Source organism: Equus przewalskii, chromosome 5 (genome assembly GCF_037783145.1).
Source record: "Equus przewalskii isolate Varuska chromosome 5, EquPr2, whole genome shotgun sequence".
In the NCBI taxonomy this organism is placed as follows: Eukaryota; Metazoa; Chordata; class Mammalia; order Perissodactyla; family Equidae; genus Equus; species Equus przewalskii.
This window is the reverse complement of record NC_091835.1, coordinates 39,962,367-40,034,455: the sequence shown is the minus strand read 5'-3', so window position 1 is coordinate 40,034,455 and position 72,089 is coordinate 39,962,367. Positions and strand designations below refer to the sequence as shown.

General features: G+C 37.1%; 1 long non-coding RNA gene across 1 annotated transcript; it reads left to right on the top strand.

Annotated features, from left to right (window-relative positions):
* Nucleotides 1–35,025: 35,025 nt before the first annotated feature.
* Nucleotides 35,026–63,102, top strand: LOC139083689 (uncharacterized). The gene is made up of 3 exons (XR_011540601.1): nucleotides 35,026–35,162; nucleotides 57,416–57,521; nucleotides 62,942–63,102. It is a non-coding gene; the product is annotated as an uncharacterized lncRNA (long non-coding RNA).
* The last annotated feature ends 8,987 nt before the right edge of the window (nucleotides 63,103–72,089 follow it).

Genomic DNA, 72,089 nt, shown 5'->3' with positions numbered 1-72,089 from the left:
GAGATAAAAACACTGCTTAATTCATGAAGCTCTTAAATCCTTTTTTCTTCTGTTCAGTCTAAATTCAAATGAGATTTACACTTATAGCCTTCATCTAAAATTTTCCCTATGAGAATTGAATTGTAATCAACTGAAAAAGAAAAGGAAATTCTTAACATTTTTCTTGCCACCACATCCATCAACCCCTTGGAGATACCAAGGAGCTCGTCCTCTTTCGAGAAACCCAGAGGGCTGGTCCTGGAGATCAAGTTGGGGCAGATCTCTGGGCTGGAGCTAAGCTGGTATTTAAATAGTTTCATCTCCTGACACTCTGGAAAATGCTTCAATTTGCCTCAAGTTTCAAAGAACTTTTGGCAACATTTACTCCAGTTCAGAGAACAAAGCAGCAAAAGTATCCCTAAATGTCTAAGTTATCAAGGAGCTATAAACAAGGGAAGGGAGGCAGGGCGAAATTTCCGCATTTTTGAAGACAGGAATTCTTACCTGTGGCCTCAGTGGCTTTTTTCTCAAAGCTGAGGGTGTTTGATTCCACACCAGTAGACAATTCTAGGAAAACAAAATGGAAGACAGGTGTGGTTATAAGCTTATGAAAGGAATCAAGTACACTGGAGGAAAGAGATTTTCCCTCAGAAATGCAAAAGATCGGAGCCCGCCAACTCCTGCCCAGGCCCCCTCTGAAGCCAGAACCCTCACTTACCAAAAGCCTGCGTGTTCTTCAAATACACGTCAGTGGTCAGCTCTAGGGAAGTGTTCGATTTGAGGGCAGTGGTCAACTCGAGAGCAGTGGTTGACTCTAGGACAACAGCTGACTCTGGGGCAGTGGTAGATTCTAGCAGGTAAGTGGTTGACTCTAGATCAGTGGTCAAGTCTGGGAGATCAGTGGTAGACTCCAGAGCAGTGGCCGACTCTAGGGCAGTTGTCAATTCCAGGGCAGTGGTTGACTCTAGGGCAGTGGTCGACTCTAGGGCAGTGGCTGACTTTAGATCAGTGGTCGACTCTAGCGCAGTGGCCAACTCTAGGACAGTAGTTGACTCTCGGGCAGTGGATGACTTTAGGGCAGTGGTCAACTCTAGGGCAGTGGTCAATTCTAGGGCAGTGGTCAACTCTAAGGTAGTGGTTGACTCTAGATCAGTGGTCGAGTCTGGCAGGGCAGTGGTTGACTCTAGGGCAGTTGCTGACTGTAGGGCACTGGTTGACTCTAGGGCAGTGGTCGAGTCTGGCAGGGCAGTGGTTGACTCTAGGGCAGTTGCTGACTCTAGGGCACTGGTTGACTCTAGGGCAGTGGTCGAGTCTGGCAGGGCAGTGGTTGACTCTAGGGCAGTTGCTGACTCTAGGGCACTGGTTGACTCTAGGGCAGTGGTCGAGTCTGGCAGGGCAGTGGTTGACTCTAGGGCAGTTGCTGACTCTAGGGCAGTTGTCGAGTCTGGTAAGTCAGTGGTTGACTCTACGGCAGTGGTTGACTCTAGATCAGTGGTTGAGTCTGGCAGGGCAGTGGTTGACTCTAGGGCAGTTGCTGACTTTAGGGCAGTGGTCGACTCTAGGGCAGTGGAGGAGTCTGGTAAGTCAGTGGTTGACTCTAGGGCAGTGGTAGACTCTAGGGCAGTGGTCGACTCTAGGGCACTAGTCAATTTTAGGGCACTGGTTGACTCTAGGTAGGTGGTCGACTCTAGATCAGTGGTTGAGTCTAGTAGGTCAGTAGTTGACTCGAGGGCAGTAGTCAGCTTGAGGGCAGTAGCTAACTCTAGAGGAGTGGCCGACTCTAGAGCAGTGGTCGACACTAAGGCAGTGGTTAACTCCAGGGCAGTGGTTGAGTCTGGTAGGTCAGTGGTTGGCTCTAGGGCAGAGGTCAACTCTAGGGCAGGGGTTGACTCTAGGGCAGTGGTTGACTCTAGGGCAGTGGTTGAGTCTGGTAAGTCAGTGGTTGACTTTAGGGAAGTGGTAAATTCTAGGGCAGTGGTTGACTCTAGCACAGAGTTTGACTCTAGGGAAGTGGCTGACTCTAGGACAGTGGTCAACTCTAGGGCTGTGCTGGAGTCTGATAGGTCAGAGGTTGACTCTAGCGCAGTGGCCACTTCTAGAATAGTGGTTGAGTCTAGGACAGTGGTTAACTCAAGGGCAGGGGTAGACTCTAGAGCAGTAGTCAATTTTAGGTCAGAGGTTGACTCCTGGTCAATGATAACAACTTGGTCAGTGATGAATTCTAGAGGAACCAAAAAAGAAAACAGCTCAAACCCTTTCTGGTGAGAATATTTCCATAATTTCTATACCTTTCCCATTCCCAACTAGATCTTTTTCTGGGCAAAACATGGAACATAAAAGGGTATGTTAAGTCAAATGTGGTCTCACCACAAGTCTCTCTTCCACCATTGCTAGAAAATCCAAAAGACTAACTGCCACCCAGGAATATGCTCAGTGTCCTCTACACCACTCTCCTTTGAGGGGGTTGGTTTAGGAAAGAGCATTTGATATTGTGCTTCTAAATGTGAATTTGTCAAACTGGAACAAAATATTTCAAATATTCCCCCTCTATAATCTTTCCAGTTCCTGAAAACTGAACAAAAACAAAAGGGGGTTCAGAGCAAGGAAAACAGGTGTTTCCAAAGTGCATGAGCAAGAATGGAATTGACCCTAAAGCAGGCTACCCCTATGATTTTTTCATTTAATGGGCTATGTCTAGGACTTCATTTTCCAATCTCCTCCATAGAATGCACAATCCAGATGTTTTGGGGCTTGCCAACCACAAAAGCATCCTAACCATATAAGCCTGATGGATGTACAACTAGGGTCTTCTTGGACTATGGTGAAAGATATGTAGTCACTATGGATGCTTGATTCAGCAGGTTATGGGCACCCTGCCAATGAAGCCAAAATTATTAGCTCTCTAACGCAGTCATTTTGCTTTATCGTTCATTCATATGCAGTAAAGAACCCCAAACCCAGCATCTGATAAACAGAGCTACCAGAGGGAAAGCTGGGGGCAGAAGGATGGGGGAAAGTAACCATTTTAATGCAAATGAATGAACATCCTTCCTCCTGAGAAATGAATTGAATGCAGGAAGGACTAGAAAAAGCAAGACTTTGGGGGAAATCTTCCTTTCTCTCGTTCATGAGGACATCTATTTCTTTCCTGTCTCAATGTGACTCACAAGTTTCCATTCCAGACCCACTGATTTCCTGCGTGTGACTGCGTTAGCTGCTAAAGCACTTGGAATTTTACTGTAAAATGAGGGCACCCCTTAGGACTTTTTAACCTGAATTAAATAGAATAAAGCCTCCTTAGCACTCAATAGCAAATAGGACCAAGGAAAACCATCAGTAATTCTCTAATCACCCATCTTAAGCCCATCTGGCCCAGCCTTCTTACCTTTATGAGGTCAGTTCAAACACATAACCCATTCCTTAGCTTAGCCACTCAACGACCCAGGACCTCAGAGCTCAGCTGCCCATCCCACCTTGAAACCAAGTTGATACAAATTTTACCCATTTCACTTTAAAGTGTTCACTGCAGGTCTCTGACTGTCTCTGTCTGTCTGCCTCTCTCTCTGTACTCATACACACATGCACACACTAAGAAAGGATTTTAGCCCTCTTCTCCAAAGACCTCCAAACAGTCCACTTACGCTGGAATGCGACGGGGTAAGTCACAGCCAGACCGAACCAAGCAGAGAGGACCAGGGCCGTCCTGAGCATGGTGCCGGTGGGGAGTGCAGGAGCCTCTTGAAGGTGTGGAGGCATGTGGCAGGTCCTGGGGGTGCTGGACCCAGAGCTCTGCTGGGCTTTTATGTAACCCTCAGCCTCAGGTCCCTGAAGGCGGCATTCCCAGGTGGTTGTAAAAAAAAGACCTGGTCCACAGAATTAGAATGCCCCTGGAGAGATTGCCAGAAGAAGGAACTGGGGGAGGACAAGCAAGGAGGAGGTTTGGAGGAAAACTCTGATAAGATCCTTTGCGAAATTAGGTTCATTTATCTGCTTCCCAAAGGGACAGGGGAGAAATTCTAGTTTCACTAGATCTTTGAGGTGACTTCCCTCCTGGCCCAAGATTGCAAGTTTGTCATCTAGGCTGGAGCCAAATAATGCTTTACTGAGCTCCTGAGATGCTATTTTGTGTCAGAATGCGGGACTGAATTTCAGACCAAGTATCATGGTGAGTCATGAAGCTTTAGTCCTGGAGCCTCCAACCATACTTCCAGTTTCATATAGGCCCTCTTGAGCCGGCTGGCTGTTTTCACTCCAAGGGAGTTTGCACAGGGTGCTTGTTGCAAACGGTATTCTAACCCTGGCAGGGTCCTCCTGAAAGAGAACTGTAGATGATAGTAATAACAACAACAATTAGTACTAGTACTTCTAACTACCATAACTACTAGAAATATCCCAAATTATAATATTTCACAAGTGCTAGTATCTCATTTGAATCTCGTCACGATCCTCTGTGGGAGTCATTAATATCCACATTTTTCTGGCGAGGAACCTAGAGGGTGGGAGAGTAAATGACTCCAGATTCACCTGAAGACACTCACGCTCTGCAGGGACGTCATTAGCAGTGATACTTCTTGGCTATGTGGACGTGGCTCCTGCTAGTGACCTTCCAAGTCCTCTAGGGGGCAGTGTTAAGCTACAATGTGTCCTTGGCTGAAGCATAGACTCTCAAACTCACAGTAGACGCAAAACCAGCTGAGAAAATACAGAGTTGTGGGACTGGCTCATACTAGTCGACCTCAGAGCTCAACGAAATGTCACGACCATTACGTGGAAAGGAGGTCTTTATCTCATATGCACAACTCCCATCACAGGGTCAAACTCTCATGATACCTATAGGTCTCAGTTTTCTTTACTTAAAAAGTCACAGCTGATTCCTGCTCCTCAGAAACCACAGACAGACAACACCATTGAGAGAAGCCTCTCAGTAATAACAGCTAATATTTATCGAGTGCTTAACTAGGTGCTATAGGCATATATTAGTTTAAACTAATACCATACCTAAGGTAATCTTATTATTCTCTTTTTCTTGATGAAGAAAACATGGCACAGATGGTTAGGGAACTTATGAAAGGCCACACAGTAAGTGGTATAGAATCAAGAAGCATACCTGTGGGCAGTCTGATGCTAGGGCATACTATACTATGCTCTCAACCACTCCGATATTGGTCCTCCTGCCCAGCTATCTTCTTGATCTCCTTATGGCTGGCTTTCTCCTATGAAGTGTGACACTGTGCCGGCTTCAACCTAAAGGCAGGAGGAAATCACACACACACACACAGACACACACACATACACTAGAGATCATTTTCTTTTTCTGGAAGCTAAATCTCAGTGGCAAGTCTTGTGCAATGAAGTGTAACCCAAACAATCGTTAGGAGCTTGGGAAGCAAGAAACTCATGAAAAGCTTGCAGCCCAATACCACCAGCAAACAATAGGATTCAAATGAGGCAATAGTGCGGTAAGGCATGGAAGAAGGGAGAATTTTATCTGACTCAGCCACAATATGAGATTATTTCCTGCCCTGGAAAAGTACAACAATTGACTTCTAAATGTGCTAAGCTGAATCTCCGCACTCTTTGAAGAGAGCTGGACTAAGAGTTATGAAAGAATCGAAAAGGCAGAAGTAACCTACTTCCTCTAGAAGCTTTGACTTGTTTTTGACCATCTAATATTATGGACACTCTTTTAGATGTTCATCCAAGAGTCATGGCACCATATTTTTGTGCCTCAGTTTCCACCAGAGTCAATTAAAGTGCAGCTGCCTGGTCACCACTATACTGGTCACTATATGGGAGCAATTTGCTTCCCTTCATGGAGATGAGTTATTCTTTCTCATCACCTGAATATAGTTAGATCATTAACCCAGTGGGTCTCAGAGAGAAATCAGGCCTCTGTTAAGGTGAGATCTAATAAAATATAAAGCTATAATTGTAGAGATTTTTATTAATGTGGAGTGGTAATTCTGTTATTATGTTAATATAGTATTTTGACTTTCCTTTTTATGTATTCTTTCCAATGTTATAGAATCATGTAATCTCATGGCCTAAAGGTATTTTAAATGGTACCCAGCTCAGTCCTACATTCAAGGTCCTTTTTCTTTTAAAATATAAGGGTGTTTTCTCCTTATATAGCACTACGGTCAAGTGGCCTATCATCCTTAGTGATGGAGAGCTCACTCCCTTAAGAAGAACAGATCATCTTTGGACATATTCTTTTCAGTAGCTAAAATATGCCTTCCTGTAATTTCAACCTATTCTAGTTCTCCTCTGAGCAGATCATATGTATAAAATTAGGTCCCTCTTCCCTCTTCAGATGTCAAAGGCATCTGAATCACTTTACTTTTGAATTTCTTTACCACCCTAAAAAAAGATGTAAATTTTTAAGTACAAAAATTGTTCCTATTTTTTTCTCGCAAATTTTCCCCATACCTAGCACAGTCTAGCAGATAGGAGGTGCTGTTATGTATCATGTATAAATATTATACATTATATATTTCTAGTATACGTAAATTAATAAATGAATGTCTAGATGATACCTGGTCACTAGTCTGATATTTATTTGTGTACATCAAAAAAGGAAACATTAAAATTAAAACAAACGATCACATATTAGATCTAATTAGAACAGAAGAAAGAATTTCAGCATGGAAAATATGTGCTATTAATTTGATTATATTAAATTAATTTGTATATTGACACTGAAAAGTAGGCCTGGCAGAAACTATGGAACATTTCATGGCAGCATTAAAGAGACTCAAAAGCCTTTGCATCTACTTCCTCGAGGGTGAAACAAGTTTCTGGCAAGTGACTTGAGCTGGGAGTGATATTCCACAGATGTGACTCAGTCCCTCCCTAACTTCCACCCCAAGAAATACAAGCTCCGTAGCACTTGAGACAAAGAGCCAGGCATTTGACCCAAGGCAGCTTCTTCTTTCATTCCAAACCCCAATAATCATTCTCCCTTAGGGAGCAGTCTCCAGAGACCAAGACTCAAGTTTCTCCCGTAGGGGATGGAAAGCTCAGAGTGAGATAAAAATATTGTGCACCAGCCACGTAACTTCACAGATTAGATATGAACACACACTGATGTCACTGAAGTCCCAAAGAAAGAGGGGAAAGGTGTACTGTAGAAAAGATATCTGAAAAAGAAAGGCCTGAAACTTCCAAAATTTGATAATAGCCATAAATTTATAGATTCAAGAGGCTCAGCAAATCCCAAAAGGCATAAACTTGGAGAAAACTACCCCTGGACAAATCATAATTAAGCTGCTGGAAACCAATTCTAAAGAAAAAAAAATGAATTTAGAGAAAGGACGGCGTGATATCTTTAAGGTGCTGAAAATAAAGAACTTTCACCTCAGAATTCTATATCCAGCAAAAATGTCCTTCAGGAATGATGGTGATATAGATATATTTTCAAATGGAGGGATATTAAGAGAATCAGTTGCCAGTAGAAGTGCTCTAAAAGAAATGCTAAAAGAACATCTCAAGCGTGAAAAGAAAGAAATGATGCCAGAGGGAAACTTGCAACTTCAGCAATGAAGGAAAATGCTGTAGAATTGGTCAATATATGCTCACACAGATGACTATTTCAATTCTCTTAAGTTCTTTAAATATTGATGACTGTAGTGAGAAAAAAATTTATATTGTCTGAGAGCTTTCAATGAATGTAAATATAACACATATGGCGACTATAACATAAAAGGGGAGGGCACAGGGTCCTATATGGTGGAAAGAATTCTATATTTTACTTGAAGTGATAAAATATCAACTCTCAGTAGATGTGACAGCTTAGGAATATCATATCCCTAGGTCAACCTCTAAAGTAATTACACGAAGATTAAAATCAAAAAGGTAATGGATAAAATGAATACTAAAACAATTAAATAATTTTTAATTGAAATGAGCATTTTTAAAAGGAAATTTTTAAGAGGAAATGAGCAACAGCAGAATAAAACTCAGAGGGAAAAAAACATAAAAAAATAATAAATTGATAGATTTAAATACCAACATATTGATAACATGTTTAATAAAAATTGTCTAAACAAACGAAGCAGGAAACAGAGATTGTCAGATTAATTAAATAAAAATCAAGACCCAACTATATGCAGTCTAAAAGAAACTCACTTTAATATAATGATATAGATAGGTTGAAAATTAAAGCAGGAAAAAGATACACCATGCTAACATTAATAAAAGTAAACTGGAGAAGCTAACTAATATGACAAAATGTAGACTTTGGAACAAGAAAAGTTAGTAGGGATAAAACAATGACAAAAAGGTCATTTTTGCTCTAGGTCATTATGTCCTAAGAAGACATAAGAGTCTCAGGTATGTATACACCTAGCAAGAGAGTTCCAAGATACATGGAGTATGAACTGATGGAACTGAATAGAGAAAAAAACAAGTCCACTACCCACTTGGAAATACAATAGTCTTCATTCACTAATCAGTAGAGCAGGTAGACAGAAAATCAGAGAGGACATAGAAAACTCATACAACACTACCAACCAATTTGACCTAAGGGGCGTTAATACAATACTCCACTCAACCACAGCAGAATGCATGTTCCAAGTACACATGGACCATCCCCCATGATATATGCATTCTGTCACATAAAACAAGATTTAAAGCAATTAAAATAATTGAAGTTATGCAAACTATGTATTCTGATCATAAGAGATTAAAATGAGAGTTAAAAAAGACTAAAATAATCTGGATACCAGAAATATTTAACATTAAACGACATACTTCTAAATTCATCAAAGAGGAAGTCTCAAGGAAAATTTTAATCATTTTGAAGTAAATGACAATAAAAATACAACATATCAAAATTAGAAGGTTGTGATCAAAGCAGTGCTTAGAGAGAAATTTATGGCTTATAAATGTGATATAGTCACTCTTCCCTTAACGACAAGGATGTGTTCTGAGAAATGCGTCATTAGGCAGTTTCATCCTAAATACTTACGCAACCCTAGACGTATAGCCTACTACTCACCCAGGCTATATGGTATAGCCTATTCCTCCTAGTCTACAAAACAGTAACAGCATGTTACTATACTGAATACTGTAGGAAATTGTAACACAAAGGGAAGTATTTGTATATCTAAACATATCTAAACATAGAAGACGTACAGTAAAATCAGAGTATAAAAGGTGGAAAATGATATGCCTGTGTAGGACACTTACCATGAATGGAGCTTACAGGACTGGAGGTTGCTCTGGGTGAGTCAGTGAGTGAGTGGTGAGTGAATGTGAAGGCCTGGGACATCACCAGCCTCTACCGTAGACTTTACAAACACTGGACACTTAGGGTACATCAAATTTACAAAAAAATATTTTTCTTTCTTCAATATTAAATTAACCTTATCTTACTGTAAATTTTTCATTTTATAAACTTTTTAATTTTTAACGTTTTGACTCTTCTGTAATAACACTTAGCTTAAAATACAAACACAATTTACAGCCATATAAAAATATTTTCTTTCTTTATATTCTTATTGTATAAGCTTTTCTTTATTTAGTTTTTTTCTGATTTTTAAACATTTTTTGTTAAAAACTGAAACATAAACACACACATTATCCTAGGCCTGCACAGGGTCTGGATGATCAATATCACTGTCTTCCACCTCCATCCTGTCTCATTGTAAGGTCTTCAGGGGCAATACCACGCATGGAGCTGACATCTCCTATGATGACAATGCCTTCTTCTGGAACACCTCCTGAGGGACCTGCCTGAGGCTCCTTTTGAGGAGGTGTCACTCTTTTCAGAAATATGGTGGTTTCCTTGGTGTGTTTCTTTTTTTCATCATAGATTTGCTTGTAAGCAGATAATGCACCGTGGGCATTCCTCTCTATTAATAAAAACCTTTTCGTGCTGGGGTCCATGTTTTGAAAGTTTTTAAGGAGCTTTTTGAGATTGGCCGAAGCTTCTGCTAAGCCCTTCCCTGTGATTTTTCTTGAGTCTTCGTCTTCTTTTTCTTCTCCCGCAGATGCCTTTTCTCTTGTTTGTTTACACCAGCATCATCACAAACACGTGAGGAATGTATTGTGCGATGATGTTACTGTGGCTATGATGTCACTAGGTGATAGGAATTTTCATCTTCATTATAATTTTGTGGGACCACCATCATATATGCAGTCTGTCATTGACTGAAACGTTATGTGACACATGACTGTATTAGAAAAGAAGAAAGGTCTTATATTAATATGCTAAGGTTCCTGCTTAAGAAACAAGACAAAACAGAGAAAATTACACCCAAAGAAGCAGAGGTAGGAAACAATAAAAATAAGATCAGAAATCAATAAAGTTGAAAACAGTAAAACAGTAGGGAAAATCAATAAAACTAAAAGCTAGGTTTTTTTGGTAAAGATTAACGCAATTCCTAAAACAGTAGCTAGACCTATGAAGTAAAAATGATAGAAGACACAAATTACCAATATCAGGAGTGAAAAAGAGGATACCCTTATAGACTACTGATATTAAACACAATAATATTACCAAAAATTCTTGCCCATAATTTGACAACTTAGATGAAATGGACCAATTCCTTGAGCTACACAAAATATGAAAATTTACTCAAGAAAAGACAAACAACCTGAATAGAAATTTATCAAAGAAAGTAAATTTATAATTTAAAATTTTCCAAAAAAGAAAACTCCAAACCCAGATGATTTCACTAACAAATTCTACTGGATATCTGAGCAAGGATAACAATAATTCTCCACAATATCTTCTTGAAAATGGAATAGAAGGAAACACTTCCCAACTCATTTCAGGAGACCAATATAAGCATTAACAAAACCAGGCATAGATATCACAAGAAAGAAGCTAGAGTTCAGAGTTATTCATGGACATAGATGCAAAAACTCTCAACAGAACATTAGTAAATTAAATGCACCAATATATATAAATAATAAAATATCAAGACAGTAGAATTTATCAAAAGCATGTAAGGTTTGCTTAATATTAAAAAATAATGTTTCATCATTTTAACATCTTAAATAAGAAAAAAATCACATGATCATCTCAGTAGATGCAGAAAAATCATTTGATAAAATTTAACTTCTATTTGTAATAAAAACCTCCCAGGAAACTAGGACTAGAAGAGAAATTCCTCAGTTTGATACAGGACACCTATGAAAAACTAGAACTAACATCATGTTTAATAGAGAAAAACCAAATACTCTTTCCTAAGATCAAGAACAAGGTAAGGAAGTCAACTGTCAACACTTCTCTTTAACACTGTACTGGAAGTTGTGGCCAGCGCAAAAAGGCAAGAGATAAAGGAGGGCATCCATATTTGACAAGAAGAAATGAAACTGTCTTTATCCATGGATGACATGACCACTTAAGTAGCAAATTCCATGGAATCTGAAAAACTAAAAACAAAAAGACCCCTAAATGAAAAACTACAAGAACTAATAAGTGAGTTTGGCAAGATTGTAGGATATAGGATCAACATACAAAAATAAATCCAGGTCTATATACGAGCAGTAATTAGAAACTGAAATATGAAAAACTGTATTATTTCCAAAACATAAAAATATGAAATACTTAGGCATAAATATAATAAAAGATGTTCAAAATGTGTACACTGAAAATTATACTACATTGTTGAGAGAAATTAGAGAAGACATAGATAAGTTAAAAGCTATATGTCATTTATCATTGGAAAACTCAGCATTTTTAAGATGTTTTTTCTCCTTAAATTATCTATTGAGTCAGTGCAATCCCAATCAATTTCCAGCAGATAGTTTTTGTAGAAATTAACATGCTAATTCTAAAATATCAGTGGAAATTCAAAGGAACAGAACAAAAAGACAAATGAATAAAAAAACTGAAAAAGGAATACAAATTTGGAGAACTTACTCTACCTGATTTCACTACTTAAAAAGGTATGCAGATTGAGACAATGTGGTATTGGTGTAAAAATACACAAATAGAACAATAGAACAGAATAGATAAGAAATAGGCTTACACATATTAACAATTCATTTTTGACAAATGTAACAAATGTGGAGAAAGGATAGTCTTTTCAACTAATGATGCTGGAAGAATTGGATATCAATATGCAAAAGAAAAAGAAAACTTCACTTTACATCTTGCACCACTTACAAAAATGTACTCTAAATGGATTATCGACCTCCATGTTTGCATACATACATGTTATACTCATGGTCTTTGAGGACAAAATGTTATATATTTAGTTTTTTCTTAAACAGTTTCATTGAGATATAACTTACGTATCATGCAAGTCACTCGTTTCAGAGTACATTTGATGGTTTTTAGTATACTCACAGATATGTGCAACCATACCATATTGAATTTTGGGACATTTTTATCACTTAACAAAGAAAACCCATACCCTTTAGCTATTACCTCCCTACTTCATCAACATCCCACTTTCCTTCCTCCCCCCAACTCTAGCTCTAAAGCAACCAATAATCTACACTCTGCATCTATAGATTTTCCAATTCTGTGCTTTCATATGGCAGTCATACAATATGTGGTCTTTTGTGACTGGCTTCTTTCACTTAACATCACATTTTCAAGGTTCATCCATGTGGTAGCATTTATCAGTACGTCATTCCTTTCTATGGCTGAATAATATTCCATTATATGGATACAGTACATTTTGTTTTTGTATTCAAGCATTGAAGAACATTGGAGTTGTTTCCATCTTCTGGTTGTTGTAAATAATGTTGCTATGAAGATTTACAAATAAGTTTTTGTTTGAACATGCATTTTTATTTCTCTTGGGTTTAACCTAGGTGTAAAAATTCTGGTTCATGGTAATTGTATGTTGATCCCTTGAGGAACTGCTAGACCGTTTTCCAAAGCAGCAGCACCATTTTACATTCTTAAAAGTAGTGTATGAGGGCTCGATTTATCCACAATCTGGCCAACACTTGTTATTATCTGACATTTTAATTCTAGTCATCCTAGTGTGTGTGAAGTGGTATACAATTATGGTTTTGATTTGAGTTTCCCTAATGACTAGTCATGTTGAGCCTCTATCCATGTGCTTATTGACTATTTGTATATCTTATTTATAAAAATATTTATTTAGAGGGGCTGGCCCCGTGGCCGAGTGGTTAAGTTCGCGCGCTCCGCTGCACGCAGCCCAGTGTTTCGTTGGTTCGAATCCTGGGCGCGGACATGGCACTGCTCATCAAACCACGCTGAGGCAGCGTCCCACATGCCACAACTAGAAGGACCCACAACGAAGAATGTACAGCTATGTACCGGGGGGCTTTGGGGAGAAAAAAGGAAAAAATAAAATCTTTAAAAACAAACAAACAAAAAAATAATAATATTTATTTAGATCCTTTGCCCATTTAAAAAAATTGTACCTAATTTTGCATAACAAAAGTTATGCATATTTGTGTTGAGGGAGAGAGACAGATTGCAAATTGGAATAATAGTACTAAACCACATTTTCTATCTATATGCTAAATAATTCTGTTCTGAATATCTACTGCTCTTTAAAATACTAACTCCAAGCTCAGTGGTACAAAAGAACTATTTTATTATGCTCACAGATTCTGTGAGTCAGGAATTCAGACAGGGCAAAGTGGGATGGCTTGTCCCTGCTCAAAATGTCGGGACTTCAACCTCGAATACTCGGACAGCTGAATACGACTCAAATGGCAGGGGTTGGAATCACCAAGAAGATTCTTTACTTACATATCTGTCCCTGGACTGGGATGATTCTGAGTCTGGGCTCAGTTGGAATGGTTGATCAGATTGCCTCTTGGTGGCCTCTTCCTGTGGCTTGGGTTTCCTCACAGCAGGCTGGTCTCACATTTGTCAGACTTCTTATAGAGAGCTCAGGACTCTAAGAAGAAATGTTGTAGTGCCTAAGGCAGAGACTGCTACACTTTTTAGGACAGGCTTAGAAGTCCTATGATGTCATTTGCACTGTGTTATATTGGTTGAAGCAGTCACAGGATCACCCAGCTTCAAGTGGAGGGATTTCAGACCCCAGACCTCAATAAGAAGAGGGTTGAAGAGTTTGTAGCCATGTTTCAAAACTGCCAGAGATTCTAAAAGATCCTGGCGTAACATAGGATGGTAGATTTTCTGTATTTACACAAACTTTGGAATTTTATACGTAAGATGTATTAGTGAGGGGAGCGATACAGATAAATTTTGACTGTAATTTAGGATACTTGCTGCATGTGGTGATTAGGGAAATGTACCTCTGAGATCTCTGACTTAAGGAGCATAATTGGCTATGTAGGGGCAAGTACATATAAAAATAGGAGGCATAATTCTCCATGTTAAAAATATGCACCCTTATCTCCTAGATTCTGTGGGAAGGCAGGAGCTTGTCTATCTCCTGTCATAAAGGTGTGAATTTATTTTTCTTTTGCATAAAACCAGTTAACTAACACAGACAGTCACCTCAATTACCAGGTCAATTTAGGATAAACTACCTGTAATAATGGTGTTACCAAGTCCTCTTATGTAAGAACTTGTTACCGTTTACCTTGAGAACGTGTATAAAATGAGTTGTATCTGCTTCGCCACGTAAAAGAGTGAGATTTCCTTCTGTTTTGCAATTCCATACCAGATTGCCAGTGCTGTGCATCAGATTCTGCTTTAATGCTTCTTCAGCAATAAAATGGTTTTCTTTCTCTACTACCTTTGTGGAGAGATTTTCTGGATTGGGAGAATTTTTTGCTTTTAATTGTGTTTCCCCAACAGCTGACAAGTCCATGTTCCTTTGCTCTGTACTCCATCACCTCATTCCCTCCTATGAGCTGCCCCCAGCCAATCAGTGAGCAGGGCAGAGCTTCCTTGGCAGGCCTGTTCCAGGGAGGCTCAGGACACCCCTGATGTGCACCACAGTCTTGACAACGCCCACTGGCCTTCTTAGAACTGTCTTAGGACAGGCTTGTTTCCTAAGACCTTCCTTCTTTCTTTCTCTCTCTCCTCTGCAGGGGTCAGACCCAACTGTAGCATACCAGCTCTCCCAGACTTCTGCTCCCTCCTTGAGTTCCCATTCAGGCATTTCCCTCAGTGATTTCTTTGTTTCTCAAAGCATCCAGACTGAGACGCTATAATTTTTAGAGTGGAGTTCAATGTTTCTACCTTATGACTAAGATGAATGAATCAAAAACGCTTATGTCTTAAGGAAAAGAGGACATTGTAAAGGAAATATTTAAAGATGTACTTCTATTTTGTGTTTTAACAAACCATCATTCAAATTCTAATGCATAGCTTTACATGGAAATTGTAAGCAGGTAATATAACACCTGCCTTGAAAATCACTAGCTGAGGTCTTGAGAAAAATAAAGGGGGTTTTCTCAAAGATAATTCAGACTTTGGGGGCAGACTGGAGTCATTCTTTTCTTTGCCAGTGGACATCAAAGTACAGAAAAAAGAAGCTTATTGAACATTTGAGCTTTGGATGCACAAATCTGTAACACCTCTTCTATAAATCCGTGGAGAGCTGAGGGCGGAGATTCTCTGTCAGCAGGCATGGAAAGCACATTGAAGAATATATTTATGATCATTTTGGCTGGAGAATTGTTAATGGGGATTTTGGGAAATGGATTCATTGTGCTGGTTAACTGTATTGATTGGATCAGGAGCTGGAAGTTCTCCCTGATTGACTTTATTCTCACCTGCTTGGCTAGTTCCAGAATATTTCTGCTGTGCATAATAATTTTAGGTATAGCTTTAGATGTAAACTTTGAGGAAATATGGTACAATAATAATAATCTACTGAGAAGTTTGGAAATCCTCTGGACGGGATCCAATTATTTCTGCATGATCTCTACCACCTGCCTCTGTGTCTTCTATTTCCTCAAGATAGCCAACTTCTCTAATTCCATTTTCTTCTGGATGAAGTGGAGAATTCACAAGATTCTTCTCATTATTGTGTTGGGGGCAACCCTCTCTTTCTGCTTGTGCATTCTTTTTAAGGATACATTAGTTAGGAGCCTGATCAAATACCAGGTAAACGCTGAAAGAAATTTTACATGTAACTTCATAGAGAGAAAATATGATTTATTAACTCCTCAAAAGCTCATTAACATAATGTTCATCATCCCCTTTTTAGTGTCTCTGGCCTCCTTAGTCCTTTTAATCCTCTCTTTATGGAGTCATGCCAGGCAGATGGAAGACACAGGTTCTAGGGATCCTAGCAGAGAGGCCCATGTGAGAGCTATGAAGTCTATGATTTCATTCCTACTCCTCTTCTTCATATACTATTTGAGCCATATTATAATAAATTCAGCCAATACCACTCTAAACACTTTTGTGGCAAAGATTTTTGCTCACGTGCTGTTATATTTGTACCCATCTGGCCATCCGTTTCTTCTGATTTTGTGGAACAGCAAATTGAAACAGGCTTCCCTCAGTGTCCTGAAGAAGCTGAAGAGTTGCATGAACCTAAGGAAACCTACAATCCCATAAACATGCCTGAAAGGACTGTGATTTTCTCAAGAATGAAGACAGTAAATAGGACTCCACGCACATCTCTTTTATTTATCCCAACTTCTTTTATTCTGTTTGTGATTTGTATACCTTTGAAAGTTATCTCACATAATTACCACTGTATTGATTTGATATACAAATACTTAAAGAATTGCTATGAATATATATTACTATAGATGTATTTATACACGTAAAAATAAATACAGATTTAATTCCTAAAGAAGGTAAATGTTTTAAGATTTCACTTAAAACTAAAAAGGGACAACAAAATGAGAACAGTAAATATGTTGAATAATATGCTAAAAATTTAATAAAAAATAATAAATGAATACACAAACACAAAAATAAAGTCATTTGTAAACCTCAGGTCATTTGTGCTTATTTCCTAACAGAAGTCATGACTTGTTAATATTTCAAACAAAATGCTTCAAAGAACGATTAAGTGCCCCACCCTTAAAATAGGGGCTTGGAATTTGGTATTTAAATCTTTGGAACATCCTTCCAGTTATTACTAGAAGCTAAAAAAAATGACATATATTAGAAAATGTGGGGAATTCTAGGACCTGAAAGTAGCAATATACCGAATTGTATTTCATAAAAGTCTGTTAGCAAGAAAACAAATTCCTGAAAAAACAAATAATCATGAGCAATCACATAGGTTAAACATCAAAGTAATAAAAAGTGAGCACACTAAAAAAAGTACAACCAAAGAGCCAAGGGGGAAACATTAATGCGTGGTGAAGCAAAAGGACAAAGTAACATAATCCCAGAGAAGTCTAACAACAAACTGACTTTGGCAACCAATTGAGATAAACTCTCAAAGAAAGAGAATATTGCATATAAGCAAGAAAAGTTTTGATTATTAATACCTAAGAAGAACTACAATTGATCAATTTTCAACATTATTATGACACACTTAAGAAAAGCAATAATATAGAAAATCAAATCAGTAAAATGAAAGCTAAAACACAGAAAGATATCTTAGACAATGTAGATCCTCAACGCATTAGTCTCTCTGATGCACTCAGACTTATTTTTCAAATATTTTCTTCAGTTCCTTATTGGATCCATTCTCCTCTCTTCCCCCTGTCTCTTTCATAATGTAGCACATTCTGACACCACATTTTGGCGTTGTTGCCAATTGTCCAGCATGATTTTAAACCAAAAAGAACATAAAACTTAAACTGCAGACTTACTCACTAGGAGAGACTTCTCTCAGCTTCTTCGTATTTAGTAAGTATTTGTTGAATAAATGAATGGATTCAAAATATGTTTCAAATATCACAAAAACAATGGAAATTTTGATGAGATACAAGAGTAGTGCTTGGAAAGAAAGATATTTATTTGCGGTTAGATTACAACTGTAGAAGATAATGTGTAGCAAGTCTCAGAGACATAAAACCTCAGAATAATGAAATGAATATTTGAAAATTCGAACACTTCATTACCTATGGCTGATGGCTTTCCGTTACTTAAAATTCTATTTTGGAAAGAATAAGCATAGAACGAACTGGCATGTTGAATTTTTGGCTGTGCACTCATAACAAGTGTCTGGGAGTCCAGCTGCAGCACCCATTAGAACCAGACCATTCCTTAAACATATGCCACAGGGAGTCTCAAGTAAGTAAATGAATAACAGAGAAAACACTCAACTTAGAAAATACAAGGCATAAATTAAAAAAAAGAAAAGAAAAAAGAGAAAACACAAAGCTCAAAGTATAGTGTATAAGAGAGTTTATTGTGAAGGAAAAATATGGAAAACACTTACAATGCAAAATAGTCCTACATTTTTCTCATTCCTCTGGTTTAGTGTTAGTGTGGGTACTGAATGTTACTCATTAACATTAGGTTTTCAGGAAGCAAATGTTTTGACAGTGGACTCAAACATGGGATTTGTTTGCTTGTTTGTTTGTTCCATTAAATAAAACGTTTTATTTGTTTCACCTTTGTAGCTGGTAGCTATTTTAGTTTGTAAGCAACAAGATGTCCGTTTGCTCTGTGACACGGCGTATGAGAAAAACGTATTGATTTCCCAAAAACATATTATTTTAAAGGCCTACAAAAGGATAAGTCACAGAAAAATAAATAGGGTGGAATTAATTGTTTTTTTATTGAGATATAATTGACATATAATATTGTATAAGTTTGAGGTGCACAAGTTAGTTTGACATGTTTATAAGTTGCAATATGATTACTACAGCAGCATTAGCTAACACCTCTATCTTGTCACATAATTATCATTTATTTTTTGTTGTAAGAACAAATGAGATCTAGTCTCTCATCAACTTTGAAGTTTATAATACAGTTTTGTTAACTATCATCACTATGCTGTGCATTAGATCTCCAGAACTTATGTATTTGCTAGTTATAAGTTTGTACCCTTAACCTTTTGGTACCCTTACCATGTCCTCAATTCCTCCAACCTTCCAGTCCCTGCTAACTGCTACTTTGCTCTGGTTTTACAAGTTCAGCTTTTTTAGAGTCCACCTATAAATGATACCGTGCAATATTTTTCTTTCTCTGTCTGAATTATCTCACTTAATGGTGGTCATTTGCTTTTAATTCCATCCTTGGGAAGTTTAATGTAGATATGGGATGCCTCCATTTTAAGAGGGTAGAATATAAAAAAGTGTCGGATATGCCTTTGACAGTTTAGGGAGCTAAAGTCAATTTTCACAACTCCAGTTAATGTCACCAGTTGCCAAAAAGATAGGACATCGTGTTTAGGGAAGCCTGGATCTGGTGATTATGTTGGACAAGCAAGTGGAGAAATGTTTCTTTCATGGTTCTGGGATTTTTAATTGAGCTCTTAGGAGGACTTTCAAATTCAAGTTTAAAAAAAATATTTTCCCACTTCTTTTCTTTTTGTTAGGTTTTTTTCCTTGCTTATATGTGTGTTTGTTTTTTACAATTAGTTCTTCAATCAAATCATATTTAACTTCGTGTATTTTGTGAGGTAGGGAATCTGGCTAGTTCAAATGGACGGCCAATAAGCTGTGTTAAGTAGACACAGCAAACTCACAGTGCACAGGGGCCAGGACTGTCTGTAAATGTGTGAAGACGTGGGTATTAGAGTTCATTATGATGAGCTTGTGATGTTCTCCTCATAACTCTGTTCAAATTTATTTTTTAAACAATCAACTTCAGATCAGTCTGCCAGTTTGTGGGCTCTTCTTCTTTCTCAATTTCCTGTCTATTCTGCAATATTTACTTTTCTATGGGATTTTCAGAATCAACTTCTCAAATCACATAAAATATACTGTTGGGACTTTGAGCTTGCACTGACTCTATAGATTTCTCTAAAACGTGGTGTACTTCCTTCTAAGAATATAAGAAACAAATTGGTTTATTTAAGCCTCCTTTTAGGTTATTCAATAAAGTTTCACAGCTATTGCTTCTTTTAGGTGTTAGGCTTTTTCTTTTTTTAAAACTATCAGCAAGATAGTAACTCTTCCAAAGACCAGTGGTAAGATTTAATATTCTTTTTTTTTAAAGATTTTATTTTTTTCCTTTTTCTCCCCAAAGTCCCCCAGTACATAGTTGTATATTCTTCGTTGTGGGTCCTTGTAGTTGTGGCATGTGGGATGCTGCCTCAGCGTGGTTTGATGAGCAGTGCCACGTCTGCGCCCAGGATTCGAACCAACAAAACACTGGGCAGCCTGCAGCGGAGTGCGAGAACTTAACCACTCGGCCACGGGGCCAGCCCTATCTTTTAGGTGTTAGGCTTTTTCTATTGACTTTATTCCTAAGTTTATTTCAATTTTATGGCTAATTTTAAATATGATTTTCTTCTATTATGTCCGAGATGAGAAAAAACAGAAGTTTTGTTTAGAAATTGTTGATAATTTACTTGTAAAGTGTGATGAATTTGGAAAGCTAAAATAGTAATAATCTGGAATTATTTCTATTTATTGTGGAAATCTTGGGGTAAAGAATTGTAAATAAAGAGATATTTAACATTTTTGTTTGGAAGAAGTGTATAGATGTTGGTTGATATTCTATTTGGCACAAAGATTTAAAATATAAGTTAACTTCTCTCTTAGCTTCTAAAGTTAAAAACAAATAACAACTGCATGTTGTTTTTGTTTTTACAGAAAATAGGGAATGTGCCTATAATTCCAATATAAAAAGAATTGGTGGAAATCCATAAGAAAACCACTAAGATTCTTCAATTAAACAAATTATTAACATGAACAGACAATTCACAATGGAAATACCATGTTCCATTACTTTTTTTTTGTGAGGAAGATTGGCTCTAAGTTAACATCTGTTGCCAATCTTCCTCTTTTTGCTTGAGGAAGATTATTGCTGAGCTAACAACTGTGCCAGTCTTCCTCTATTTTATGTAGGATGCTGCCACAGTGTGGCTTGATGAGCGGTCTTAGGTCAGCATAGGGGATCCAAACCTGTGAACCTCAGGTCCCTGAAGAGCAGCACATGAACTTAACCACTATGCCAGTGAGCCAACCCCCCATGTTCTACTTTTTAAAATAAATTTTTAAAAGTTATTTAATGGTAATACTTACTTTGCATAGGCTTTTGGATAACAATTTGGATTGAAAATACGTATCACAAATCTTAAAAGTGCTTATACATTTAAACTCAGAATCCTACCTACTAAAGTTTCATCTAAGAATAGAGAAATATTTATATGTGCTTAGTCATTGCAGCATTTTGTAGAATAGAAAAAGTAAAGTAGAAAGAGAAAGATATCGACATACCCTAAAAACACCACAATAAGGGATTATTTGAAGTAAAACTATTACATGCTTTCAATGTGATATTATGAAGCTATTAAAATCATCATTATGGAGAGATTACAAAATTGGCAAAAGTCTTTAACTTCTAAAGCTAGTAATTGAAAATTAGACATCAGCATTTAAAAAGTAGTATGATTATAACTATGTGGAAAAATAGGAAAGGAATGAATAGTAAAATATTAAAATACTAGAACAAAACTGGTGTAAATATCAGCAAATTATTGGTATTTTAAATTCTCATCAACTTTCATACGTTTCTAAAATTTCCTATAATGCTTGTGCTTTTTGAACACAGCAAATATTTAACTGTTTACTATTTGTCAGGTGTTGGATTTACTGGACGGATTTTGACAGTGAAACATTAGAATTTTCCTCTCTTCTAAGAAATTACATCCCAGAAAACAGTCAAAATAAAGTGTAAAAATGGTTATAATTACAGAAGTACAGAGTGATAGAAAGGGCACCAAATCTACATTTGGATGATGAGGGATATTTTTCCAGAAGGAATTGTGTTGAAAACAGTATTTACAAGAATCAAAAAGGATGATGTATTTGGACTTTATCCTGAAAACCATGATCAGGTTTTCACTGAGGAAGAAGCTTTGATTGGCAGAATTGCTACAAAAGACTGAGATTGTAAGGAGAGGGAACAGTAAGATTATTCTTACACGGCAAAAATGATGAGGGTCTGAACTAAGATGGTTGCCATAGACTTGGTGAAAAGAAGATACATCTGAGAGATATTAAAATCATAAAATTAACTGGATTTAGTAACTAAATAAATGTTAAAGAGATGAGTAAAAGTGAAAGCAGGTTGACACAGATTTCTGGCTTCTGTGAACAGATGACTCACAAAGGATGAGAACTATAATTGCACAACTGACACTAGATTAGTTTGAGAAAGTGAGGACTAGCTTTTGCGAATTCTCCCTAGTCTTTGGAGTGGATCATTCAACACTGGACAGGAAAGAGAAAAAAAAGAGATCTATTTTTGGTGCACTGGAGAGTGGGGGAATAAAAGATGTCATCAATCTCCTATCTTCTTATTGATTTATCTCTGGTATTTATATCGTGAAATGGTTAAGGTCTGTGCATTCTTCCTCTGAATGTGTTGTGCTGGCAACAACAATGATGAAAAATCTCTTCCTGAATCATGTCTAGGCTGTGGTGGGACCCCCTTTATAGCAGATTTGCCTGTTCTTAGAGGTTGAAGGACCCAGTTTCAATGAGTCTCAAAGCATCGTCCAACTAGCAGAGATGTGCTTTGCACAACAACCTTTACATGTTCCTGCCCCAGGAACAGAGTCTCACAGGGTCTCATCCCTCAGGTTAGTTGTGTCATAAAGCGAGTTGTTTTGCTATTAGTTTATTTCCTCCAAAGACCCAGTGAGAAACATGGCAATAGGGATGGCATCTAATTACCATTGGTTCAACTGCATTGAAGATATAGGTAAATCAAAATATTCTTCTAGTTGATTTCAAGTGATCAGAACAGATATCCCTCAGGTATTTTGTATTTGAAACAAAAATATACAATAGATAGTCTTAAATATGGTTATAACTTTAAGCATCTTTTTCTAAGATAAACTAATCTTAATGATACTCTGTGGAAAATTTCCCATACTTTAGCTAACATTTCTCTTGATTTCAAAGTCCCCCTACTCTCTCAAGAATAAAAAAAAAATGTGAACGCTCTTCTATACTCCAAAGAAGGTTTTTAAGGAAACAAGAGAAGTTCAGTTTTTATCATGTGTAATCTGGAGTGCTTATGTTTCATTCAGACTTAGCATTTTTAAAAAAAAGCGTTCAAAATGCTACTGACAGGTGATCTGAGAGTCCTGCATCTTTACAGCAAAAAAAATAGACAAACTTTCCTTGGGAATTATGATATTGAGGTTGGATCCATATATTGCCCGCCAAGTTTCCTGAAACTTTCAAACTCTCTATCTCACTCTGTAATGCAGTGACCTACACTATGAATGCTCTGTAATGGATCCGTAATGCAGAAGTTGCTTGTTTTACCTACATGTCGAAGTATTTTAATGTGTTTGAGGTTCCTGTTTCACAATTCAGATTTGTAAATGAAATGAGGTAGTTCTTTGGGAGAGGAGAAAGAATTTTCATTCAAAACACTGAAATTAATCCATTTCTTTATTTACATGTGAGCAACTGAGAATCTGGCCTTTCAATCATCTCTGTACAGAGAATATCACGGTTTGCAGCTGACATCTGGACCAAGGCTGGAAGTTCTTAGCAGAACTGGGTGGAAGAGTTTGGTAACCGTTGTAGAGAGTGACTCTACAGTTATTGCAGATTGCTGGGCTTCATAGCTAAAAAGAAGAGCAACAATAAGAAATGAGAAGAATACTGCAACTAACTAATCATAAAATCTATATCATTATCTAGTAAATCATCTGGAATTTAGTCAATTAGCAAACTGCAGATTAGACTTCTCTCTTTGCAGCCATGTTGAATACATTGGAGAAAGTTTTCATGCTGTAGTAGGTGAGGAATTTATAACAGGAATTTTAGGGAATGGGTTTATTGCACTCACAAATTGCATTGCCTGCACTAGAAATCAGAAGTTATGCTTGGTTAACTTCATTCTTACTAGTTTTTCCTTTGCCATAATTAGTCAATGATGGCTAACAATTATGTGTCTTAATAAATCTCTGATACTATGAAAAGAAACCATATCCATACTGGTATCTGGATATTGGACAATCACTTGAGCACTTGGTTTCCTACTTGTCTCACTGTCTTTTATTTCCTGAAGATCACCAGTTTCTCGTTCCCTTTTTCCTTTGACTAAAATGGAGAATTAATGAGATAATTTTCATACTTCTGCTGTTATCTGTGCCCTTCCTGTTCATCAACTTTCCTTTGCCATATAGTTTTGATGTCTTCCAGTATCGTGCCCCCCCAAAAATATGAAAGTAATATGACTGGGTTATTCAATGTGAGAAAAAATAAATATTTAAAAGCCATGATACTCTTCATTACTGGGTCTCTCCCTCCTTTCTCTCCTTCCTTGATTTCCTGTTTCCTTTTCTTTGTGGAGACACACGAGACACAATTTGCTCAGCATCCAGGATTCCAGAGACTCCAGTACGGATGCCAGTTTCAGAGCCATGAAAATTCTTTTTTGCTTTTGCGCTTTTTGCTCCGTACCAGCTTTCATTTTTCCTGACATTGTTGAGATATTTTTCACTACAGAACAAGCTGGCTGTGATGTTTGCGTATATGATACAAATTCTCTATCCTTCAGGTCACTCATATGTTGTGATTTTTGAAAGCAGCCTAATGAGGAAAGCCTTCTTGGGGATTCTCTGGCACCTGAAGTGTGGCCTGAAAGGAAAGGTAGTCTTGGCTGCACAGGTAGGCCTGTGAGAGAAGTCAGCAAGAAGTCTTTGTGGAATCTTCCTCCCTTCATTGGATCTTCCTTTTGTACGTGTACTGTATGAGTACCATTTAAATTCCTCCTTGACCTGGATAGAGCTCAAATCTAGTAATTAGAAAAAATAATTTAAGAGGAAAAATCACCTCTCTGAGTTGTTAGAATTTTTGTATATATATAAATACAAAATAAGTATGTTACTTATACTATATATAGTATATACAGACGAGGGCTGTTGTTTTAAAAATTAAACAAAAGTCATCAAAATTGAATGAGTGTAGATAGGAAAATCTAACAGAGAAGAAAGTGAAATAGGAAAAATTATTCAAAAACTTAGGGAAAATCATGATGATTAACACTGAGTTATCACAAAATTCAGGAGGTCAATATGGATCTGCGCTGTGAGCTGTCCTTCAGGAATTCATAGTTCCGATTAATATGCTATTACCTAAAGTGATTTAGTTTCTCTAGATAGCCACTTAGTCTCTGTAATAATCCAGATTTAGCCATTTAATTCATGCTTTGATCATCTTTTACAAAAAATTGTATTTGTGAATATTTTTGTTACTAAAGTAACTGCAGAAATCAGATAGTCTAGAATTCATTGAAGGTGTTAAAATGTTATTAAAACTTCCAGTTAGTACTGCTGGAAATTTGATTATAATAGCATATTGTACAATCTAAGGAATGTGAAGCACCATATCTGGGATGCATATCAAAATAATCCATACGGAAGCAGGATGGGTGAGGGTATGTGGCCATACATTGATAACTGCTGAAAGTGGGTTATGGGTGCATCAGATTTATTGTATTGATCTCTCTACTTTTGTATATGTTTGAAAACTTTCCTAAGAAAAAGTTCAATAAAAATTATTAAAAGAGAAATTCTCTTTGTTTAGATCTCAGTTTTTTTCTGGCATAAAATATACATGTGAAAGAGGAAAAATATGACAAGGAACCAATAAAGCAATTAATTTCTTGGAAATATTTATTTTATAAGTTCTGCCTTGGAAGTTAAAAGTATGAGAAAGTCTTTATATTGTTTTATTTTTACCATAGTTACCTATCCACAATCCCAAACCCTACCTGATGGTTTAGCCTTAAGGAGGAGTCCTCTGGTGAAAACCATAACAATGTTGCTAATGTAGACAAGAGCACTATATTATACACAAAAATTCAGGCTTTGCACTTTCTTCTGCCATCCTCTCAAGATGAGGACATTATAGGAAAGGAGGTGAAATCTCTGATGAGTTTCACATGGTGCCATAACTCAGAGTCAAGAAGATAGCACTTGGTAGGAATTTTTATTTTATGCTGAAGATTTTATTCTCCAGGAAGCACCTGCAAGTCTCTCAAGAACTAGGAGTTTCCCATACAAAGGGAGACAAAGGGCTGGCTGCATAAAGCTGGGTCTTTACAACAGATTTTGAGAATGAAGGGAAGGGAAGGGAAGTGAAGGAGGGACTTCATTTCTTAAAATATACCAGAATTAGGTTGTCTAACAGTAATTTTTACAAATATATGTGTGGAGGGGAAAGTGAATGGAGACAGACAGAAGGTGAAGTTTTCAAACTTGGTGAAGCTGGGTATTTACAGAACTTGCTTTGTCCTAGTGTGAGCATTTTCAGGGAGGCTCAAGTGATAGCTCATGATGGACCAAGTGCTCCCGCAAGCAGGGACCAGCAGTGTGCCAACTGGAGGCAGGCATGGGAGGGACCCCCCGACTACCACTCTTTGCAGACCCTCTTCTTTCGGGCCATTCTCTTCTTTGTAGGGAGCACAGAAACTGCTCATTGACAGACGGGTTATTATTTCCTTTTACGGTGAGGAATATTGGCCCTGAGCTAACATCTGTTGTCAATCTTCCTCTTTTTGCTTGAGAAAGATTGTCACTGAGCTTTCATCTATCCCCATTCTCCTCCACTTTTGTACCTGGGATGTTGCCACAGCATAGCTTGATGAGCAGTGTGTAGGTCTGCCCCTGGGATCCGAACCTGCAAACCCTGGGCTGCCAAAGCAGAGCTCATGAACTTAACTGCTTCACCACTGGACCAGCCTCTATATGTACTCTTAATAAACAAGTAAGAGAACATGTTTTTTGCCTGATAAACAATACTTACTTGAAATCACCCAATTACTATTTATTTGTTTATTTACATCACGAGTGACTTACAGATTCTTATTTTTAATGGCTTATTAACTATAACTATCATTATTTATTTGAACTCCCACATGGTTCTAGATTTGTCGAGAAAGAAGCAGTTCAAGTAGGCTTCTGTGTCCTTTTAGCAAGTCCTTATAACGCTTTTCGTGTTTCCTTATATTCTTGTACACAAAATATTTCAGGTTCATTATGTATTTCTCTAATTTAGCTTTGGATTCACTATTTCTCCGAGAAGTCCTGATTTCTTTTATTGTGGAAGAGAATTTGAAAACAAAGGTTTGGTTGTATACACACAGTTATTTATTTCTCTTACTCTCTCTGTCTGTCTGTCTCTCTCTATATATGTGTATAAGATATAATGAGTCTGTGCTGATATCTCTAATTCCAATTCAAAACTACAGACTTCATTCTTTCCAGGTTATAAATATTATCTTTCACAGTGAAAACATGGGTGCTACTGTTTTCAGTGTATTTACTAATTTGTTGCATCCTAAAATATGAAGGGACAAGAGTGACCTACCTCCTCCAGAAGCTTTGACTTGTTTTTGACTGTCTAGTATTGTGGTCACTGTTTTAGATGTTCATCCTGGAGTCATGGCACCACATTTATGTGCCTTGGTTTCCACCTGAGTCAATTAAAGAGGAGCTGCCTGGTGGATACTATGCTGGTCACCATATGGGAGCAATTTGGGTTCCCTTCATGGAGATGAGTTATTGTTTCTCATCGCTTGTGTATAGTTAGGTCATTAACCCAGTGGGTCTCAGAGAGCAACCAGGACTCTGTTAATGTGAGATCTAATAAAACTGTAAAGTTATAATTATACAGTACTTTATTGCTATAGAATTATAGTTCTGCAATTATGTTAATATAATATTTTGTGTTTGCTTTCTACTATGCTATCCAATGTTATAGCATCATGTATTTTCATGGCTTGAAGGTATTTTAAATTTTACACAGTTCAGTCATACTTTGAAGGTCTTTTTTAAAAAATATATAGTATTTTTTTTCCTTATATAACACAGTTGTCAAGAGGCCTATCATCCCTACTGATGGGGACTCACCCCTTTGAGAAGAACAGATCATCTTTGGACACATTCTTTTCAGTACCTGAAATATGCCTTCCTGTAATTTCAACCTGCTTGTTCCTGTTCTCCTCTTGGGGGCTCATATGTATAAAATTAGGTCCCTTTTCTTTCTTCAGATGTCGGAAGTAACTATCATTTTACTTTAGAATTTCTTTGCTATCCTAAAAAAAGGTCTAAATTTTTGAGTACAAAAATTATTTTTATGTTATTTTCTCAAATTTACCCCATACCTAGCACATTCTAGCACATAAGAGGTGCTATTTGTCATATATGAATATTTTCTATTTACTGTATATGTAAATTAACAAATGAATGACTAGATGATGCCTGGTCACTAGTCTGATCTCATTTATTTATGGTCTTCTAAAAAGTAAACACCTGAATTAAAACAAACTATCACATATTAGATCTAATTAGAACAGAAGAAAGAATTCCACCGTCCTTCCTACTGTAAAAAATGTGGTTTAATTTAATTATATTAAATAAATTTGTATATCAACACTGAAAAGGATGCCTGGCAGAAAGTATGGAACATTTCCTGGCCACATTAAAGAGACTCAAAAGCCTTTGCATCTACTTCCTCCAGAGTGAGACCAGTTTCTTGCAAGTGACTTGAGCTGTGAGTGATATTCCCCAGATGTGTCTCAGTCCCTCCCTAACTCACACTCCAAAAAAACACAAGTTCTGTAGCACCTGAGACAAGGAGCCAGGCATTTGACCCAGGGCAAGCTGCTTCTTTCATTCCAAACACCAATAATCATTCTCCCTTAGTGAGCAGTCTCCAGAGACCAAGACTCAAGTTTCTCCTGTAGGGTTTTGAAGCCTCAGAGTGAAATAAAAATATTATGCACCACCCATGTAACCTCACAGATTAGATACAGACACACAATGATGTCACTGAAGTCCCAAAGAAAAAAGAGAAAGGTGTATTACAGAAGAGATATAAAAAATGTTTGAAACTTCCAAATTTGGTAATAGCCATAAATTTACAGATTCAAGAAGCTCAGTAAATTCCAAAAGGAATAAACTCGGAGAAAACTACTCCTGGACAAATCATAATTAAGCTGCCTGCTGTAAACCATTCTGAAGAAAAATAACAAATGAATTCAGACAAAGGACAGTGTGATATATTTAAGGTGCTGAAAATAAAGTACTTTCAACCCAGAATTCTATATCCAGCCAAAATATCCTTCAGGAATGAAGGTGATATACATATATTCTCAAATGGACAGATATTAAGAGAATTGGTTGCCAGTAGAACTGCTCTAACAGAAATGCTAAAAGAACACCTCAAGGCTGAAAAGAAGTGATATCAGAGGGAAAGTTGTAACTTCAGCAATGAAAGAAAATGCAATAGAATTTCTAAATATATGGCCACATAGAATAGACTATTTTAGTTCTCTTAAATTCTTCAAATATGTATGACTGTAGAATGAATCAAAAAAGATTATATTGTCTGAGAGCTTTCAATGAATGTAAATATAATACAAATGGGAACTATAACATAAAAGAGGAAGGCACAGGATCCTATATGGTGGTAAGAGTTCTATGTTTTACTTGCAGTGATAAAATATTAACTTTTAATAGACTGTGACAGGTTAGGAATGTCACATCCCTAGGTCAACCACTAAAGTAATTATATGAAGACTAAAATGAAAAAGCTAATAGGCAAAATGTATTACTAAAAATAATTAAATGATTTTTGAAGAACAGGAAATGAGGAAAAGTGGAATAAAACCTAGAGGGAAAAAACATAAAAAATAATAAGTGATAGAAGCCCCAACATATTAATAACAATTTAATATAAATAGTCTAAACAAACCAAGGACACAAAGTATCATATCAGGAATAAAAAAGGGATACCCTTATAGGCTACTGATATCAAGCAAAGTAATATTACAAAAACTCTTGCCAATAATTTGACAACTTGAATGAAATAGACCAATTCCTTGAGCTATACAAAATATGAAAACTCACTCAAGAAAAAATAGATAACCTGAAAGAAACTATTAAAGAAATTAAATTTAGAATTTAGAATTTCCCAAAAAAGAAAACTCCCAGCCTAGATGAACTGACTGACGAATTCTACCAAATATTTGAGAAAGAATAACAATAATTCTACACAGCATCTTCTTGAAAATGGAATAGAAGGAAAAACTTCTCAACTCAATTCATGAGGCCAGCATTACCATTAACAAAACCAGGCATAGATATCACAAAAAAGAAGCTAGAGATCAGAGTTATTCATGGACATAGATGCAAAACTCTTCAACGGAATATTCATAAATCAAATGCACCAATACATAAAAAGAGAAAAAATATGAAGACACAGTACACTTTATCCAAAGAACGTATGCTGGTTTAACATTAAAAAACGATGAATGTATCTCATCATATTAACAGATTAAAGAAGAAAAAAACCCACATGATCTCCTCAAAAGATGTATAAAAATCATTTCATAAAATTTAACTTCTATTCATAATAAAAACCTTCCAGCACACTAGGACTAGAAGATAAATTCCTCAATTTGATACAGGGGACCTATGAAAAAGCTACAGCTAATGTCATATTTAATAGAGGAAAACTGAATAGTTTGTCCTTGGATCAAGAACAAGGCAAGGAAGTCCAGTGTCAACACTTCTCTTTAACACTGTACTGGAGGTTGTGGTCAGCGCAAAAAGGCAAGAAATAAAAGAAGGCATCCTTATTCGGGAAGAAGAAATGAAACTGTCTTCATTCATTGGATGACACGACCATCTAAATAGAAAAATCTGTGGAATCTGAAAAACTAAAAAGCAAAAAATGAAAACAGCCCCAAATAAGAAACTGCTAGAACTAATAAGTGAGTTTGGCAATGTTGTACGATATAGGGTCAATATACAAAAATAATTGTATTTCTATAAACCAGCAGCAATTAGAAACTGAAATTTAAAAAATATACCATTTGCTGGGGCTGGCCCCGTGGCTGAGTGGTTAAGCTCCCGCGCTCTGCTGCAGGCGGCCCAGTGTTTTGTTGGTTCGAATCCTCGGCGCGGACATCGCACTGCTCATCAAGCTATGCTGAGGCAGCACCCCACATGCCACAACTAGAAGGACCCACAACTGAAAATATACAACTATGCACAGGGGGACTTTAGGGAGAAAAAGGAAAAATAAAATCTTTGAAAAAAAAGAAATAGACTACATATATCAACAACTCATTTTCAACAAACATGAAAAGGCAATTCAGTGGAGAAAGGATAGTCTCTTCAAATAATGATGGTGGGACAATTGGATACCCATGTGTAAAAGAAAGAAAGAAGAACTTCCATTTATATGTTGCACCACATACAAAAATGTACTCTAAATTGATTATAGACCTACATATAAAACCCAAAATTGTAAAGCTTCTAGAAGAATATGTAAGGGAAAATCTTTGTGATCTTGGATTAGGGAATAATTTCTTAAATACAATAAATGAGTGATAATTTAACTTTTTCTAAATTAAGAACTAGATCTTTCAAAATCACTGTTATCAAAGAAATATCTGCACTCCTATGTTTAGTGCAGCATTACTCATGATAGCCAAGATGTGGAAACAATCTAAGTGTCTGCCAATGGATGAACTTAGATGTGGTATATATATACAACAGAATATTATTCAGCTATGGGAAAGAGGAAATTCTGCCAATTTGCAACAAATTGGATGGACATTGAAGGCATTATGCTAAGTGAAATAACCCATAGAAAGACAAATACTTCATGGTATTGCTATATGTGGAATCTAAAAATAAAATCAAACTCATAGAAATAGAGTTAAAAAGTGGTTGCTGCTGGCCAGGGCATTGGGGAAATAGGGAGAGTTTGGTTAAAAAAAAGTACAGGTTTTCAGCTATAAGACTAATAAGGTCCAAGGGTCTAATGTAAAACATGGTAACTTAAGTTGATAACAGTGTACTGTACAATTGAAATTCATTAAACAAGTAGAAATTAAAGGTTCTCACCAAAAAATAAAAAGAGAGAGAGATAAGTATATGAGGAAATTGATATGTTAATTAACTGAATGGGGGAGAATCCTTGCACAAAGTATACATATATCAAATCACCATGATGTACAATATTAGTTAGTAGTTATACCTCAATAAAGCTGAAATTTAAAAATAAATAAGTAAAATGTAAAAGACATTGTTAAGAGAACAAAAAGGTGAGCCCAAAACAGGAAAACATATTTGCAACTTACTGGTAAATGGAATATACAAAGAACTCTCAAAACTCAAGAATAAGAACACAAAAGATCCAATTAAAAATGGGCAAAAGAGGGGCTGGCCCCGTGGCCGAGTGGTTGGGTTCACGCGCTCCGCAGCAGGTGGCCCAGTGTTTCGTTGGTTCGAATCCTGGGCGCGGACATGGCACTGCTCATCGGACCATGCTGGGGCAGCGTCCCGCGTGCCACAACTGGGGGAACCCACAACGAGGAATACACAACTGTGTACCGGGGGGCTTTGGGGAGAAAAAGGAAAAAATAAAATCTTTAAAAAAAAAATGGGCAAAAGATTTTTATAGACACTTTACTGAAACAGAATGGCATATAAACATGAAAAATGAGGCTCAGAAAGACTGACCATACCAAGTGTTGGCATGCATATGGAGCAACTGGTACTCTTCAACACTGCTAGTAGAATATAAAATGGTACAACTACATGGGAAACAATTTGGCAACATTTGAAAATGTTCCACATACTTCTATCATATGACCCAGCTATTCTACTTTTAGGTATTTACCCACAATAAATAAGAGCATATGTCCATAAAAGACTCATAAATGAGTGTTCATAGAAGCTTTGTTTGTAACACCAAAACCTGGAAAAAACACAAATGTCCATAAGTAAGTGAATACATCATATCTAGTATTCATACAATAGAATACTACTCGACAATAAAAGAAGAATGAACTATTGATATAAGGAACAACCTGGATGCATATCAAAAATAGTTATTCTGAGTGAAAGGAGCCAGACAAAAAAGAATTAATACTGTAAGTCTAGGAAATACAGATAGATCTAGAGTGACAGAAAGCAGATCAGTTTTTGCCTGGGGATGGTGGAAGCAAGAAGAGGCAGCAGAAAGCGATTACAAAGGGGATGAGGAAACTTTGGAGAATGATGGGTATGTTCAGTCTCTTGATTTTGGAGATATTTTCATGAATGTGTACATATGTCAAACTTAGCAATCTGTGCACTTAAAGTATGCAAATATTATATCATAATATCACTATATCATAAGTCAACAAAGCTTTAAAAAATCTCTCTGAGAAAATTTCAAATGAATAATTTTGCCTTTATCTTGTTCAATTGCTCGATTGATTAAAGCAGTTCAGGACAAAGACAAAACTAATTGTTTTCACACCAAGTAAAATCTTTCAAAACTGCAGAAATCAATTTAAGTATGTGGACTCCATACTTCTTTTTAAAATTTCTTAACTGATTAAGGTGCTTCTGGGTAAAAATAAAACTAAAAGTGTGTATTCCAGTGAAATCTTTAAATTGTATGAAAAGGATTCACTGTAAAGGTCAGATTCCCACATGACCTGATGGCATTAAGATGATCCCTATTATATGGAGGTATCCATGAGGAAAACAAACAAAGATGTGAACATATCTGAGGACTATGCAGGAACTCCAAATGAAGATCCTTGTTTCTTTGCAGTCAGCCTTCCTTGTTCCACCACCGCAGACTGGATGTGTGGGGGAGGGTGGATAAGAACAGGTAATGTGCAATTTTACTTTATAAATTTTTATACCCAGGGGAGCCAAGTCTAGACCAGAGGTCTGAGAATTTGAGCTGTACATATGAGCTTTGGTCTTTGGGTTATCTTTCTCAGGGAGATGAGAGAATATATTCTACATGAGTGAAGAGGGAGTAAAATTGTATTTTATTACTGGCAATATGGACCATGGAAGAGACATTTGCCACTCACTGAATATCCAAATGCCACCTCATCTTTCGCAGGCCCTTGCAGTTACACTGAGTCTGGGATTTGTTTAGGCCACTGGGGGCTTTAAGCAAAATTATGTGCCACTTTGGGACTGATTTATTTAAGAGGCTGAGCATGAACCTCTATGACCCTCTCTTCCTCAGTGAGGGACTTTGAAGGCCACGTGTTGGGTGTTAGATCTTCCATCAGCCTGCATTTCTGAGAGAGTATGTGGAGAAGAGCTGCCCCTGCCCCACCCAGTATCTTTAAACTAAATTGGTTATCGAATATGAACTGATAAATTATCCTTTTATGAAACTATTTTAGATGCTACAGCATAGCCTATCCTGTCATGTTTCATACGAGCAGTAAAAATTAATAATTAATAGTCAACAAAAATGAAATGATGATGGTTGTTGATATTTTACTTATACCTCATCAGAATTAAATATGACTAAGCAAATAGGATCACCTCAATGTCTGACAAAGTTATGAAAAATATACACAGATGTCATACTCATGGTCTATGAGGAAAAAATATTATATATTTAGTTCTTTCCTAAATGGTTTTATTGAGATATAATTCACATATGATATATTCACCCATTTTAGTGTTTATTTGATGGTTTCTAGTATATTCACAAATATGTGCAACCATTACCATATTCAATTTGAGAACATTTTCATTATCTCACATAGAAATCCCATACCATTTAGCTATCAGCTCCCTATTTCCTCATCACCCCATCCCACTCCCACCCCATCTCTGAGCAACCACTAATCTACACTGTTTCTATGGATTTTCCTATTCTTGACTTTCATACTGGAATCATATAATATGTGGTCTTTTGTGCTGGTTTCTTTCATTTAGCATAATGTTTTCACAGTTCACCCATGATGTAGTATGTATCAGTGTTACTGCACAAAGTTGGGTTTCTCTTGCCTGATGCACATTAAAAAACGATTAATTATGGCATCGGGTTTTGGAGGAGAAATCAGCTTTATTCTGCAAAATCAATCTGCAAGCAGACAGGTTCCATGTTCCATCAGATTCATCTCCTAGATTCAAGATTTGGACTGAAATATAAGAGGTTAGGGAGAACAGTCTGGCACACGGACATGCTAGTAGGATAGGTTTTGATTGGTGGCCTCAAACATTTATGGTAAGATTCTAAACATTTATGACAGGGTTCTAAGCATTTATGATAGAGTTCTAAACGTTTATGATTGGGTGGAGAAGGAATTTTAAGAATGGATCCTCCTGAATGAGGGACTCTTCACTTCTGATAAGAGTCCAACTTTTAAGTTCTGGTTGAGTTCCAGTCCTTCGGTTCCATGGAAGGAGAGATCTTTGGCCCTATGGTCATTTCAGGTCAATATTTCTTCTTATGTGCATGCTCTGGCTATATGACTTTGCAGATTTTCTAAAAGACAATCCTTAATCACTTTGTTTATAAGAGATAGGGTCTGCTGGAACTCACTCTAAATGGGCTTGTGCCTACAAATCCACCCTTTTTGTTGTCCATTCCTCAATCTTGTGGGAACAGGGTATTGACTGCTCTGTTTCCTGCTATTAAGGGACATAGGCCTAACAAGGACTTGAGGAATGATCAGCTTTTAACTGTAACTACTCACAAGTTTCAGAGCATTGTTCTTGGAGGGAGTGATATCCTTGGGTCTCTGGGGATAGACTTGACAATAGAATTGATAATATCAAGCCTGAACAGAAGGTGTAATAAGACCAACACCAAATGACCTATGAGTAAATATGGCCATTCCTCATTGGGAAGAACTCCTTATTTATATAGAGATGTTAGTGTTGGAGGGAAAGTGACATCTCTATCTTGGCTTTGGGGCATTGTACATATTTAAAGCAGATGTACAATGTATGCCCAGGAGGCCACATCAGGTCTTTTTGTAAAAATAAGATTAGACCAAATTAATTTTAAACCAAATGACTCCCTCATATATTCGAATATATCCTATTGCTCTCCATTTATTTATTATTTCTCCCTTTTTTGTTTGATAACCTCTCAATCAATAGAAAGCATTGATGATCAAAATATCATCCCTCAATGCCAGAGTGGTTGCTGCCTGCCCTGGCCCACCAAGTCCCTTGGTGCTAGGCTTTTATAGGCCTTTGGCCTACTTATCCACATTGAGGGGAAATCGTTGACAAGCATTGAGATATAGATACTAACAGAGGAAGATTTTCATATGTTTTTCAATTAACTTTAGATGGTTGTGGAAACATTCTACATGTGCTTTTTATGACTCTTTATATTTACATTCTTTTCAATTATAGAAAATACTATTTTTGTTTTTTTTTTAAAGATTGGCACCTGAGCTAACAACTGTTGCCAATCTTCTTCTTTTTTTTCTCCTTTTCTGCTTTTTCTCCCCAAATCCCCCCAGTACATAGTTGTAAATCTTAATTATGGGTCCTTTTAGTTGTGACATGTGGGATGCCACCTCAACATGACCTGATGAGTGGTGCCATGTCCATGCCCAGGATCGAAACCAGTGAAACCCCAGGCCACCAATGCAGAGCACATGATCTTAACCACTCAGCCATGGGTCCAGCCTCAAAAAGACTAGTTTTAAAATAAGTTCTTAAGCTTTATCAGAAAGCAAAATTCATCCAGAGTCATAAAATTGATCGACCATCTCAAGTTGATGAGCCATCATTATTTTAGCTTGCTTACTAGTCTTACAACACTGAGTAAAGAAAACAGTAATCTGTTTGAATACTATGATTAATGCAAAGATTCCAATGAGTAATAGAAATAGGAACTGTAATCCAGATTACAAATAGAAACCATTACCTGAGTGAAGCCAATCAAATAAATCAAGCCTGGGTGTGGGATCACTCAAGGCATTCCCTTGCTTTCTCATGTACTCTAACAGGGAGACACACTGAAAGATTCATCAGGTATTTAAACACCACATACATGTACCACCTTGGGAGGCTGTTAGAATATCTAAGACCATTCTGTTTTGAAGGACAGCCTTCCTCATTAATGACACTTTGGTATTTAACAAGGTTATTCCTGCTTGGCTATTGTTAAGGACTTGCTGAGTAAATTTAGCAGAGCTTCTATATATGCTATAACATCTCCTAGCCCCAAGGGAGAAACAAACACAGCTGCTAGGTGGTCATACCAGTGGAACACGGAATGAGCCCATCTGGCCTTAAGGAGAGGAAGACTGGCAACAAATGTTAGCTCAAGGAGAATCCTTACCTGCATCCAAGGGAAACCCAAGGTGCAGTGTCCTAGAAATCTGGGTTGTAGCCAAGACCAGAAATTTGTTCCACATAACCACTGGGTTCCATTAGGTGCTATCTGGTAAATTTCTGGCCATTGAGACCAGTCTGTTCCAAACCAATCACTTTCTTTAATTATGAAACTATTTTGACGTGACTTGGGGATATTCATCCCATGTTTCTAGTGTAACTAGGAAAATTTTGCTTGGAATTATTTCTTTGTTCCCAATAAAAGGGTGCCAGTACATTTGAAGATCCATAACTTGGAGTAAGCCAAACATATCTACCCCAGATTTATGTATAACCTCCCACAGTTCTCACAGTATTATCTATCTTCCTTTGTTTCTTTGCAAGTTGTTGGAATAATTGCATAGTCTGAGTAAGAGAGAAAGAGTAGCCGTATCTTGTACCATTAACCGTATGGGCTATTGGCCACGTTTCAGGATCATAATTAGTAATATTGGATATACTACGAATCCTAGATCTTTCCATCGTAATAAATTGCTTTAAAGCTTTCCAATCTGTACCTTGCAAGGGAGAAATCCAGAAAGGTAACCCAGATCTACTAGAAAAAGGAAAGTTGGCCACATATCCAACAACTGGACTAAATTTCTGTGTGTGGCAAAGGAATGTGCCCATTGTAAAAACAAAACAAAACATTGCCATAAGAGGCCCATTCAGATGTGGATTAGAAAAATAGACGTAATATCAGGAAAATCTTAAATGGCAGTTTTTGTGATTAATTGAAAAGTTTTTGTAATCAGGTTCTAATCTATCTTATAGCATTAGGGGATTAAGGTATTGGGGTAGGTAAAAAGGTAAGGCAATCTAGAAATTAATTTTTCTGGCAATTATATAGAGTTTAAACATTAAGAGGATTTAAATGAGGAGATATAAGGTTAAGAACACAGGCCTGGTCCAGAGTCGGGACAGCTGTCTACAACTGATGCCGTCTTCTTCTCATTCTAGTTTGGAGATATTTGTATTGGTCAGTCAAAGTCGGATAGGGAGTTGAAAGCTGTTCAGCCTGGAGTGGCTCAGAAACTCTGGAGATCCAAGAAGTTCCTCAGTTTTTGTTGCTTTTGCTGAAAAGTAACTTAAGATCAGTTTGAGAGTCACAGGAATACTCTCAGGTAGAACAGCTGTCCTTAGGGCTCCATGGTCACCCAATGTTTGGATGATTCAGCCCTTCCATTTGTTATTGCCAGTGAAGGGTGTCACCTGTTTGAGAATTATAAAGGAGATGAGGGAGGTCCTTGTTGGAAATGGATACTACTTTTACTCATGAGACGCTAGAAGTATATTTATGTATAGCAGATAAAGTAGCACCTGGAGACTGTACACATTTAATAGCATCCAATTCTTTTACTACACGACCATTTTCAAGATTGCAATAATACTTAGTCTTAAGGAAGAGCCTTCCATATTGCATTTCATAAGGGCTTAATGGAAGCCTACTTCTAGGGGCTACTCTTACCCTAAGCAGGGCAACTGGCAAGACCTTATCCCAGTTTAAGTTGGTTTCCTGACATATTTTGACAATTGTTTTCTTTAAGGTATGATTCATCTTTTCAGGCTTTCCTGTAGACTGAAATCTCCATGAAGTCTGTAACTTGCATTGTATTCTGAGGGCTCCAGAAACCTTTTGTGTTACTTAAAAGCTCCTCCGTTGTCACTGGGGATTGAAAGAGGCAGCCCAAAATAAGGGATAATTTCTTTTAGTAAGGCATTTGTTAGTTCAGAAGCCTTTCTGTCCTGCATGGAAAAACTTTGACCCATCCTGTGAAGCTGTTTACAAAACCCAGAAAATATCTATAATTTTCCATGGCTTTTGGCATAGCAGTAAAGCCTATTTGCCAATCATCTCCTGGTTCTGTCCCTCAGGTTTACACCCCTTTGATATTGGGCACTCACCAGGTTTGGGGATTGTTTCTGACACAAATCAAGCAATTTTGCACTACCTTTTGGATAATCCTTTGCATTTGTGGACCAACAATAAACTTTTGTATCCAATGATAGGTTGCATCTCTCCCACAATGGGTTCCCTGATGTAAGTGAGTAATGATTTTTTCCATTAGGTACTCAGGTATAAGCACTAGTCCTGGTTCATTATAAATCCAGGCTACTTTAGTTGTTTACCAACTAAATCAATATTAATTACCATCTGAGCCTCGAGAGTCTATGTGAAATTCCCATTTGTCTACTCTGTTTAAATCCATTTCTGAATACTGAGGCTTAAAGAGGGACAGATCCATACTCAGGATGAGTGCTAGGACCTCAGGATCTGGATTTTTGGTTCTAGATATCTGTTTTGCAGCCTGATCAGCCAAATTATTTCCTTTAGCTATGGAACTATCAGTCTTTTCATGGCCCAGGAAATGTTTGATGGCCACATCTTCTTCATCATAGCAGAATCTAATAAGGCCAGTATCTCTTCTGCATGTTTAATTTCTTCTTCCTGAAGTTAGATGATCTCCCTCTTTCTATATAGCCATATGCATGCAAAACAGAGAAGGCATACTCAGAATCAGTATAAATGATTACCTTGCTCTTAGCTCCAAGATGCAGGGCTCTCATGAGGGCTATGAGTTCTGCCTTCTGGGTAGATGTACCTGGAGGGAGTGCTTCTGTGTCTAGGACTGCATGATGAGTTACTATTGCATACCTGGACTTCCGAAGTCTATGGTCCATGAAGCTGCCCCCTCAGTAAACATTTCCATAACCAGATTCTCCATAAGCTGGTCAGTCAGGTTGGGCCTGCTAGAATAAACATCTTCAGTTATCTGTATACCATGATGGACAGGTTCTCCTGTCGCTGTGGGAAGCAAATTGTCTGGACTTAGGGTAGATATCACTTTTAATTTTACATTTGAGTTGTCCACTACTGTGGCCTGATATTTGCCCAGTCTCCCTGAAGCCAGCCAATATCCACCCTTTTGTTTAAGTAGAGGTAGCACACAATATGGAGTGTGCACAATAGTAGGCTGGCCCAGGGTAAATTTTTCAGCCTCTCATAAAAGGCCACAGGTCACGGTTACAGCCTAGAGGCAAACTGGTCAGCCTTGAGTTATGACATTCAATTGTTTGGAAAAGTAAGCTACTGACCTTCCTGCAGCACCTAAATTCTGAGTTAGCACTCCAAGGCTTACACCCTATCATTCATGTACATATAGAGGTCAAATGGCTTACTAATGACTGGGAGACCAAGGACTGGGGCTGTTAAAAGCTTTTCCTTGATAGCATGAAATGTCTTATGGCATTCTGCAGTCTAGTTTAATGGTTCATTGTCATTTTATCCTTTGGTGATTAGTCCAAAGTTAAGAAGCCAAATATGACAAAACCCAACTATTTTTAAAAGTCCTCACAGTTGTCTTCTGGTGGTGGGCACAGCCACCCTAGATAACGCCTCCATTTGATCCAGCAATAAGTTTCTCTCTCCTTTTGATAACTCATATGCTAGGTGTAAGAGAGCAAAAGTGAGGCCATCTTGTTATGCTAAATGGCTCAGTCCCTACTATGTGACTACTTGCTGCTCTGCACTTACTCTAAAAAAATTCAGATGCTCTCCTGATTTATGGCCTCCGCTTACATATGTACTCCCTGATAGCTTGATAAGTTAAAACATTGTTCTATGAATTTCTCTTCAGGAACAGGCTGACCACAAGTGAGAAACACACCTCCAAGTTATCCATCACAGCTGACAGAAGAAGAGAATAATAAAAGACCCTAGAGGCTTTCATGCCTGAAGGAAATTCCCTCCTTATTGCCCATTTTCCCAACTAACTACATCAAGATTCTGTAATTTCTGAAGATGTGTTTTTGAGACATTAATCACCCACATTCTGATTTGCCACTAATCTAATTAAATTTCCTTTCTTGATCTCTAATTCATTGTGATATATTGGCTCAGATTCCAGTGAGCTGAGTGAGCCCATTGCTCAGTATAATAGGTACTTTGCAATCAGTTGAGGAATTTGTGCTTTCACTCAGAGAGTTTATATCCCCCTTCTTCCAGAAAGTTTAAAGTAAAGATTGTATTTTGGTAAGAAGCTTCCTTAGTTTTACCAGCAATCAGTATGTCATCCACTTCTTAAAATAAGACTCCCTCTCTCAACAGGAGATCCCTTAAGTCCTTGGCTAATCCTTCCTTGAAGACAGTAGGGGAATTTTTAAATCCTTGTGGAAGTACTATCCAATAATATTATTGTTTTACATTAGTCTCTGGATCATCCCATTCAAATGAAAAGAGTTCCTGGGACTCAAGACTTAGGAGTAGGTGGTTAATAGCCATCATTTAAGTCCAGAACTGTAAACCAACAGAAGTTTCCAGGTAAAGTTGTAAGCAAAGCATAAGGATTTGGTACCACTGGGTAGTACATCCTCTACAATTTGGTTAATGGCTCTCAAATCCCATACAAAACAATAGTCTGCAGTCCAAGATTTTCTTACTGATAGGAAGGACATCTTATACAGAGATTGGCAAGGTTGGATTAATTGGCATTTAAGAAAGGTGGCTATCAGAGTCTTTATACCCTCTTTTGCATGTCTCTTCAGAGGATATTAATTCAAATTTGGAGCCTTGGAATCTAAACTGAGTTTAACTATTATTGGATCAACCATCTTGGCCCTTTCTGGCCTCCCATCAGCCCAAACATCTGCTCTTATCTTTTGCAGAATTTCTTCAGGGACTTCTGATTGAGGCTCTTCTTCAATTCTACCAGTGCTGCTTGGAAGGCACAGGCTTGATCTGGGAGGACTTTATATCAATTCTTTCTGGTGAAAAAGCCACTTGGGCATTTAGTTTTCTTGGTATATCTGATCCCAGCAATGGGATAGGGCACTCAGGCATATAGAAAGCTGTGCTTTAGATACATTTTCCCTACGTAATACTCAAGTAGTTTTAGGAAAAGTTCATGAGCAACTTCCCCAGATACCCCAGTAATGGATGTGGTCTTGGAGAGAGGGGCTCCTGTTTGGTGTTTAGTACAGAATAAGTAGCTCTGGTGGGTCAATTAGAAAGTCTATCAGTTTCTGTCCCACTACTATTGTCACTCAGGGATCCTTGTGGGAAATATCGATGGAGCTAATGGAGTTTAAAAGAACCCCTCGGCCCCATCATTCTTGGTTGCTGTCAGCAAATTGGGATATCTAGTGGTTAGGTACATTGGTTTCCTCTCTCAGCTTCTGAGAATGTTTGGGACATTCCTTTTTCCAATGGCCTTTGTGATTACAGTAAGCACATTGTCTTGGCCCCAGAGCTGAATTTCCCTTGTTACTGGAAGGTGGGGGCCCTATGGGTCTTATCCATAGCAGTCTATCTTTTCTGGCCTTGGTGGTTTGTGGCTGCGGGCTGCAGCGAACAGAGTTGCTTGCTTTCACATTTCCCACTGTTTTTGATTCTCTTGTTCTTGGTCATGGCTGTTAAACACTTTAAAAGCAATCTCCACCAGCTGTGAGATGTGTATCCCTAATCCCCCTTCTAATTTTTGCAGCTTTTTCCTTATATCAGGGGAACTCTGGCTGAAAAAGCTCATATTGATCAGATTCATGTTATCCATATTCTCTGGGTCCATATCAGTATACTTTCTGTAGGCTTCAAAGACTCTCTCTAGAAAGGTTGAAGGATTTCCCTCTGGCCTTTGTTGTACCTCCTGGACCTTATTTAAACTCTTCAGTTTTGGGACCCCCTTTTGCATTCCAGTTGTTAAACATGCTTTATAATGCTTTAACCTTGCCCAACCACTGGGGTCATTGGGACCGCAACCTGGGTTGACTCCAGGTAGAGTCTCCACCACTGGAGCCCTGACTGGATTGTTAGGTTGTAACACATGGAGTCTGTCAGCCTCCTGATGAGTTTTGTCCAGTACCATGCTATACTCTTCTGGGCTGAGGAGGGTGTTCATAAGGGACTGAATGTCAGCCCAGTTAGCGTCATGAGTAGCAAAGATGAACATTAATAAACTCTCCATTTAGGGGGATAAACTCAAGAAGTAGGCATGTTGTTTTTCCTGTTGTATAAGTCTGAAGTTGAAAATGGAGTACGCACACACAAAACTCCTCTGAGCTGGCCTTGGTCATGGAGACCTGCAGGGACTTGTCTTAGTGAGAATTGCCCTGCCTGGCATGAATGGTTTCTTGGGCCAAATTGAGTACCTCAATGGGTTTGAGGAGGGGAGACCATTCCTGTCTGATTATTAAGTAAAGGGACGTATAAAGCCAAGCCAGAGGCTTCTGGGGGCTCATTATGCCCTTCCTGGTTATCTCCAACTGCACCTCTGGCATACGGTGGAGGTGCTGTAGGAGACAGCAAAGATGGAAAGACAAGGTCATAATCTCACTTTGATTCTAGGAGAACAGGTTTTTTTCTGTGGATCTTCCCTCTGAATCATGGTCTTACATCTCTTTTCCAAATTCTTATTCTGATATAAAGACATCAAAAATTGCATATAAGGGATCTTGTCTCATTTATTTTCTCTTTTATAGATCTAATTGCAAGATGGTATTGTAGTTCAGAAACCCGTCCTAGGGCCATAACTCATCTGACCCCAGTGAGTATTGGGGCGACCTTGTACTACAAAAGAAAGTCATTTTCTTTTTCTTCATAGGCTTATAACTGAACTCTGCCCAATTTTTAAGAATGCATCCTAGTGAGCTACACATTGGTATATCATTTTTAGTTCCCATTTTAGGGGAGCTTTTATCAAGGTGGCTGCAACAAACAAGGTTTCTCTAAGGGAAGGTGTTTAAGGTCTGATAGTGTACTTGTGGGAACAGCTCCTCCAAGAATAACCAAGGGGTTGGCTCTTTCACTTACATGTTCTGGAACCCATAAATTTCAGGTGATTTGAGCCCCAGAAGAGCTGTCACTGACAGTCGCCTCACCACGAACAATGAGGGCCCAAAGAGATATGTTCTCAGAAGGGGGTAGCTATGAGGTCATTGTACACCATGGGCAGATAACTCTGACACCTCTGTAAAGTCTCCAGTCACCTGGGAATGTCCCAAAGAACTGGAAGGAACAGTGCTTCTTTTCTTCAGAGTCAGAGAACATCATGAGGTTAATTTCTAAGAGGAGTTTGTTATGGTCACAGAGAAACTCAGTTCTCAAATAGTCAACTCAATTCAGACAAACATTAACACACAATACAATTCTACACATAACATAGACCAGAATACTAGCTAGTTTGCCAGGAGTAGCTCAGAAGCAGTGCCAGGAGGTACCTGAAAACCGATGGCCTGGGGCAACTCAGACCCAGTGCCAGGAGTTGCACAGATGCAGAAGCAACTTCATGATCGAACCTATTATCCTGCCTCTAATTCCTTTGAGTGGTTCATGCCCAAGGTTTAGGACTCAGCCAGCCAGGATTCTCCAGAATATGAGCTAAACATCTATTTCTAGGAAATCAAACCAGAGAGATAAGGTAAAGGACAGTCACTTTCTTAAAATTACTCACCCAGAGCCCAAACATGTCTTGAGCCAGAAACTGTTTCTTCCCTCAAAAAGAAAAAGAAAAACAGTAGTGCCTTGGGGCCTACAGTGTCACAGTAGAAGTATGAGTCCGATCAGCAGAGTGTCTAGACAAAATTGTTTAGGCAGCTGCTTAGGGTTGATGAAAAGACCCCATGCCCCATGGGAGGATCCAGAGCATCAGGCAGGCAGGAACAGGTGCTCGTCCCTTTGTGGTTGCCAATTTGTTACTGCACAAAATTGGGGTTCTCTTGCCCAATGCATATCAAAAAACATTAATTATGACACATGCTTTTTGGGGAGAAATCAGCTTTATTCTGTGAAATCAATCAGCAGGAAGACAGGGGCATGTGCCTTCAGATATGTGTCCCCAATTCAGGATTTGGGTGAAATTTAAGAGGTTAAGGAGAACAAGCTGGTAGGCAGAAATGTTGGTGGGACAGGTTTTGATTGGTGGGCTTCAAACATTTATGGTAAGGTTCTAAACATATAGGACAGAGTTCTGAACATTTATGATAGGGTTCTAAACATTTATGATAGCGTGGGGAAGGAATTTTAACACCAGATCTTCCTGAATGAGGAACCCCTCACTTCTGATAAGAGCCTGACTTTTAGGTTCCAGTCGTGTCCAGGTCCTTTGTTTCCAGGAGAGGAGGATCTTTGTTCTCATGGTCATCTCAGGTCAAGATTTCTTCTTCTGAGTGTGCTCTGGCTATGTGACTTTGCAGATTTTCTGAAAGACAGTCCTTAATCACTTTGTTGATAAGAGATGGGGTCTGTTTGAACTGGCTCTAAATGGGCCTGTGGTTACATCTGTACTTCATTCCTTTCCATGGCTGGATAATCCTCCATTATATGGACAGAGCACATTTTGTTTACGTATTCATCTGTTGATGAACGTTTGAATTGTTTCCATCTTTTGGCTGTTATAAATAATGCTGCTGGGAACACTCACCTACAAGTTTTTGTGTGGACATGTATTTTTATTTCTCTTGGATTTATACCTTGGTTGGAATTGCTCTGTCACAGTAAATCTGTGTTTAATCTCTTGAGGAACTGCCGGACTGTTTTTCAAAGCAGCAGCATCATTTTACTGTGCCATTTTACTTATTCTCAACAGGAGTGTATGAGGCTTCCAATTTCTCCACATTCTGGTCAACACTTGTTATTATTTGACTTTTTAATTCTAGTCATCCTACTGGATGTTAAGTGATATAGCATTACGGTTTTGATTAGCATTTCCCTGATGACTAATAATGTGAAGCATCTGTTCCTGTGCTTATTGACCATTTGTATATCTTTGTAGAAATTTTTATTCAGACACTTTGCCCATTTTAACAAATTGTCATATTTGTGCATAAGAAAAGTAATGCATATTTGTGTTGGGGAAGACAGAGAGATGGAAAATTGGAATAATAATACTAAAAGAATAATTCTAGCTATATGCTAAATAATTCTGTTTTGAATATCTATTGCTCCTTAAAGCACTAACCCAAAAGTCAGTGATACAAATGAACAATTTTATTATGCTCCCAGATTCTGTGAGTCAGGAATTCAGCCAGGGCACAGTGGGATGGCTTGTCTTTGCTCCAAAATGTCTGGGGATTGAACTTCGAATACTCCAACAACTGAATATGACTCAAATGACAAGGACTGGTATCACCAAAAACATTCTTTACTCACATGGACTGGGATGATTCCAAGTCTGGGCTCAGTTGGAATGGTTGACCAGATTGCCTCCTGGTGGCATCTTCCTGTGGCTTGGGTTTCCTCACAGCAGGCTGGTCTCAGATTTGTCAGACTTCTTATAGACAGCTCAGGACTCTAAGAGGAAATGTTATTGTGACTAAGGCAAAAACTGCCAGCTTTTGATGATAGCCTTAGAAGTCCTACAATATCATTTCCACTGTGCTATATGGGTTGAAGTAGTCAAAATCCCACCCAACTTCAAGAGGAGGGATTTCAGACCCAAGATTCACTAAGAAGAGGGTTGAAAACCTGGCATTCATGTTTCAAAACTTCCATAGACTCTAAGAGATCCTGGTGTTACATTGGACAGCAGATTTTCTGTATTTACATAAATTTGGGGTATTTTATAAATATTCTGTATTTTTAAGGTGAGTAATAAAGATAAGCTTTGACTATAATTTAAGATACTTGCTACATGTGGTGATTAGGAAATGTACCTCTGCAATCTCTGACTCAAGGAGCATAATTGGCTATGTAAGAACAAAAGCAAATTAAATGTAACTTAATTCTCCAAGTTAAAAATAAGCATCCCCTGCAGGGATGTTTCAACATCCGCAAATCTATCAACATGATACATCACATTAACAAAATGAAGAGCAAAAATCACATGATCATCTCAATAGATGCAGAGAAAGCATTTGACAAGATACAGCATCCATTTACGATAAAAACTCTAAATAAAATGGGTATAGAAGGGAAATGCCTCAACATAATAAAGGCCATATATGACAAACCCACAGCAAATATCATTCTCCATGGAGAAATACTGAAAGCTATCCCTCTAAGAACAGGAACAAAACAAGGATGCCCACTGTCACGGTTCTTATTTATTTATTTATTTATTTATTTATTTATTTATTTATTTTTGAGGAAGATTAGCCCTGAGCTAACATCTCCTGCCATCCTCCTCTTTTTGCTGTGGAAGACTGGCCCTGAGCTAACATTCGTGCACGTCTTCCTCTACTTTATACATGGGACACCTGCCATAGCATGGCTTGCCAAGCAGTGCCATGTCCACACCTGGGCTACGAACCAGTGAACCCTGGGCCGCCGAAGCGGAATGTGCAAACTTAACCGCTGCACCACCCAGCCGGCCCCTCACCACTCTTATTTAACACAGTCTTGGAAGTGCTAGCCAGAGCAATCAGAGGAGAAAAAAATATGATAAAAGGGAGCCATATTGGAAAAGAATAAGTGAAACTGTCACTCTTTGCAGATGACATGCTTTTATAGATGGAAAACTCTGAAGAATTCACTAAAAAACTTTTAGAAATAAATGAATACAGTCAAGTTACAGGATACAAAATCAACATACAAAAATCAGTTGCGTTTCTATACACTAACAATGAATTAACAGAAAGAGAAATTAAGAATACAATCCTATTTACAATTGCAACAAAAAGAGTATAATACCTAGGAATAAACTTAACCAAAGAGGTGAAAGATCTTTACACTGAAAACTATAAAACATTGTTGAAAGAAATCGAAGAAGATACAAAGAAATGGAAAGATATTCCATGCTCTTGGATTGGAAGAATGAACATAGTTAAAATGTCCATACTTCCTAAAGCACTCTATAGATTTAACACAATCCCGATCAAAGTTCCAACAACATTTTTCACAGAAATAGAACCAAGAATCCTAAAATTTATATGGAACAACAAAAGACCCCAAATAGGCAAAGGATTCTAGAGAAAAAAGAACAAAGTTGGAGGTACCATACTCCCTGATTTCACAATATACTACAAATTATAGTAACCAAAACAGCATGGTACTGGCACAAAACAGATACACAGAGCAATGAAACAGAATTGAGAGCCCAGAAATAAAACTGCACAGTTATGGACAGCTAATATTAGACAAGGGAGCCAAGAGCATACAATGGAGAAAGGAGAGTCTCTTCAATAAACGGTGTTGGGAAAACTGGACAGCCACATGCAAAAGAATGAAAGTAGACCATTCCCTTACACCATGCACAAAAATCAACTCAAAATGGATTAAATACTTGAATGTAAGACCCGACACCATGAAACTTCCAGAAGAAAACATAGGCAGTACGGTCTTTGACATTGGTCTTAGCAGCATATTTTCAAGTACCATGTCTGACTGGGCAAGGGAAAGAAAAGAAAAATGAACAAATGGGACTACATCAAACTAAAAAGCTTCTGCACTGCAAAGGAAGCCATCAACAAAATGAAAAGACAACCTAACAATTGGGAGAAGATATTTGCAAACCATATATCAGATAAGGGGTTAATATCCAAAGTATGCAAAGAACTCACACATCTCAACAACAAAAAACCAACAACTCAATTAAAAATTGGGCAAAAGATCTGAACAGAGATTTCTCCAAAGAAGATATACAGATGGCCAAGAGGCATATGAAAAGATGCTCAACATCATTAGCTGTCAGGGAAATGCAAATCAAAACTACAATGAGATATCACCTCACTCCAGTCAGAATGGCTATAATTAACAAGACAGGAAACAACAAATGTTAGAGAGGGTGTGGAGAGAAGGGACCCCTCGTACACTGCTGGTGGGAGTGCAAACTGGTGCTATTCCACTGCTGGGTATTTATCCAAAGAACTTGAAAACACAAAGGCATAAATATACATGCACCCCTATGTTCATCACAGCATTATTCACAATAGCCAAGACTTGGAAGCAACCCAGGTGTCTATCAAGGGACGAATGGATAAAGAAGATGTGGTACATATACATAATGGAATACTACTCAGCCATAAGAAAGGATGAAATCTGGTCACTTTTGACAACACAGATGGCCTTTGAGGGTATTATGTTAAGTGAAACTAGTCACAGGGAGAAAGTCAAATACCGTATGATCTCACTCATAAGTAGAAGATAAAAATAACAACAAACAAACACATAGCAACAGAGATTGGATTGATGGTTACCATAGCGGAAGGGGGGAGGGGGAAGGGCAAAAGGGGTGATTAGCCTCACATGTGAGGGGATGGACTATAATTAATTTTTGGGTGGTGAACATGATGTAATCTACACAGAATTTGAAATATATTATGATGTACAGCTGAAAGCTATATAATGTTACAATCCAATGTTACTGTAATAAAATAAAATAATAAAAATAAATAAAAAGTAAAATAAAATAAAATAAGCATCCTTATATCCTAGTTTCTGTGAGAAAGTAGGAACTTAGCTATCTCCTGCCATAAAGATGTGAATTTAGTTTTCCTTTGTATAAAGCCAGTTAACTAACACAGACTGTCACTCCAATTACCAGGTCAATTTATGATAAATTTTGTGTAATACATGGTGCTGCAAAGTTCTCTTACATGAGGACTAGTTACTAATTACCTTGAGAACATGATGTAATGAGATGTATTTGCTTCACCATGTAAAAGAGGGAGATTTCTTTCTGTTTTTGCAATTCCATTCTACATGGCAAGTGACATGCATCAGATTCTGCTTTAATGCTTATTCAATAATACAACTGTTTTCTTTCTCTTCTTCCTTTTGGAGCGGTTTTCTGGGTGGGGAGAAGATTTTACTTTTACTTATATTTCTCAAACAGCTGACAAGCTGGTGTTCCTATGCTCTGTACCCCATCATCCCATTCTATCCTATGAGTTGTCCCCAGCCAATGACTGAGCAAGGCAGAGATTCCATGGCAGACCTGCTCCTGGGAGGCTCAGGACACCTCTGATGTGCATGATGGGATTGACAATGCCCATTGGCCTTCTTAGAACTGTCTTAGGACCTCACTGTTTCCTAAGAACTTCCTTCTTTCTTTCTCTCTCTACTCTGCAAGGGTCAGAATTACCCATAGTGTAACAGCTCTCCCAGCCTTCTGCTCCCTCCTTGATTTCCCATTCAGGCATTTCCCTCAGTGATTTCCTTGTTTCTCAGAGCATGCACAGATATCCTATTTTCTTGATTGGAGTTTAACGTTTCTAGCTTTTAACTAAGGAGAATGAATCAAAAAATGCTTACATCTTAAAGAAAAGAAGACATTGTAAATAAAATATTTGAAAATCTATCTCTATTTTGTGTTTTAACAAATCAGCATTCAAATTCTAATCCATGGCTTTACCTGGAAATCATAAGCAGTGTCATAGAAACAGGTAATAAAATACCTGGCTTGAAAATCAGCGGCTGAGATCTTGAGAAAAATAAAGGGGGTTTTCCCAAAGGTAATTAAGACTTTGGGAGCACACTGGAGGCATTCCTTTCTTTGCCAGTGAACATCAAAATATAGGAAAAGAAGCATATTGAACTTTAGAGCTCTGGATGCGCAGGTCTGTAACAGCTTGTTTATAAATCAGTGGAGGACTGAAGTCAGAGATTCCCTGTCGGCAGGCATGGCAAGCACACTGAAGAATATATTTATGATAATTTCTGTTGGAGCATTCACAATGGGGATTTTGGGAAACGGATTCATTGTACTGATTAACTGTATTGACTGGATCAGGAGCTGGAAGTTCTCCCTGATTGACTTTATTCTCACCTGCTTGGCTATTTCCAGAATATTTCTGCTGTGCATAATAATTTTAGGTATAGGCTTACATTTCATCAATGAGGAAATATGGTACAATGATAATAATCTACTGAGAAGTTTGAGAATTCTCTGGACAGGATCCGATTATTTCTGCATGACCTGTACCACCTGCCTCTGTGTCTTTTATTTCCTCAAGATAGCCAACTTTTCTAATCCCATTTTCCTCTGGATGAAGTGGAGAATTCACAAGGTGCTTCTCATTATTGTGCTCGGGGCATCCGTCTCTTTCTGCTTGTGTATTTTTTTAAGGATACAGAAACTAGGAGCCTGATCAAAAACCAGGTAAACACGGAACAAAATTTGACATGGAATATTGCAGTGAGAAAATATAATTTATCAACTTCTCATATGCTTATTAACATAATGTTCATCATCCCCTTTTTAGTGTCACTGGCCTCCTTACTCCTTTTAATTCTCTCTTTATGGAGCCACACTAGGCAGATGAAGGGCACAGGTTCTAGGGATCCTAGCACAGAGGCCCACGTGAGGGCCACGAAGTCTATGATTTCATTCCTACTCTTCTTCTTCTTGTACTATTTGAGTAATATTATGCTAAAGTCAATCTATGCCAATCTAGACAGTTTTACAGTAAAGATTTTTGCTAATGTGCTAGTGTTTTTCTTTCTATCTGGCCATCCATTTCTTCTGATTTTGTGGAATAGCAAATTGAAAAAGGCTTCTCTCAGTGTCCTGAGGAAGCTGAAGTGTTGCATGAATCTAAGGAAACCTACAATCCCGTAAACATGCCTGAAAGGATTGTGATTTTCTCAAGAATGAAGACTATGAATAGGACCCCATGCACTTCTTTTATATTTATCTTAACTTCTTTTACTTTGTTTTGCGATAGGTTACTGAGTCTTACTGAATATATCAGCCCAGAATAAGTTAAAAGGAAAGGATTTTGCTGTTTCCATCGGAATAGTGATGATACAATTAATAGTAAAATTAGAATATGTAGAAAATGCATTTTATGTTAGGAAAAATACTAGACATTTTAATGTTTTCTCACATAATTTCTACTATATTGACTTGATAAACAAATATTTAAAGACTTTCTATGAACATATATTAATATAGATATATATATATCAGTATACATATTGACTTAATGCCTAAAGAAGGGTAAATATTTTAACATTTTATTTAAAACTACAAAGAGGCAACAAGATTAGATCAGTAAATATGTTGAGTAAATGTTAAAACTTTAATAAAAATTTTTAAAATGCATATATGAACACAAAAATAAAGTCATTTGTAAGCCTCATGTCATTTGTGTTTATTTCCTAAAACAAGTCATGACTTATTAATATTTCAAAGAAAATGAATCAAGGAACAATTAAAGTGCCCCAACCATAAACTAAGGGACTAACTAGCAGGCTTAGAATTTGGAATGTAAGTCTTTGGAACATCCATTTGGTTATTACTAGAAGCTAAATGCAAACATGTACATCAAAAATGTGAGGATTCTGGGTTACGGAGGTTGTGATATACCTAACTGCATTTCATAAAAATCTCTTAGCAAGAAACCAATCCTGAAAGGGAAAAACAAATCATGAGCAATCACATAGGTTAAATATTTAAGTTCAATTAAAAAAAAGACAAATACAACCAAGGATCAAGGGATAAAAAAAAGTAATGCATGGTGAAGGAAAAGGACAAAGTAACACAATCCCAGAGAAGTCTTAGTCAGCCAGGCTGACCTTGGAGAACAATTGGGATAAACTCTCAAAGAGGATATTGCATGTAAGCAAGAAAAGGTTTTGATTATTAACACCTAAGAACTGCAATTGATCAACTTTCAACACTGTTAAAACACATTTTTTAAAAGCAATAATATAGAAAACCAAATTAGAAAAATGAAATCTAAAATGCAGAAAAATACTTTAGACAATGTAGATCCTCAAAACATTCTTGTCTCTCCGACGCACTCAGACTTAATTGTGAAACATTTTCTTCAATTCCTTATTGGTTCCATTCTCCTCTCTTTTCTTCTCTCTTTCATAACATAGCATATTCTGATACCTCATTTTGCTGTTGTTGTTAGTCATCCAGCATGATTTTAAATCAAGAAGAACATAATACTTAAAGATTCAGGCTTGCTTACCAGAAGAGACTACTTTTCTCAGCTTCTTGGTATTTAGTAAGTATTTGTTGAATGAACAAATGAATGGATTCAAAATATGTTCCAAATATCACCAAGACAATGGGAATTTTGATGAGTTAATGAGAGCAGTGTTTGAGGGGCCAGCCTGGTGGCGCAGTGGTTAAGTTCACATGCTCCACAACGGCAGCCTGAGTTCGCCAGTTCAGATCCCGGGTGCAGACCTAAGTACCACTTGTCAAGCCATGCTGTGGTGGGCATCCCACATACAAAGTAGAGGAAGATGGGTGTAGACGTTAGCTCAGGGCCAGTCTTCCTCAGCAAAAAGAGGAGGATTGGCGGCAGATGTTAGCTCAGGGCTAATCTTCCTCAAAATAAAAAAAATAGTGCTTGAAAAGAAAGACACTTATTTGTGGTTAGATTACAACTGTAAAAGATTAAGTGCAGCAAGTCTCAGAGTCATAAAAACCTCATAATAATGAAATGAATATTTGGAAATTTTAGCACTTTGTTACCTATGGCTGATGGCTTACCATGACTTAAAATTGTTTTTGGGAAATAATGAGCATAGAATGAACTGGCATGTTGAAGTTTTGGCTATACACCCATAATAGGTGTCTAGGAGTCCAGTTGCAACACCCATTAGAACCAGACTATTCTTCAAACATATGCCACAGGGGGTCTCTAGTAAATTAATGAGTAAGAGAGAAAACACATGACTTAGAAAATACCAGGCTCAAAGTGTATTGTACAGGACAGTTTATTTTAAAGGACAAATACAGAAAACAATGCAGAATAGTTCTACATTTTTATCATTCCCCAGGTATAGTCCTAGTCTGGGTACTGAGTGTTAATCATTAATTCTGGATTATCAGGCATCTCATGTTGACAGTGGTTACTTACTTTGGGGGTTTTTTGCAGTAAAAAACTTTAACTTTTCTCTCTCATAGCGATTTTAGTTTGTAAGCAACAAGATTTAAGTTTGTTGTTTGTCTTTCTGTTGGTATATGAAAAAAATCTATTTTAACAATAAAATATATTTTGTTTTAAAAGCTCATAAAAGGATAAGTCAGAAAAATAACTGGAGTGGAATTAACATTGTGTAAGTTTCAGGTGTACGACGTGTTGGTTTGATATGTTTATATATCGCAAAATGATTTCTACAATAGCCTTAGCTAACACCTCTATATTGTCACATAATTTGTGTATACGTCTTGAGAACAAGTGAAATCTAGTCTCTTATCAACTTTGAAGTTTATAATACGGTATTGTTGACTATAATCACTAGTTGTGCATTATCTCTCCAGAACTTATTTACTAGTTGCAAGTTTATACCCTTAAACATCTCCTCAATTCTTCCAACCCCTTAGCCCCTAGTAACTGCTATTCTGCTCTGTTTTTACAAGTTCAGCTTTGTTTTGTTTTCCACATATAAGTGATATTGTACAATATTTGTCTTTGTCTGACATTTTATTTATTATAATCAGAAATCACTTGCTTTTAATTCCTTCCTTGGGCAGTTTAATGTAGACATGAGATGACTGCATTTCAAGAAGGTTTTGTCTAGGTGACATAGAAATGGGACTTGTTTTCAAAAAGTTGGACTCAGTGGCATGAAAGCAGAAAGAAAATTTATTCTTTTTCACCACTGGCCCTACAACTCTATTTTGTTGAGTTATTCTTTCCTTTCAAGTATAAAACCTTAGCCAGGTCTCATAGCTTCTGCTGTCACTCATATATTAAGTCTAGTCCAGGCTAAAAACAAAGCTTGAATCTGTCATTTGATATAAAACTTCTCTCACTCACCATTTTTATATCCAATTCAAGCCTGAAAACCTGACGTAGGAAGGCTGTTTTATTGCAGACTCTTGTTCTTCTCCCCAACATCTATGCTGCTTTTGGCTGCCTTACAGTGCATATATAGCTAGTGTCATCCAGAGTTCACTTTTGGCTGTGGGAAACTGTCAATCATACCAGATATTCTAACACAGACTCATTCTTCTGTAGGCATCTGGGTCAGGTGTCCCCAAGGCCACTCTCAAGTTTGATGATTCATGAGAAGTACTGAGAGAACTCAGAAAAGCAGTTTAGTTACAGTTACACTTTATTGCAGTGAAAAGATGCAGATTAAAATCAGCAAAGGTTAATTGCGCTTAGAATGGTGTGCAGCAGAAAACAGGCACAAACTTCCAGTTGTCTTATCCCAGTTGAGTCATATTAATAGCACTGGGTTCACCTAGAATAATGTGTGAAAACACATATGAAATATCGCCAAGCAGGAAAACTCACTGGAGCTTTGGTATTTGGGGTTTTCAGTGGGGATAAGACACATGGGCATGGAGCACCCATGTGATTGATCATAACTACTCAGATTCCAGCTCTCTCACACATCAAACTGACACAGCACAGCTCTAGACCCAATGCAAACAAAAAAGGGTTTCACTATAAATCACATTGTTAGCACAAACTATCCGATGTGGCTCAAGGCCCAGGGTAAAGACACTCTTATGAGGCAAGATATTCCAAGGGCTTGAAGGATATCTCCCAGGAGCCAGTCAAGGGCAAGACCTTTCTTTGGAATACGCAGGGTTTGAGCAGCCCAAGCAGACTGAGTTAACCCTTTGCTGCACGGCACCTTTGTGAATTTTATTGGAATCTCTTCACATGGGCTCTCCCACTTGAAGTTGCCTGATATGACTGTTTCCTCCTTCAATAGTACTGAATCTTAAGAAATTATTGTCCTCCTGGTTTCAGATGCTATACTGTGTCCAGACATTATCTACTGGGATTACTTTTCCCTTTCATGAGGTGCTCTTCAGTAATTTCCTTTTTTTTTTGAGGAAGATTAGCTCTGAGCTAACATCTGCAGCCAATTCTCCTCTTTTTGCTGAGGAATAGTGGCCCTGAGCTAACATCTGTGCCCATCTTCCTCTGCTTTATATGTAGGATGCCTGCCACAGCATGGCTTGACAAGCAGTGCATAGGTCCACACCCGGGATCCAAACCGGCAAACCCCAGCCCGCCGAAGTGAAATGTGCAAACTTAACCACTGCACCACCAGGCCTGCCCCAGCAATTTCCTTTTAAGATGGCCTGTTTCAAATCCCTTTTCAGTGTCCAGGCCCATGGGAAATATGAAACTTGCTCCAGGGAACTTTGGAAGGGCAGCAATTCCCAAGCAGTCCTCTTTGCTCTAATCATTCTACAACAGTGTTTTACCTTATAGATTTTTCAGGTATGAGTCAAGCCCAGTTTTGTCCCCCAATCTCTAGGAGTTACACGTCAATTTCTATAGATCCTTTTCCCTTCATTTGGATAACAAGAGATAGAGAACTTACTGATTATTCTCTTCAAAGAAATGATCTCTTTTGGCATCTTCTGAGAAACCTCCATATCAATGAGGGTGATGCCATAAGGAAAGCAAAACTGGTTTGGTAACTTTTTAGTATAGATATTCTAGGACAGTTCAGTCAGTCTTAAAGCCTCTAAAGTCTAACACCAAGCAAAACTCTCCTTCAGGGTGTTACAGAAAGTACAGTTTGGTGTACAAAAGAGAAACAATAAGGGGGGTAAGACTTTAGGCTATCCTTGCTTGGAAAACTCTAGCACAGAGATCAGCAAATTTTTTTTCTGTGAAGAGTCAGAGAATAAATATTTTAGGCTTTCCAAACCATACAGTCTGTGCTGTGACTACCCAATTCTGCCATTGTACTCAAAAGCAGTCATAGACAATATATAGATAAATGGACATAGCTGTGTTTCAGTAAAACTTTATTCACAAAAATAGATGGCAGCCAGTGGGCCACAGTTTGCCAAATCAAGCTCTAGAGGAACCAAACTTCTTAAAGACAAATAAATGGAAGTAACTCAATTAAAAGGGCTTGTTATAACAGTGAGCTTACGACTCTGTTGCTTGGGAATAGAGTCTATAAAAGGATAATAAATGGACATTTGATAACTAAAAAGCACAGCATTTAAAATTAAGATCTTAATATAAAGAATTGTTAATTAGGTATAAAGTTGCTACAAAGAGAAAGAAGAGAACCCTGTGATATGACAGAAGGAGCAAGTGTAGGAAGCAGCCTCCACTCCTAGGGATAGGAACAAAACAAAGAGGTTCAAATTATTAAAGCCTAGAAACATAGAGAAGAGGTCCCATAGAGTGGAAATTCAGACCTTAAGAAAGATACTTTCACCAACTCACTGTGTGTCTCTGATCCCAGAGGATTGTCCTTTTGAACATGATGGGGAGGTTGTGCTGGGGCTGTGCTGAGAGGAAGGGGAGCCAGCCAGCTCCTGCTGGTGCTGGTGGTCTAAGGAAGGGTGCAGTGAAGTGCTGGAAAAGCTGCAGACTGGATTCAGCTCCTGCTATGAGGAGGAAATGCTGCCAAGATGAGAGGCATTGCTGGAGTGGTACTCATAGAAACAATGAGTGGGCGGGAAGCGCCTAGGAAGTCTACAAGGAATAAAGTGGAAGTAGCAATTTACTTTTTCCTTCATTAGCCTTACAGTCTCCTTCCGCCATTCCTTATTGGACCCTAACACAGAGCCAATTGTCACAGCAGAAACATGATTTGCAGAATCCTGTCACAAAACCAGGTATGAAAAGGTAGGTTTGAACCTGCTAGAAAAAAATTTAATAACTGACATAATCCACCCTTTAGGCTATTCAGCATCCACAGAAATTCTTCCATGGATATTTCCTCTTCCATGCTACAGAAAACAAAATCTATAAGTCTGTCTAGCAAGATGCCACTATTCACACAAAGATGTTCTATGGCATCCTCCAAAATAGATACATTGCATCCATCTGTGGGCTCTATTAATTACTCCTCAAATTCTGTCAAAGCCCTTCTAAATATTCTGCTGCCTGAACAATAAATTATAATGATATCATCCAACAAAAGTTGTTTAAAATAATGAGAACAAAGACATAAAATAAGAATATAATAAATATATATGAATATATATAAATCTACTAAAAAAGGAAGAAAATGTATGTAGCTGCTACAGTCACATTACTACAACTGATCAAGCTGGCAGACTGATAGTTATCACTTCCTTCCTCCACTATCCATTCCATGATTCCTTTGCTCTCAGTCAGGACCTCAACCAGTGTGGGTTCTTTATCTGGTGGGGTAAACCAACCCTGCATTACTAAAAAGTCTTTATCCTCAGCTATTCTGCCTTGGTTTTGATTGCTATAGTTTTTCATTAAATTTACTATTGGACATGGAAGAATTAAGAGATATCCAGAGAATCTCTCGTGTTCTAGGCATAGTTGTTTTCCCATTAGGTAGTAGCAACCCAATTCCCCTCTTGGTAATCCCCCAAGCATGCAGGTAAAACTCTTTCTTTGTCTGTTGGCTCAATGGCATGAGGAGTCCCAAATGGCCACTTCCACGGACACATCATTATGTCCTCTGGCAGAAAATTTCCTCCACTGGAGATAAAGACCTTCAGACTGGCAGAACTCAAAGCAGTGCGTATGAGAAGCAACAACTATCTGAGTGGCTTATTAGGTATAATAAGGGGAGGCTTTTCTCCCCAGTGCCATCTCAGGATTCTAGGCGAGTGCTTCTTGGCTGTACAGGAGATACTACAAAATCATGTTCTGATTCACAGCTTGTACTGCATCCTGTAAGATAGAAACCTAATCTTTCAGAGTGTAGTCCCGCCACTGGCACCATAACTGAGTTTTCAGAAAGCAATTCTGTTATTTTATTAGCTGATTCTGGGTGATGGAGTCTGTAGTAAGATCTGTAATTTCCATAGGCATGACCTTATTGTCCTATATATTTTCTTGCTATGAAATAATTTCCTTGATCAGAAGTAGTTCTGATGAATGCTATTAAGGTAAATATGGTGTTAGGTCCACAGACAGTGACATTGCCCGAAATGTTACAAACAGAAATGGCAAATCCATATCCACAATATATGTTTATTTCAGTGAAGACAAATTTCTTCTCCTTCCATGATGCAATGGCATCCAAATAAATCAACTAGCCACAGGTGGTTGGCTATTTTCTCTAAGGCGTGATGCCATAACAGGTGTTCACTGTTGTTCTCTGTTGTTAGCAGGCTAGGCATTCACCACTACCATCAGCCAGAACAACTTTGGTGAGAGAAAATTAATACTATTAAAACCATGGGTAGTTACTTGATGAGAGACAGTCCATATACAACCTTCATCCCTGCCACTATGAACCTATTGATAAGGCACTGAAATGGCTGTGAAAAGAGGCTGACTGATATCCACAGAATGTATTCTTTTGCTTACCTGATCAATGAGTGCCTCTTTTGCTGTGGATGCTTGTTAGTGAGCATTCACAGGAGCATTTCACACTCTGTACCTATTTTGAATGGTATTTCTCATATACTGTTTCCCCAGTCTTCCTGATCAACTATATTCCAATCATATTCTTTCCAAGTGCTTGACAAAACAGCCAAACTATCTGACAGCACCCACGTTTCAGGGTAGATGTGTCTACTGGCCAATTCTTACTAGGACAAATGGACAACCAAGTATACATGATTTCACTCCACCAATGTCTTTCAGGGGCCCAACAAGTGGGTAAGTGATGCCGCAGCAAATCATGCAGAAGCATCATGTGACTAAGTCCTGGTATAGACTAAACAGTTAGGCGTAGGAAAGTCATTACCCATGTTACCTGAGCATCCCATCATGAGCCGGATGTTATGTGATCCACTAAACCATAAAGTTGGGCATGGACAGCTGCAATCCATTATTAAGTAGAAATGATGTAGAAAAGATTCACCTTGAATGGATCTGAAAGTCACAAGGAAATTGCATGATCAGGTGACGTAGAGTGCTTTGATATCAGTACCAAGTGCATTACTGCTTTGCTTTAGTTTACGCTTCATATACCATTGGATTTTCTGGATCCATGTGCAAGAGCCTAGATTTTCTGGAAACATTTATCTTGTTCAGATCCCTACTCACACAATTGGTAGCATTATGATTACTCTGTAAACAAACAGGTTGAAGTAGCACACTCATTTTTATTGAACCAAAATCCAAAAGGACTATTGAATGTTGTGCCCTTTTTAAAGGTAGGCGGTGCCACTTTTGGCAAATTGTCCTTCATAATGAAGGGGACATGGCAACATGCTCCAGACCACTGGATCCCCAGAAAGCAATCTCCTAAATTTTTGTGGGGTTTATCTCCCATGCTTTGAATAATATATGTCTTGCTAAGGCATTTGAGGTACTCGTACTTCTTGATCATCAGGTACAATCAGCACAATGCCGTCAGTATGGGGATCAGTGAGACATTGGGTGGAATGTTTATGAGAAAGAGTAGGAGAGTTGACAAAGTACCAGGCAAGATTGTAAAAATGCACTGTTTGAGCTGCTAGATGGAAGCAAATTGCTTCTAGTTGTTCCTGTAAGTTGCTATGGCAAAAAGAGGCACTGACAGGTCAACAATTGCATATCAGGTGCCAGAGACTGTTAATTTGCTCCAATACAGATCTTATGTCTAAAAGAGCAACTGGAAACTGGTCGAGAGACTGCGATTCTCCATTGTAGCAACCTAAGTCAGGATTTTGGCTGCCAGAATTGAAGGTTTTCCTGTTACATGGATCAAGCAGCATTTTAGTGGGTTGACCCATCTCTTCCTATAAGTTTGAAGCATTTATCTTTATCGTTGCAATTTATAAACTTCTCCAAGATATATCTAGGTGTGGAGTTTGGTTCCTTGCTGTTTTCTATTTTTATTATTACTCTAACGAACGAGCGTTCTCCTTTTAAAACCGCAAGCATGCCCTCGGCTTAGCACCTGGAGTATCCTTTCGAGCTGGAGTTTTTTTAGCTAAGAATTGTTTCTATTATTTATTTGACTCTTTCTTCTCATTTTTCTTTTCTTTTTTAAATAACAATGTATAGACATTTATATTATATTATTATTTTGCAAGTCTCTTGATTTTTCTATCATAATTTTTATTTCTTCTGAAACATGCTATCTAAGTTATTAGGCTGGAAATTCCAGGTTACTAATTTGATGTTCAGAAAAGTCTACTCTCCAATTCAGCACAATGTAATAATAATAATAATAAAACAGTAGTGATTTTACTTCCCAAATGTTCTCTTTGCCTTTTTATTATTGTATAGTTATAAAAGCCTCTCAGATTCCTCTGATACACAAATTGTTTTTTATTTAACATTTATTTAATATTCTATGTCCCCAGCACTAACTGCATTTTCTTAAAGGTTATTTCTTTTACTCGTTCAGTCTAGTTTTTCTCTTTCATTGCTTTTACTTTCCTCAATGTTAACTTTTTTAAAAATCTGAATGTACAGCTGTAATCAATGGGCAAGTTTTAGCCCAAGTATGTGGGTTTTGTTGTTTCTTTATTTTCTTTTTCTTTCTTTTTGTCTCAGCTAACATAGGCTTTATAATTTTAACTAGGGAATGTTCTAATTCTTTACATTTGCAACACTCAGTGGTCTATCACTCAGCAACTGTACACAATTATGTTCCCATCCAGTCCTTTTAGGTATTTGATTTTATGACCTTAAACTAGGCTATGCCTTGGTCAGTATAGGGAGCTAAAGTCAATTTCTTCAGCCCCTGTTAGTGGAACCCTGAGTTTGGTGATTATGTTGGACAAACGAGTGGAGAAATGACTTTACAAAATTTCCTTTAGGGCAAATGGACTGCTTGTTTCTAGAAGCATGGCATTCTTCCCACCTCAAAAGAACCTGACATACTACCCTATTTTTTCCTAATTTATGTGTTTGTCTCGACATAAACTTTGTCCCTTTTTCTACAGGACTACTTGACTTTTTCTTATTAACTCATCAGATCCCTTTATGAATTAGGAATGTTATCTATTTCTGTGTTACAAATGTTGCAAATATTTTCCAATAATTATTTCTTTTCTAAGAATTTCCATATGATATTATCTTTCATAGAATTATTTTACAATTTTGTGTGCTTAATCTGTCACTTGTTTCTTTTATGATTCTGGGATTTTGAATTGAGCTGTTAGGAGGAATTTCACATTCAATTCTTTTAAAATATTTAAAAGTATTTTAAAAATCCCATTTTTTCTGTTTTTGTTAGGTTTTTTTGGCTCGTATTTGTCTTTGCTTTTTACAATTTCTTCTTCAAACGAATTCATATTTAATTTTGTGTATTTTATGAAGTAGGGAATCTGACCAGTTCAAATGAATGGCCACTAAGCTATTTTAAGTAACGTACCTCTATGTAGGCACGGAAAACTCAAAGTCTACAGGGGCCAGGACTGTCTGCAAATGTGTGACGACATTGGTAGTAGAGCTAATTGTCATGAACTTGTGATGTGTTCCTCATAATTGTGTTCAAATTTATTTTTTAAACAATCAACTTTAGATCAGTCAGCCAATCTGTGGGCTGTTCTTCTTTGTCAATTTTTGGGTATTCTGCAATATTTACTTTTCAAGGGGATTTTCAGAATCAACTTTTCCAAATTCCATAAAATATATTGCCGGGACTTTGAGCTTGCACTGACTTTACAGATTTCTCTAAAATGTAGTGTACTTCTGTCTAAGAATATAACATACAAATTGGTTTATTTAAGCCTTCTTTTATGTGATTCAATAGTGTTTCACTGTTATTGTTTTCTTTTAGGTGGTAAGCTTTTTCTATTGACTCTACTCCTAAGTCTATTTTAGAGTTAATTTTAAATATATATATTTTGCATTATATCTGAGATGAGAAAAAATAAAACTTTGGTTTAGAAGAGTGTTGATTATTTTCGTGTGAAGTCTGATGAATTTGTAAAGAAAGTTAAAATAGTAATAACCTGGAATTAAATTCCAATTTATTGTACCAATGTAAATCACGGGGTAGAGAGTTTGTAAGTAGTGAGATATTTAAAGGTTTTTGTTTGCAAGAAGAAATGTATAGATGTTGATCGATTTTATATTTTGTACAAAAATTTAAAATATAAATTAACAATTTCTATTTTAACTTCTAAAGTTAAAAAGCAAATTACAACCTAGTTTTGTTTTTGTTTTTACAGAAAAGAGGAAATGTGCCTATAATGTCAATATAAAAAGAATTGGTGAAAATCCAAGAGAAAACCACTAAGATTCCTCAAATAAACAAGTTATAGATATGAATAAATACATCACAATGGAAAGTAACATGTTACACTTTTCAAATTAAATTTGTTTAAATTAATTAATGATAATACTCTTTATAGGCTGTTGGATAACAATTTGGATTGAAAATATCTATCATATCTTAAAGGTGCTTATACATTTAAACTCATAATCTCACTAAAGTTTCATCTAAGTGAATGGAGAAATATTTATAAGTACTTAGCTAGTCACTGCAGCATTGTGTATTATAGAAAAATAAGGTAGAAAGAGAGAGAAATATGTCAAAGTAACCTAAATACCCTCACAATAAGAGATTTCTTGATGTGAAAATATTATATGGCTTTGATGTGATATTATGAAGCTATTAAAGTCATCGTTGTGGAGATTGTATAAAACTTACAAAAGTCTTTAACTTCTAAAGCTAGTAATTAAAAAATTAAACCTCAGTCTTACAAAAATACTACAATTTTTAATAGTATGTGTAATGATAAAAAAGTAATAAATACTAAAATATTAGGATACTGGAAGGAAATGTGTAAATATTATCACGTTATTGGTATTTTAAAGTTTTATCTACCATTATACACTCCTAAAACTGCCTTTAATGTTTATGATATTTTTTAACCCAGCAAATATTTATTAAGTGTTTACTACTTGTCAGGTTTTGCATTTACTGAGAGGATTTAGACAATAAAACATTAGAATTTTCCTCTTTTCCAAAAAATTACATGGCAGAAATAGTCACAATAAAGTGCAAAAATTGCTATTATTAGAGAGGTACAGAGTGATAGAGAGAGCACCAAATCCACGTCTGGATGATGAAGAACATTTGTCCAGAAGGAATTGGATCTAAAACAGAATCTGCAAGAGTCAGAAAGGATGATGCATTTGGACTTTATCCTGAAAATAACTATCAGGTTTTCACTAAAGAAGAACCTCTACTTCAAGTGCAGAATTGCCTCAAAAGACTAAGATTGTAAATAGAGGGATCAATAGGGAGATTATTCTTACATGGCAAAAATGATGAGAGTCTGAACTAAGATGGTTGCCACAGACTTGATGAAAAGCTGATAGATTTGAAAGATATTAAGTTCACAAAATTAACTACATTTAGTAACTAAATAAATGTGAAAGGTGAGTAAAAGTAAAATCAGATTGACACAGATTTCTGGCTTCTGTGAACAGATGACTCACAAAGGACTAGAGCTATAATTGCACAATTGATACTAGTTCAGTTTGAGAAAATAAGGACTAGTTTTTTTGAATTCTTCCCAGTCTATGGAGTGGATCATTCAACAATGGACAGGTATGAATGACAAAAGAGATCAATTTGGGTACACTGGAGGGAGAGGGGAAAAAAAAGAGGTGGCATCAATCTTCTGTTCCTCAGGTCATGAAACAGTTAGGGTCTGTGCATTCTTCTTCTGAATGCATGTTACTGGCAACCACAATGATGATAAAACTCTTCTCGTATCATGTCTAGGACAAACTTTCCTTGGGAATTATGATACTGAGTTTAGATTCATATATCACCTGCCAAGTTTCCCAAAGCATGCCAAACATCAGTAACTCTCAGGGAAATCCAAATCAAAACTATGATCACATATCACCCCACTCCCATCAGAATGGACATAAATAATAAGGCAGGAAACAGTGTGTTGGAAAGGATGTGGATAGAAGGGAACTCTCACACATTGCTGGTGGTAGTGCAAACTGGTGTATCCACTATGGAAAACATTATGGAGATGATTACTCAAAAATTAAGCATAAAACTACTATACGGCCCAACTATTCCACTATGAGGCATTTATCTAAAGAACATTATAACACGAAGGTGTAAAGATACATGCACCCCTATGTTCATTGTAGCATTATTCACAATAGCAAAGACTTGGAATAAACCTAGGTGCCCACCAAGGGACAAATGAATAAAGAAGATGTAGTATGGAATATTACTCAGCCACAAATAAACCATGAAATCTGGCCATTTGTGACAACATGGATGGACTTTAAGGTTATTATGCTAAGCGGAATAAGTCACAGGGAGACAGTCAAATACCACATGACCTCACTCCACACTCAGAAGTAGAAGACAAAAACAACAACGAACAATCACATAGAGACAGAGATTGGATTACCAGAGGGTGGTTACCAGAAGGGACAGAGGGTGGGAGGAGGACAAAAGGGGTGATTAGGATCATTTGTGTGGTGACAGACTGTGATCAGTCTTTGGGTGGGGAACATGATGTAATCTACACAGAAACTGAAATATAATTATGTACACCCAAAATTTATATAATGCTATAAACCAGTGTTATTGCAATGAAAAATTAAATAAATTAATTAATAATAAGAGATGAGAACTTACAAAAACCTGGGGAAAACAATGGACTTACAAGTACATGAAGCCAATAGGACTCCCAATTACATCAATGCAAAAAGACCTTCTCAAAGGCACATAATATTAAAACCGTCAAAAGTTGATGACAAAGAAAAAAATATTAAAAGCTGCGAGAGAGAAGAAAATAACTTATGAAAGAACCTCTAAGCAGTTTTCAGTGTATTTCTCAGCAGAAACCTTGCAGGCTAGGAAAGAATGGAATGATATATTTTAAATACTGAAAGACAAAAACTATCAGTGCAGAATAATATATCCAGTGAAATTATCCTTCAGATAAGACAGAGAAATAAATCTTTTCCAGATAAATAAATGCAGAGTTCATCACCACTAGATGTGCCTTATGAGAAATGATAAAGGGAGCCCTCATATCTAAAACAGAAAAAAGCAAAGATTTACAAAACTTTGAGCAAAGTGATAAATTGACACACAAAATCAGAAAATTGCCATTGTCTACCAGGATAGGTTAGCAAAAAATAATAAAATAAAAGATAAAGGGAAAGAAGGCATCAAAAATAACTATAAACACTTCACATTAGACACAAACTCACAACACAAAAAAAGAATAATTTGGAGGAGGAAAGGGATGGAACCTGCTTAGGCTAATGGAGATCGGAGGCTATCAGGAAAAGGACTATGTCATGTATGAGATCTTTGATACAAACCTCATGGTAACCACTAAACAAAAAAATAGGAGCAGAGACACAAATCATAAATAAAGAGAAAACTATCACAGAAAACTACCAAACTGAAACTGAAATTTCTGACTGAAATTTCCTTTCCAGTCAGAAATACGAGGGAAGAGAAACAATGGAAAAATATGAAAACTGATAGTTAGGAAACACTGGAAATACAGGACAACAAAAAAAGGGATAAAATGGAATTATGAAGCACTCAGATATCAGTAACACTTTAAATGTAAATGAATTGATTTCACCAATCAAAAGATGAAATTTGCTGGATGGGTTAAAAAACAAGACTCAAGAATATGCCAGCTCCAGGAAGCACATCTCAGCCCAAAAGACAAACGTAGCCTCAAACTGAACAGATGGAAGATGATACTCCAAAAAAACGGCAAGCAAAAGAAAGCGGGTATAGCCCTATTAATATTAGACAAAGCAGACTTCAAGATAAGAAAGAAATGAGGGAGAAAGAGGGACATTATCTAGTGATAAAAGGGACATTCTACCAAGAAGATATAACACTTATTAATAAATATTCACCTAGTACAGGAGCATCAAAGTATCTGAAGCAACTATTAACAGACTTAAAGGAACAAATCAACTGCAGCACAATAAAGGTAGGAGACCTTTACATCAATGGATAGATCATCTAGACAGATAGGGAACAAGGAAACAGTGACTAAATGAAACACTAGACCAGATGGACTTAATAGATATATATTAGATCTTTCAATCCCAAAACAGTAGAATACATATTCTCCAGTGCACGTGGAAAATTCTTATAGATAGATCTTTTGATAGGACAAAGCAAGCCTCAATAAATTTAAGAAGACTGAAATCATTTCAAGCATCTTTTCTGACAACACTGCAATGAAACTAGAAATCAACAAAAGGATAAAGCTGGGAAAGGCACAAATATGTGGAGACTAACAACATGCCACTGAACAACCATTGAATCAGTGAAGAAATCTAAGGAGAAACCAAAAAGCTATCTGGAGACAAATAAATGAAAACACAACATACCAACACTTATGGGATGCAGCAAAAGTGGTAAATGAAGGGAAATTTATAGCACTACAGGCCTACTTCAACAAACAAGAAAAATCTCAAATAAGTGATCTGAAACTACATCTAAAAGAACTAGAAAAAGAAGAACAAACAAAGCCCAAAGTCAGCAAAAGGAAAGGCATAGAAAAATTGGAGCAATAACAAATGAAATAGAGACTAGAAAAAGAATAGAAAAGATCATTGAAACTAAGAGCTGGTACTTTTAGAAGATAAACAAAATTGACAAAACTTTAGCCACTCTCACCAAGGAAAACAGAAAGAAGGCTCAAATGAATGAAATTAGAAATGAAAGTTGAGAAATTGTAACAGATACCACAGAAATATAAAGGACTAAGAGAATACCATGAAAACTATATGCCAACAAATTGGATAACCTAGAAGAAATGGATAAATTCTTAGACTCATACAACCTCCCAAAGATGGGTCAAGAAGAAATCGAGAATGTGACTAGACCAATTACAAGTAAAGATATTGAAACAGTAATCAAAAATCTCCCCAAAAACAAACGTCCAGGACCAAATTGTTCCTCTGGTGAATTCTACCAAATAAAAATATTGTGCACCAGCCTGTAACCTCACAGATTAGATAAGGACACAGATTGATGAGTGAAGTCCCAAAGAAAGAAGAGAAAAGTGTACTGTAGAAAAGATATTAAAAAAAATGTCCAAAATTTGGTAATAGCCATAAACTTACAAATTCAAGATGCTTAGAAAATTCCAAAAGGAATAACCTCAGAGAAAACTGTGTCTGGACAAATCATAATAAGCAGCTGAACTCTATTCTAAAGAAAAAAACCAAATGAATTTAGAGAAAGGACAGTGTGATAGCTTAAAGGTGCTGAAAATAAAGAACTTTAACCCAGAATTCTATATCCAACAAAAATGCCCTTCAGGAATGAAGGTGATATAGACATATTTTCAAATGGAGGAATATTGAGAGAATTAGTTGCCTGTAGAACTAAAGGAAGGAACTAATTTCTTAAATTAGTTGTAAAAAAAATGCTAAAAGAACATCTTGAGACCAAAAAGAAATGATACCAGAGTGAAAATTATAACTTCAGCAATGAAGGAAAATGCAATAGAATTGGTAAATATTGAATATATATATATATAGAATAGACTATTTTAGCTCTCTTAAGTTCCTTAAATATGGATGACTGTAGAAAGCAAAAAAAAAAATGCTATATTGTCTGAGAGCTTTCAATGAATTTAAATATAATACATATGGCAACTATATCATAAAAGGGGAGGGCACAGGGTCCTACGTGGTGGTAAGAATTCTATGTTTTATTTGAAGTGATAAAATATTAACTCTCAGTAGACTGTGACAGGTTAGGAATACCACATCCCTAGGTCAACCACTACAGAAATGATATGAAGATAAAAATCAAAAAGCTAATGCATAAAATGGAATACTAAAAACTATTAAATGATTTTTAAAAGACGGGAAATGAGGAACTGGAATAAAACCCAGAGAAAAAAATTAAAAAATAGTAAATTGGGGCTTGCCCCATGGCTGAGTGGTTGGCTTCACACACTCCACTTTGGTGGCCCACAGTTTTGCCAGTTTGGATCCTGGGCCTGGACATGGCACCACTCATCAGGCCATGCTGAGGCAGTGTCCCACATAGCACAACCAGAAGGACCTACAACTAGAATATACAAATGTGTTCTGGGGGGGATTTGAGGAGAAGAAGAAGAAGAAAAAAAGATGGTTGACAACAGATGTTAGCTCAGATACCAATCTGTAAAAAAAAGAAATAAAAAAATAAAAAATATTAAGTAAATAGTAAATTGATGAATTTAAATCCCAGCATATTAATAATACTTCTAATATAAATGGTCTAAACAAACCAAGGATGAAACAGAGATTGTCAGATTAATTAAATAACAAACAAAACCCAAGTATATGCAGTCTAAAAGAAATTCACTTTAATATAACCTATATATAGGTTGAAAATTGAAGCATAGAACAAGATATACCTTGCTAATGTTAATAAAAGCAAACTGGAGATGCTATACTAATTTCACACAGTGCAGGCTTTGGAACGAGAAATGTTAATAGGGATAAATAAAAAAAATGAAAAAAGGTCACTTCTTAAAAAGACATAAGAATCTGAAGTGTGTACACACATAACAGGACACTTCCAAAACACATGAAGTATGAACTGATAGAACTGAAAGGAGGAAAAAACAAATTCACTACCCACTTGGAAATTACAATAGTCTTCATTCAGTAATCAGTAGAGCAGGTAGATTGAAAATCTGTAAGGACATAGAAGACTCGCACAACACTATCAAACAACTTTACCTAATGGACATTGACAGAACATTCCACTCCACAGCAGAATGCATGCTCCAGGTGCACATGGAACATTCATCATGATAGACATATTCTGACCCATAAAACAAACCTTAAAGCCATTAAAATAAATGAAATTACACAAACTGTTTTTCTGATCATAAGAGATTTAAATGAGAAATCAATACGACAAAAATAATCTAGACACATCAAATATTTAAAATTAAACAACATATTTCTAAATACATCAAAGAGAATGTCTCAAGGGAAATTGTAAACATTTTGAAGTAAATAAAAATAAACACAATATATCAAAATTAAAAGATGGCAGTCAAAGCATTGCTTAGAGGGAAATTTATGGCATAAAATTCTTATATAGCCACACATCACTTAGTGACAAGGATGTGTTTTGAGAAATGCACCTTTAGGCAGTGTCATCCTTGTGTGATCATCATAGAGCATACTTACTCAAACCTAGATGTATAGCCTATTACACATCCAGGCTATACGGTGTAGCCTATTGCTCCTAGACAACTTGTCACTGTACTGAATACTGTAGACAATGATAACACAATGGTAAGTATTTCTGTATGTAAATATAAAGAAAGTATAGTAAAAACAGAGTATACAAGATAGAAAATGGTACGTTTGAATAGGGTACTTATCAGAATGAAGCAGACGGAAAATCTGTAAGGACATAGAAGACTCATACAACACTATCAACCATCTTGACCTAAGGGGCATTGATAGAACACTTCACTCAACAACAGCAGAATGCATGTTCCAAGTGCACATGGACGAACACCCCATGATAGGTGTATTCTGGTCCATTAAACAAGATTTAAATAAAATGACATAAATGAAATCACACAAACTATATTATCTAGTAAGAGATGTAAATGAGAAATCAATAAGACCAAAATAATCTGGATTCCTCAACTATTTAAAATTAAACAACATACTTCTAAATACATCAGAGAAAGTCTCAAGGGAAATTATAAACATTTTGAAGTAAATAAAAATAAAAGCATAGCATATCAAAATTAAAAGATGCCAGTCAAAGCAGTGCTTAGAGGGAAATTTATGGTATAAAATTCTTGTATAGCCATACATCACTTAATGACAAGGATACGTTCTGAGAAATGCATTACAGGGCAATTTCATCCTTGTGTGAACATCATAGAGCATACTTACACAACCCTAGAGGTATAACCTCCCACGCACTTAGGCCATATAGTATAGCCTATTGCGCCTAAGCTACAAACCTGTACAACTTGTTCCTGTACTGAATACTATAGGCAGTTGTAACACAATGGTAAGTATTTTTGTATCTAAACATAGATAAAGTATAGTAAAAATAGAGTATAAAAGATAAAAAATGGTACATTTGAATAGGGTACTTACCAGAATGGAGCTTGCAGGACTGGAAGTTGCTCTGGGTGAGTGAGTGAGTGGTGAGTGAATGTGAAGGCCTAGGGCATCATTGTACACTACTGCAGACTTCGTAAACACTAGACACTTAGGCTACACTGAATTTATAAACATTATTTTTCTATCTTCAATAATAAATTAACTTTACGTTGCTATAATGTTTTTATTTTATAAACAATTTTTTAACTTTTTGACTATTTTGTAAAAATACTTAGCTTAAAACACAAACTTATTGTATAATAGTACGAAAATATTTTCTTTCTTTATATCCTTATTCTATAAGATTTTTTATATTTTTTAATTTTTTTTCTTTTTACTTTTTAACTGTTTTGCTAATAACTAAAACACAGACATATTAACCTCAGCTTACACAGGGTCAGGATTATCAACATCACTGTCTTCCACCTCCACATTTTTTCCCACTAAAAGGTCTTCAGGGACAATAACATGCATGTAACTGTCGTCTTCTGTGATAACAATGCATTCTTCTGGAACACCTCCTGAAGGACCTGCCTGGGAGTCTTCTTGAGGAGGTGTCATTCTTTTCAGACATATGTCCATGATGGTTTACCTGTTTTTTTTTCTTTTTTTCATCATATTAGCTTGTAAGCAGATAATGCACCATGCGCATTCCTCTCTGTTAATGAAAATCATTCAGTTTTGGGGTCTATGTTTTCAAACATTTTTTATGAGGAGGACTAGCCCTGAGCTAACATCTGCTGCCAATCCTCCTCTTTTTTGCTGAGGAAGACTGGCCCTGAGCTAACATTTGTGCCCATCTTCCTCTACTTTATATGTGGAAGGCCTACCACAGCATGGCTTGACAAGCAGTGTGTAGGTCTGCACTTGGGATCCAAATCAGCAAGCCTCAGGCAGCCAAAGTGGAATGTGTGAATTTGACCACTCTACCACTTGGCTGGGCCCTCAAACTTTTTAAGGAGCTTGTTGTGATCAGAAAAATCTTCTGCTAAACCTTTCACTTTGAATTTTCTCGGGGTTCTTTTCTGCTTCTTCTAGAGTTACCTTTTCTCTTGTTTGCTTACACCAGCATCACCACAAACACTTGAAGAACGTGCAGCATTATGACGTTACTACAGCTACAACATCACTTGTTGATGTAAATTATTCAGCTCCATTACAATTTTATGGGAGCACCATCATATATGTTGCTCATTATTGACCAAA